The 60,948-nt window shown below is 47.1% G+C and overlaps 1 long non-coding RNA gene across 1 annotated transcript; it reads left to right on the top strand.

The window, feature by feature from the left end:
- Positions 1 to 4,035: 4,035 nt before the first annotated feature.
- LOC136794831 (uncharacterized) lies at positions 4,036 to 22,584 on the top strand. The gene is made up of 3 exons (XR_010842075.1): positions 4,036 to 4,345; positions 21,914 to 22,176; positions 22,328 to 22,584. It is a non-coding gene; the product is annotated as an uncharacterized lncRNA (long non-coding RNA).
- The last annotated feature ends 38,364 nt before the right edge of the window (positions 22,585 to 60,948 follow it).

Here is a 60,948-nt window from a genome sequence, read left to right as displayed (position 1 = left end):
ACATACAGAGGCGCAGACAGATGAAGATGAAACTCAGCAAATACGGAGACCACAGGCATCTGCAGAGAGGAAGTGGACTGGCTGACTGTTCTTCAAGCTGTTTTAGGCTTGGGTAGAGTACGGAGCCTCCTTATTTCTTGTATCAGTGCAGACTCTGACTAACGACCAATCCAAGTTGAATGAAATGAGAATGGGGTGGGTGGGGAATGGGGCAGAGTCTAACACCTGCTTGTCGGGCGCACCTCTCTGGCCACTGCTTCCAGCTTCTGGACTCAGGGGCATGTATTGACTTGCACAGCCTCAGTAACCGGCTTTCTCAGCTCTGGCGTAAGAGGGGAAAAGAATTCCCTTATCCCGACATACCACAGCTACTTAGATGTGGAAATTTAACTTCTTAAAAACAAAATCCTGTGACTCACCCCGTCCATCACTAAACTGGAAAGAATATAGCCTGATAGATTGATAGAAGTAGCTAGCTGAAAATATCTCATCCATACCGCATCTTCTAAACAACCGAGACCTCAATTAAGCTGGTGATTTCCGGGACTAAGTGCTTTCAGAATAGACGAGGGGCTTCCACACGCAGCAGTGCTCTTTGTAAGTTTCAGAGTCCTCATTGTCTTCGGGAGGCAGTGGGAAGAGTAGGGACTTTGGCATTAGACCGAGTTGGACCCCCAAGTCTTGAGCCTAACACTTCCCAGTTGTGTGGCTTTTCTTCATGAGCCTGCTTTGGTATGTTTTGGTTTTATTTGCTTATATACCAGTTACCTTTGGACTGTTGTGGGGACTAAATGAGGTAGGGTGTGTAGTTAGTTCTTTTCTGTGTCAAGCACGTTAGTTCCCCATGTACCCACCACTCACCCCGACCCCATGTAAAAGTTATTCTTCACACCAGTTGTATCCTGTTGTCCATGGTTTAGGGGTAAAAGATGGAGAACACAGCACAGCAGCGTGACCTGTCCCTGTTCGCAGGACATAAACTGTTCTGTGTTCACAGTATATAAAAAATTCATTCATCTCAATAGAATGAAAACATTCTATTGACATATTTCATGAGTCTTGCTTCCTTCTACCCTTTTGTTTCCTTTTCATTCTTCTGCAAGATGAATTAGATCACCCAGAAGGCACGTTCTTTATCCAAAACATCAACACCTCCTATTTCCTTTGAAGAACAGAATCAAAAGAAAGCAAACAAGGGACCCGAAGAAACCCATTGCCTAGGAATGCTTGGGTCTGAGCCCTTTAGCCCTGCTTTGGCAGTTTCAGCAAAGTAGAGATGCTCTCCGTTCAAGTGCCATCTTCCACCTCGTAGGGTACAGTGACCTCTGCATTCAAAACCCTTGACTTTTCTTTCACGGTTCCACGTTCATGATGGCTGTCTGTCTCAGCTCATGGGGACTCCCTCCTTCTTTCCACAAATATTTGGTGTGTGCCAACCATGTGCTATCCTTGCAAACAGCCAACTGGTTGGAGTTGCATTTCCGAATGAATGGATCCAGTGTTAGTTATACCACAATGATTTTATTAGCCTTAGGCAGAGAGGTGTCTTAAAGTACTTACATGTGGACGTTGCCAAAATAGTCAGATTTCCAATAGCATGGGGGTAAATTCTCAATCCCCGAGACTTCAAAATTTAAATAAAGAGAATTTCCAATTATTTGTAAATGGCAAAATAAACAGCCCTCTAGCCCTCTGCATAGGTAGAAGTCATTTGATTAAAGGCAAACATACCCAGCCAGGCTTCCTTTTAGAGCAGGGACCGTCTCTCTCAACTGTCCACCCCACGTTTCTCCCTGAGCTCGTCCACACTTTCTGAAGGATCAGGGAGGAACCTGCCTTTCTCTTCCTCTTGCACCTGACCTTCTCCACAGGAATGGGTCAGGGTGACATCCAGCTGCTGAGGTGGGGAGAAGGGCCTCTGAGCGTATGTCCTGAAGTGGCTTCCTGGCTAACGAAGGTCAAATGCTGTGTCAGTGCTTGCTCCAGGACACGACCTCCGAGCTTCCCACGTGGAATTTCCATTTTTCCTTCCAACACTGAACCCTCTATAAGCCAGATGCCAGCTGGCCCCCGCTCCGCCCCCTGGTGTCACACCGCAGAGCTACACTTGGCTGGAATCCCCTGTTCAAATTCCAGGGTGGAGAGAGGCTGATGTAGTCAGGGTCACTGCAGCCTCCAGGGCCCCAAGTCTCTGGATGTGCTCAGCTGCCCAGATGGGACAACAGCTGCCGCTTTAGCAGCCAGAAAGGCCCATTCAGACCAGTTGAATATGTTTCCTAGAGCTGGGCGCTCGCAGAGAGGGGGCGGTGCCCCTCTCCACGCAGCCTTCCGTCATCTTCTGACTTCTCGCTGTCTCCTTGCTTGACTTTCTTTTGACCTCCCCCTCCTCCCCTCCACCCCCACACCCCACCTGTCTCCTCCCCAGCAGGCGCCCGGCTCCCCTCCTTGGAAGCCCTGTACCCACTGTAACCACAGCCCTCAAGGGCTCACCTTGCAGCCCTAGTCCTCCCCAGCTTACTGTCCCAGATGAGGAATTTCTGCTTGGAGAGAGAGGTGGTGACAGCTCTCTAAGATGATAACTTTACCCCAGCATCGACGATACTGTTTGTATGGTGTATCTCCCGTCCACAGTGGCGGGGTCTGTGGCCCTTCAGGAGGTAGCTGGGGGTTCTGTAATGCCCCTGCTCACAGGGAAATGTCCCGACTGATTCTGTTCTGAGAGCCCTTGGTCAGGGACCCAGCTGTCCCTCTCTGACTCCACAGAAAGGGTCCCTTACCCCAGTTCCCCGCCTGCAGATCAGGAGGACTTACCTACGTCTAGGATGTTATTCCAGGAGAACTTAGCTGGGTCCTTCTGCTTGGGGCAGCTCGTCTTCCTCTCTGGACCTCTCTCACAGAAAGGCCTCCTTTCTCCCCTTTGGAGCGCCCCTCATCCCTCTGGAGTCCAGACCATCCTCCACTCCTGTTTTCAGTGGCCACCGTCTATTCTCTCCCCTTCCTCAGGCCTCTGAGGAGGAAATCATTGTCTTTCACTTAAGTGGAAGTCCGTTTTCTTTGGGCTTTTGTTTCTGCTTTGGTGTAACCTGGGGAAGAGAAAATGGCCCTCTGGTACAAGTGAAAAAGAGGAGGAAAGGGAAATACACACACAGCCACATCAGGGTGCACAGGCTGTGCACTGCACAAATCCAGGGTCCCATTCATACGGACTGTGATGTGATATGCAAAATGGGGTTTGCAACCTTATGAAAATGCTTTCTTTGAGCTCTGCCTTCTCTCATTCACGGGCAGTATGGACGCGTGGAGAGGGTGATGTGCTTTGAGCCCCAAAGATCCCAATTTGAATAATCCCATTTCTGTCACCGCCTCATTAAATGGCCCTGGACACCTCTCGTAACGTCAGACTCCAGTTTCCTTATCTGTGAAAGGAAAATGATCGCACCTCCTTTACAGAGTTGCTGCGAGAAAGAAATGAGACCTGATATTAATCGGATGGCATGTATGAGGTGCTCAATAGATGCTATTTCCTCAGGAGGGGTGTCTGGTTGAAGGAGTGTTTACCAGCCTCACTACTGGCCCTTTTCAAGTGAAAATAAATAGGGCCTTCCAGAGATGCTGGGGGTATATCTGTTGGAGGCTGAAAAAGATACACTTATTCCCCTTGGAGCTCAATTGAAGAAAATAAGAAATTAAGATATGTGGGCTATTGGAACATTCCAGAAACTTTCAGTCTTAACAACAGACAAGACAACTTTTTGAGCACATCCTGTATGTTAGGTACTCTTTGAAGCACCTCCACGGATTATTGCTCTGGTGAAAATCGACTCCTCTGGGACACAGCATCCCAGACCCTGTCCCCAGAATTCTGTGTCTTTGTAAAAGGGTGAGAAAAAACTTTCCTTTGCTTCCCAACCCCCTTCTGGCCTTGCCTGGTACTTTTGCAGATCTTTGGGTCCCCAAACCTGGTCTTTTTACATCATCCCTTCTGTCCCTTTTGACAGTTCATCACATTTGAGCCGTGAATGGGACTCCATAGACGAGCACAAGACCCAGGTCTGCGAGCCAGTGGTGGGCTGGAGCGAGATTGTGCCCCCTGCTGGAGCCCATGGTCTGCATCTCCTCCCAGCTGGGCACCAGTGACGTCAGTCTTGTCCTTGAGATCAGCCGTCGCAGAAGTATTCGCAGCAGGGAAAACAGCAGATGCTAGAAATCGGAACCAGCCCCACCACTGGCTTGCTCACAGCAACACCGTGGCTGCCGAAAACTCAACAGAATGTTCCAGACTTGAATGGAGGTGCTCGTAAGGAAACCTTTAATTCACAGACAGGCGCTAAATGGAGAATTTCAGGTAGGCAGATTTTCCACTTCTATTAAGCTCCAAATTGAGGAAGGCAAGTAACAGGTCTTCAAAACTACACTTGAAAGGTACCCTCCGGGGACCAGGTACGTGTTTAGCGTTGTAGGGTTTAGCCTTTTGTACCTGGAAACAGCCTAACATGCGCAGGGACACCTTTCATTTCTTATAACGCGACCTCTCAGTGTACTCTGGAAACGAAACAGGAGGGCGCAGACCTAGTAGAAAGTTAGAGAAGTAGAAGAAAAGAATGGGTTGGCACATCCTGAACTTCAGTGTTTCTACACAAGATGGCGCTCTCTTCTTAGGAGAAGGGGATGGTCGGAAAAATGCTGACTGCTGACCAGGCAGGAGGAATTGGGCTCATCTGTACGTTGTCATCTATCACATTCGGGCGATTGGCTTGAGCTGAGCAGCATTAAGGTCCAAGTCACTGGCCTGCAGCCTTACAAATCCATCTCTGTGATCATGTGAGTCAGCATTAATGATTTCTGCTCCTGGGGGAAGGCGAGTAGAAAACCCCCAGCCCTGCTGCAGGCCCGGTAGCTTGTGAGTCTTATGTTCATAGACGAAGGAGAGGAAATTATAACTGATCCTTTACTTCCCGTAAGTAACCAAAGGGTTCCTCTGTCTCCAAATGGAAGGTCAAGAAGGTGTCAGAGATCTCTCTGTAGACTGTGCTTCTGAATGCGTGGTTCCCTCCTGTTCCTCTGGTCTCTGCTGTCCATTCTCCCACCCTTTGCACATCGCCAATTCACAGCCACAATGAAATCCTGCTGTAAGTTGCAGGGATTCGCAGGAAGCAATGCTGCTCAGATGAGATAAATTATAGGTGCGGATCTAGCTCGGCGCAGATGTGGGCGCTGACCCCGTCCACTTGAGGTCTCCCGTCAGTGGTCTCCTCGCTGTAACTAACTTGCAAGTCCTGGAACTCCCCCCCGCTCTGGCAGCCCACTGTGCCTGAACCCCCCAGCCTGAGGCCAGGCTTTTGCCTTTGGCCCATCTGCTCACAGATGCCAGCTCTCGCTCCCTGACCCAGGCTGCACCAGCTCTGCTGGAGGCCACCTGTCCCGCTGGCCTGGCTGTGTCCCCTCCAGCGTCCCCTCCAGCACTGTCTGCCGCCTATGGCCCCTCAGTCTCTTCCTCACTTCTCGGGGCCGACCCCTGCTCCTGCCGTCCTTCCCAGAGGCCGTGTCCATCTCTTGGCTCCCACTTTCCTCGTCTGCCCACTGCGCATGCCTTGTCCCGTTCCCCAAGCCCTTGGCTTCCGATCAACTCCTCTCAAGTTGTTCCTCTGCCTCACCAGGAAACGAAGAGCCTTCCGAAACGTCATGCTCTGCTCTCAGCATCGCCCTTTCGGCAGGAATCAGCCTGCGGAAGCAGAGTCTTGGGAATTTCATGAAATGCATCTCTCATCTCCACGTTAAGTTTTGGGGAGGCTGCAGACATCCTGGGCATGTCGGATTACGCCACATGTCAGAGTCAAGAGTGAAAAATACACAACGGCCTCACATTTCAACCCTTGCAGCCTTTGCCAATGACATAGGTGGACCAAGACCCCACCTTGCCTCTCCCTGCCTGGTCGTGACCAAGTCCTTCTGCATCCAGGCTAAGCCTCACTGGGCTGGTTTGAAGGGAACCGCCATGTAAGATGACCAGTATTCCTTGCTTCCCATCTATTCCTTCTATTCCTTCCATTTCAAGACTGCCAGTAGCTGGAGAGGCGTAGGAAGTCAAGCGAGGGTTTATTTCAGGTGGAGAGATCATATTTGAAGGCTGAAGGGAAGGAGCCAGTTGGTAGGGAAGGCAAAAGTATTTGTGATTGGCTGCAGTGAACAGCAAAATAGCCATCCTTCACGCAAGCTCTCACCGTTCACGGGGGTAGAGAAGGCAAGAATGAGCTATGGGGTCAGCGTGAGGATCATCAGCCTTCCTAACATGAAAGGCTCCTGTCTCCTGGTGACCAGCCCTGTCCTTCCCTTCCTAACGTTACTGTGGAGATTGCCTTCCTCAATCCAGATCTCAGTCTGCCCTTGATTCCAATCTCTTTGGGCCTTTTTTCTTTCAGGCACTGGGACAGACTGATGTCATTACTAGCCCCATGAGTGATCTCTCTGTGTCTATGTGCTTTGCTCTGTGGCTGTGCAGTCTCCATCCACTCGGACTCTGGGACACAGAGCTTGCTGTGGCCAACGGGACAGGAGCAAACTCGATGAAAGTACGGACCTGCAGAACACTTTTCTGCTTTCTTCTCCATCTTCGGCTCCTGCCGCCTTCTGTGAACAAACCTAGACTAGCCTCCTAGGGCGTGAGAGGCTATGGAGCTGAGTCATGGCAGCCGAGGCCCTCTTGAACCAGCGGGCCAACCTCAGCTGACCTGCCAGACACGAGTGAGCTGCTCAGATCTGCAGGATGGCCCAGCAATCCAGTGGCTCATGAGCAAAAAGAAAAGTCTGTTTTTGTACTCCACTGAGGTTTTGTGGTGGTTTTGTATGCAACAGCACTGAAGCAATAGAGAGCTGTACTGGCGTGGAATGTATCATCAGAGGTATTCTCACCTGGAGATTCTGGGAGTCATGGGGCCTGTATCTTCCCTCATCTCTCTGTCACTCTCGGCTACTGGGAGTAGATTGGGAAAGTGCTGAGAGATTCTGGTGACGTATCTTCATTAAAAAGAAAAGAGAACGGGCTTCCCTGGTGGCGCAGTGGTTGAGAGTCCGCCTGCCGATGCAGGGGACGCGGGTTCGTGCCCCGGTCTGGGAGGATCCCACATGCCGCGGAGCGGCTGGGCCCGTGAGCCACGGCCGCTGAGCCTGCGCGTCCGGAGCCCGTGCTCCGCAATGGGAGGGGCCACGACAGTGAGAGGCCCAAGTACAGCAAAAAAAAAAAAAAAAAAAAAAAAAAAAGAACACAGAAGATCATGGCTCTTTGAGCCAGATGTGTGTAGGAGTGGTATCTGTCCGAATACAGGGAGGGACTTTTGTAATCATCCCTGGACTCCATTATTGACACCTCCTGGTGCCTAGACTTTATTTAGCCTCTTTAGTTGAAGAAGTGAGTAACTCCTGCATGTGAGGTGCACTCGTAGACTTTGGGTTTATCACATGTGATGCAGCACTTTGTCCATATGGAACTAAAGTCTAACAATCACCCTTCATCACCTGGATTATTGCAATAACTTTTTTAAAAAAATTAATTAATTAATTAATTAATGGCTGTGTTGGATCTTCGTTTCTGTGCAAGGGTTTCTCTAGTTGTGGCAAGCGGGGGCCACTCTTCATCGCGGTGCGCGGGCCTCTCACTATCGCGGCCTCTCTTGTAGCCGGAGCACAGGCTCCAGACGCGCAGGCTCAGTAATTGTAGCTCACGGGCCCAGCCGCTCCGCGGCATGTGGGATCTTCCCAGACCAGGGCGCAAACCCGCGTCCCCTGCATCGGCAGGCGGACTCTCAACCACTGCGCCACCAGGGAAGCCCGCAATAACTTCTTAACTTGTGTCCAGACCGACACATCCTGCCCACCATTTCCAGATTTATCTGTCCCAAACACCATTTCACTTCTGAATTTTCTATTCTCTCCTCAAGGAAATACAGTGGTTCTCCATAACCTGCCCCATCCTAGTTATTTACTCTCATCTCCCACGATTTCCTCCTGCTCCCATGTCCCCACATACGCTCTGGCCCCTACCAGGCTCCGGGCCTCTCCCGATTCCTGCCCCTCACTCCTGCTTCCCTACCCACTTGCCCCACTCCTCATCTCCACTCCACCTATGCTGAGCCTAGCTAGCCTGCAAGGTTCCGCTCAGCCCTCAGCTCACCATGAAGCCTCCTCGGTATCTCTAGAAAATGGGGATGTTTGACTGTCGTGAGAACCTGTAATACTTATCAGTGGAAGTGAGTCTCACGACCTTCCCTTCCCTCAGTGACCAGTCTCCAGAGGACAAAGCCAGTAGCAGAGGATGTAGACGAGTCCTCATTAGAATGGTCAGTTCAAAGCTTCTCCTGTACCCGAGGGAACAGGTGCTAAGGAATATGTAATCTGTTTCCCATTCTGAAGCCTGCAGAGGAATACATGCTGGAAGTATAATCGTAGGATGTTCTAGACTTACGGATGGAGACAGCACCTTGGAGATTATGAAACAGGAAATACTTCCTTCCTAGTGGAAGCTACTGTCTCTGAGAATTGACGTTTGTGCCGTGTGCGTGTGTGTGTGTGTGTGTACGCGCGTCAGTGGACCTGTTTCAACAGGTGCAACAGTTAAAGAAACATGCCGATAACCCGTTCGGGTGAGAGATGCAAAGGCAGTCTGACCCAGAAGACCCTTCTGGCCCCACAAGGAGAGCAGGCATTCCAAAGCTGTAACCAGTGGATGCTCTGTGGGATCTGGGGTGTTAGTGGGCATCAGTGATAATTAGAAGCCTCAGTACCCTCCTTCAGACTAAGTGATTTCGACCTGGGAAATGTACTGGCGGGGAGAAAGGAGAGGGTGGTGGCGGCATGGTCCCTTTTGGTGGACAAGGATCTGGTTTTCCCCAAAGGTCGTTGGAGATTCCAGCTTGGGAGGTTTGATGAAAGAAGATGCTTTGAGGAGAGATGTGGGAATTCTATGTCTGGGAGCTAGGTTAGGGAGTAAGGATGCACCCCTGAGGGGTGCATTAACACTTTAGATGCTGTCCCGTTGGAGTCTGGGAAAGTTCCACTTACTTAGTGATGGGCTTTATCCCTTCCCCTCCAACATTGAGTTCATCTTTTTAATTGATCTAATTCTTCTGAGCACAGCCTGTGCAGCCCTGAAAGAAGTCGTAGGGGAGAGGGAAGGTCAGAATGGAGGGTTACGAGTACACCTCAGCCCTCTCAAGGGTTTATGGCTTCTTTACAATCATTTTTTAACTTTAGGATTTTAATTCCGTGAAAATCTGAAAATGCGAATCTAAGATCTTCTGAATGACCGTTTTTAAACCCAAACTGTCATAATATTTTCATGCTTGCATTTACACTTGTGTACCCAATCTCCATTTGCACCAAGTGGAAAGCCAAATGAAATTGCAGCGGTGGCAGGAATGAAGCTTTGTAGCTTCAAATGAGGAAGCGAGGTGGGAGGCCTGAATCATCTCCTGGCTCACAGTGGTGCAGGCGTTTCCGATGCCAGAGAACTGTGCCTGTGCCGCTGCAGCGTCACGTGCTCGTTAACCAGGCTTCTCCAGAGAAACAGAACCACTAGGGTGTATGTGCAGATACACAGAAAGAGATTTATTTTGAGGGGCTGGCTCACGGATGATGGCGGCTGAGGAGTCCCATGACCTGCCAACTGCAAGCTCGTGGCCCAGGGAAACTGGCGCTGTTGTTCCAGTCCAAACCCAAAGGCCTGAGAACCACGGGAGCCAATGTGGAGGTCCCGATCCGAGTCCCGGTGCCTGAGAGCCAGGAGCACAGATACCGGAGGGCAGGAGAAGATAGATGTCCCAGCTCAAGCAGAGAGCAAATTCATCCTTCCTCCACACTTTTGGTCTATTCAGGCCCTTAATGGATGGGCTGATGCCTGCCTGCATTAGTGAGAGTGATTATTTTTGCTCAGTCTATTGATTCAAATGCTAATCTCTTCTGGAAACATCCTCACAGACACGCCCAGAAATAATGTTTTACCAGCTCTCCGGGCATCCCTTAGCCCAGTCAAGCTGACACATAAAATTGACCATCACAGCATATAAGCAGATATATCGTGTGGCTCAGTTGAGTTGAGTACTTTGCGACTTGTAGTTTATGATAAGTAAGTATAGTAGTAAATTTACAATACAGAATTCTTCTTTTAATACAGTCAATTATCGGATAAATTTAGTGTGGACTCAAGAGGGTCACAATGTTAATCTTATCTTAATTTTAACTTCACAGTGTTACCAGATGAGATATGGTTAAAACAGGCATTTGAGAATTGCATGCAGTAAGTTTTGGCTAAGTCTGAGGTCTGATTATTCTGAATGAGCAGACAAAGCCTTGAAGCCATGAATATATTTGATTAGCACTCTTATGTAAACAGGCCCTCTCTGAATTCGTATTATGGAAGTCAAACTACAAAGCCAAGCCGAATAAATAAAGAACCAGACCCGAGGTTCTCTCTTTCTATTATTTTTTTAAATTTTTTTTAACATCTTTATTGGAGTATAATTGTTTTACAATACTGTGTTAGTTTTTCCTTTACAACAAACTGAATCAGTTATACATATACATATGTTCCCATATCTCTTCCCTCTTGCATCACCCTCTCTCTCTTTCTATTATTAAACCCGACACCACTAGCTTGGTTTCAGCAAAACAGTATCATTAAATTGGTGTTAATTTGAATATTACTGGTTTTTTAGGAATTTTTTTGGGGGGGTGTCATTTTAAATTTGCTTTGGTACTTATAAATTTTAAAAATTGACACCCAGTTTTATGTTTATGCATATTGAAGTAACATTATAAAAATGTTTAGGTCAGATTGGAAGGTCCCTGAAAAGGTTTTCCTTTTAGGGGACTATTCACTCCTCTAGTTTGAGAAAAACTATGATTTGGGAGAAAGATCTCTGGGTTATGTATGTGTTACTGGCATTATAGACTTGCCTCATATTCTTCTCCAATTAGTCCTTTGCACAATAAACTTGGGTCCCCAGTTACTTTCTTCTGCTTCTTTGTTTACCCCACGGCACTAGGCCCAATACTAGGAACGTAACAGGGGTGGGTAAATACTGGCTGCATGAGAGTGGCCTGGGCTCCACGAGTGGAGTGTTTTTTTCATTAAACATTAAAGAGGGTTTTGCCATATAAAGAAAAGCAAACTGAGGTTGCTATGAAAGAGATTAAAAATTATGCAAGACATCACTGAAAAATTAGTATCCTCTGAAGTTCACATATCCAGAGTAAATATATTTGAATTTTTTTCAATTTCCCTTTAGCCAGCAAACATTACTTAATAACATTACTGGGGGCTTCCCTGGTGGCGCAGTGGTTGAGAATCCGCCTGCCGATGCAGGGGTCACGGGTTCGTGCCCTGGTCCGGGAAGATCCCACATGCCGCGGAGCAACTAAGCCCGTGAGCCATGGCCGCTGAGCCTGCGCGTCCGGAGCCTGTGCTCCGCAATGCGAGAGGCCACAGCAGTGAGAGGCCCGCATACAGCAAAAAAAAAAAATAAAAATAAAAAAAAAATAACATTACTGACATCTTCGATGTTTGTGGGGACCAAGATAATACGAATCATTGTCCCTCAAAGAGCTCGAAATCCCATAGATTGTATAGCAGCATCAGAGGTATAAAATTCAAAAGGACCTTATTTCTCCTGCATTTCTTATTAAACAGTTAATGTTCTGGGAAAATTCTTTAGCTAGGCTGTAAGTTCTGATAGTACAAGGACCTCTGGACCTCCCATGGTGCTTAATACAGAGGAAGTGCTCGGTCAATACTTCTGAAGTACAAAGGTCTTAAACTTGACAAAAGGAAGAAAAAAACAAGACTCCAAGAGTCCTGTCCACGTACATCCAGGGAGTCCACAGCTGCTGTATGTCCTAGTATACGCCTCTACTCCTAAGTATACACATTCACACACATAGACACGCACGTGCACTCTTTCCTGTTTTGCAGGGCGGTGTGACGGTCTGAAGTAGAACACTATGATGGAGGAGGCCATTTGAAGCCTTGTCCCCAGAAGACCTTCCCTGCATCTGGAAATCTGACCTGACCAGCTCAAAGGGGGTAATCTAACCCTGGTCACATTTTCAGTGAGTTCTCAAGTATCAGCAGCCTTCCTGATACATACCCAGGGCTGACTTTCCCTATGGGCTAGCCCAGTCTGGCTGACCATTTCAGAGCAAGAATGGAGCTCCTGTGGGTGGGGCTTGACTGCAACCTATTGAATACACGGCGGGCAGCTGGGTCAGCTGGGCCCTGCCGGGGGTCCTCTACATCACTGTTAGTTAGGTACCAAGAGAGCCCTGGTGGGTATGCCTGTTAGGGTCCCAAGAAGTGGGCTCAGTGCCATTTCCTAGGATGTGTAAACAGAGTAAAAGGGAGGGTCCAGCTTCCACCTACTGGAACTCCAGGGCTTTGGGTCAAGACTGGTGGTTAAGGCAAAACCCTCAGAGTCTGGGACCCAAGAATCTAACGTTTAAACAAGATTCCCTGGTGACTCTGAAGTGCTCTCAAGTTGGAGAACTACTGAGTGTGTTAAGGCCATCCATGCTGTTGGCCCTTCCCGCCTGGTTGAAGTGCAGAGTTTCTCCCTTCCCCTGGTGAAGGGCCGCCCTGAGATGGTCCAGGGCCACCCTAGCGGGCTGGGAATTGAGCTGTCGCCCGGTAACCTCCCTCTACCTCTAAACCAATTCCTGCCAGCTGGCTGTTGCTGCTGCTGCTGTGGCCATCAAGATGGGAGCTGCTCTGACATTTGTATCCCACTCTCCTGATCGAAAATGTCTTAATCACCATTGGAACCTCGCCCTTCCCTCCTGGCCTCCTCCCTGCCTCTGCAGCTGGCGGCTGCATCTCCCTTGTCTTTTGCAGCCGTCACATGTCACATGCCTGTCGTGGAGAGAGACAAGGGTGAAAGTGGTCACGATGTCATATCTCTTGCCCGTGTCTTGAGCTGTGAGTCTCGTCTAGATCAAGGGCTCTATTATCAATATTAGCAGGCCAAGGGCCAAGGGCCAAGTGCCAAGCATGACTCGCTTCTCCAGTATGGGCTCAGGAAGAAGGAGATTAGAAAAAGCAACCTAAGAATTCTCTCTGTCCTGCCCTCTTGCCTTCCCGCCTCCGCCTTCCTTCTGATCCTCCCCTCCCCATCACATCACTGCATGCTGGACCCGACGTGACTCTAGAATGCATGTATGATAAAAGTTCCACTGGTCAAGGACACAGATGGCTTTATCTTCCTATTCCTGGGCTGGTCTTCTACCCTTAAGAGCCAAGCCCCCTTCCCTGTACCTTAAAGCTGGTGGAGGGGTTTGTCACTATCGGGTTCTTAATTTAGTATGCTTGACACTCCATAAATAATAATTATTATCCTGAAGGGCAAATATAGCCATTCCTGAAAACACTAACCTGATAATGAGGAAGATAGGAATCAGCCAGATGAGGCTTTCCTCCCATGGACCCGGACAGCTAGCAGTGTCTTATTTTTAGCACACTATTTCTTTTTCTGATCGGGTTTACTAGGCAGCTGGCTTTCACTGTGCTTTCAGCAAATTGAGTACCTACTGCATACCGTGCCCTGCCAGTGGTTTCTAATGCTGGCTTCATTCAGTGATTAGGATCATCCGGGGAGCTTTAATAAAGGACAGTTTCTTCCTCGTTGAGACTCCAGTTCAGTCAGTCCGGGATGGGGTCCTGATATCTGCATTTTTCATTGTGAGGAGTTTGGGAACCACAACCCTACACCATGGTAAGTGCAGTAGGGATACAAAAGGATTATGACTCCACTATTGCCTTTGAGGAGCTTATGGTCCAGTTGGGGACGGGCATTTTATTTTTTATTTCTTCTTTCTTTTTTTTTTTTCCAACATCTTTATTGGAGTATAACTGTTTTACAATGGTGTGTGAGTTTCTGCTTTACAACAAAGTGAGTCAGCTATACATATACATATATCCCCCTATCTCCTCCCTCTTGCGTCTCCCTCCCACCCTCCCTATCCCATCCCTCTAGGTGGTCACAAAGCATCGAGCTGATCTCCCTGTGCTATGTGGCTGCTTCCCACTAGCTATCTAATTTACATTTGGTAGTGTATACATGTCCATGCCACTCTCTCACTTCGTCACAGCCCACCCTTCCCCCTCCCCATATCCTCAAGTCCATGCTCTGGTAGGTCTGTGTTTTATTCCCGTCCTACCACTAATCTCTTCATGACATTTTTTTTTTCCTTAGAGTCCATATATATGTGTTAGCATACGGTATTTGTTGTTCTCCTTCTGACTTACTTCACTCTGTATGACACACTCCAGGTCTACCCACCTCATTACAAATAACTCAGTTTCATTTCTTTTTATGGCTGAGTAATATTCCATTGCATATATGTGCCACTTCTTCTTTATCCATTCATCTGTTGATGGACACTTAGGTGGCTTCCATATCCTGGCTATCGTAAATAGAGCTGCAATGAACATTTTGGTACATGACTCTTTTTGAATTATGGTTTTCTCAGGGTATATGCCCAGTAGTGGGATTGAGGGGTTGTATGGTAGTTCTATTTGTAGTTTTTTAAGGAACCTCCATCCTGTTCTCCATAGTGGCTGTATCAATTTACATTCCCACCAACAGTGCAAGAGTGTTCCCTTTTCTCCACACCCTCTCCAGCATTTATTGTTTCTAGAGTTTTTGATGATGGCCATTCTGACTGGTGTGAGATGATATCTCATTGTAGTTTCTATTTGCATTTCTCTAATGATTAATGAAGTTGAGCATTCTTTCATGTGTTTGTTGGCAATCTGTATATCTTCTTTGGAGAAATGTCTATTTAGTTCTTCTGCCCATTTTTGGATTAGGTTGTTTGTTTTTTTGTTATTGAGCTGCATGAGTTGCTTATAAATTTTGGATATTAATCCTTTGTCAGTTGCTTCATTTGCAAATATTTTTCTCCCATTCTGAGGGTTGTCTTTTGGTCTTGTTTATGGTATGCTTTGCTGTGCTAAAGCTTTTACATTTCATTAAGTCTCAGTTGTTTATTTTTGTTTTTATTTCCATTTCTGTAGGAGATGTGTCAAAAAGGATCTTGCTGTGATTTATGTCATAGAGTGTTCTGCCTATGTTTTCCTCTAAGAGTTTGATAGTGTCTGGCCTTACATTTAGGTCTTTAACCCATTTTGAGTTTATTTTTGTGTGTGGTGTTAGGGAGTGTTCTAATTTCATTCTTTTACATGTAGCTGTCCAGTTTTCCCAGCACCACTTATTGAAGAGGCTGTCTTTTCTCCACCGTATATCCTTCCCTCCTTTATCAAAGATAAGGTGACCATATGTGTGTGGGTTTATCTCTGTGCTTTCTATCTTGTTCCATTGATCTGTGTTTCTGTTTTTGTGCCAGTACCATACTGTCTTGATTACTGTAGGCTTGTAGTATAGTCTGAAGTCAGGGAGCCTGATTCCTCCAGCTCCATTTTTCTTTCTCAAGATTGCTTTGGCTATTCGGGGTCTTTTGTGTTTCCATACAAATTGTGAAATTTTTTGTTCTCATTCTGTAAAAAATGCCAGTGGTAATTTGATAGGGATTGCATTGAATCTGTAGATTGCTTTGGGTAGTAGAGTCATTTTCACAATGTTGATTCTTCCAATCCAAGAACATGGTATATTTCTCCACCTATTTGTATCAGCTTTAATTTCTTTCATCAGTGTCTTATAGTTTTCTGCATACAAGTCTTTTGTCTCCTTAGGTAGGTGTATTCCTAGATATTTTATTCTTTTTGTTGCAATGGTAAATTGGAGTGTTTTCTTAATTTCACTCTCAGATTTTTCATCATTACTGTATAGGAATGCCAGAGATTTCTGTGCATTAATTTTGTAGTCTGCTACTTTACCAAATTCATTGATTAGCTCTAGTAGTTTTCTGGTAGCATCCTTAGGATTCTCTATGTATAGTATCATGTCATCTGCAAACAGTGACAGCTTTACGTCTTCTTTTCCTATTTGGATTCCTTTTATTTCTTTTTTTTCTCTGATTGCTGTGACTAGAACTTCCAAAACTATGTTGAATAAGATTGGTGAGAGTGGGCAACCTTGTCTTGTTCCTGATCTTAGTGGAAATGATTTCAGTTTTTCACCATTGAGAACAATGCTGGCTGTGGGTTTGTCATATATGGCCTTTATTATGTTGAGGAAAGTTCCCTCTATGCCTACTTTCTGCAGGGTTTTTATCATAAATGGGTGTTGAATTTTGTCAAAAGCTTTCTCTGCATCTATTGAGATGATCATATGGTTTTTCTTTTTCAGTTTGTTTATATGGTGTATCATGTTGATTGATTTGTGTATATTGAAGAATCCTTGCATTCCTGCAATAAACCCCACTTGATCATGGTGTATGATCCTTTTAATGTGCTGTTGGATTCTGTTTGCTAGTATATTGTTGAGAATTTTTGCATCTATGTTCATCAGTGATATTGGCCTGTAGTTTTCTTTCTTTGTGATGTCTTTGTCTGGTTTTGGTATCAGGGTGATGGTGGCCTCATAGAATGAGTTTGGGAGTGTTCCTCCCTCTGTTATCTTTTGGAAGAGTTTGAGAAGGATAGTTGTTAGCTCTTCTCTAAATGTTTGATAGAATTCGCCTGTGAAGCCATCTGGTCCTGGGCTTTTGTTTATTGGAAGATTTTTAATCACAGTTTCAATTTCAGTGCTTGTGATTTGTCTGTTCATATTTTCTATTTCTTCCTGATTCAGTGTTGGCAGGTTGTGCATTTCTAAGAATTTGTCCATTTCTTCCAGGTTGTCCATTTTATTGGCATAGAGTTGATTGTAGTAATCTCTAATAATCTTCTGTATTTTTGCAGTGTCAGTTGTTACATCTCCTTTTTCATTCTAATTCTATTGATTTGAGTCTTCTCCCGTTTTTTCTTGATGAGTCTGGCTAGTGGTTTATCAATTTTATTTATCTTCTCAAAGAACCAGATTTTAGTTTTATTGATCTTTGCTATTGTTTCCTTCATTTCTTTTTCATTTATTTCTGATCTGATCTTTATGATTTCTTTCCTTCTGCTAACATTGGGGTTTTCTTTGTTTTTCTTTCTCTAATTGCTTTAGGTGCAAAGTTAGGTTGTTTATTCGAGATGTTTCCTGTTTCTTAAGGTATGATTGTATTGCTATAAACTTACCTCTTAGAACTGCTTTTGCTGTATCCCATAGGTTTTGGGTCGTCGTGTCTCCATTGTCATTTGTTTCTAAGTATTTTTTGATTTCCTCTTTGATTTCTTCAGTGATCAGTTCGTTATTAAGTAGTGTATTGTTTAGCCCTCCATGTGTTTGTATTTTTTACAGATCTTTTCCTGTAATTGATATCTAGTCTCATAGCGTTGTGGTCGGAAAAGATACTGATAAGATTTCAATTTTCTTAAATTTACCAAGGCTAGATTTGTGACCTGGTATATGATCTATCCTGGAGAATGTTCCATGAGCACTTGAGAAAAATGTTTATTCTGTTGTTTTTGGATGGAATGTCCTATAATTATCAGTTAAGTCCATCTTGTGTAATGTATCATTTAAAGCTTGTGTTTCCTTATTTATTTTCATTTTGGATGATCTGTCCATTGGTGAAAGTGGGGTGTTAAAGCCCCCTACTATGATTGTGTTACTGTCAATTTCCCCTTTTATGGCTGTTAGTATTTGCCTTATGTATTGAGGTGCTCCTATGTTGGGTGCATAAATATTTACAATTGTTATATCTTCTTCATGGATCGATCCCTTGATCATTATGTAGTGTCCTTCTTTGTCTCTTGCAATAGTTTTTATTTTAAAATCTATTTTGTCTGATATGAGAATTGCTACTCCAGCTTTCTTCTGTCTTTTTTTTTTGTGTGTGTGGTACGCGGGCCTCTCACTGTTGTGGCCTCTCCCGTTGCGGAGCACAGGCTCCGGACGCGCATGCTCAGCGGCCATGGCTCACGGGCCCAGCTGCTCCGTGGCATGTGGGATCTTCCCGGACTGGGGCATGAACCCGTGTCCCCTGCATCGGATTCTCAACCACTGCGCCACCAGGGTCCAGCTTTCTTCTGATTTCCATTTGCATGGAATATCTTTTTCCATGGGATGGGCATTTTAGTCATTCTGTAGCATTACGTTCTATCAAGTTAATAAGAATTATGTAGAGCCCAAGTTGGAAAAAAAATGGAGGGAGTAGGATCTAGTGTGTAGGATCTACTGTGTGTGTGTGTGTGTGTGTGTGTGTGTGAGTGTGTGTGTTTAGCTGATAATTTCACTTATTTTCCTGCACCTTAACCAGTCCATTGTTTTGTTGAGGATTGGAGGTAGCACGCAGGCTCGGAAGTTCATTGAGCTATAGGAGACTTGTCTAACCCAATCCCTGGGTTTACAGTCAAATACACTGAATTCCAGAGAGATGACATGACCTGCCAGAGGCCACACAGTGAGCTCCTGGCAGAGCTGGAGGAGGACCTTGGGCTTAAGCTAGATTCACAGCATCCGGTGTCTAGGGAGAGACAAGCGCCACCCACCACAAGCAACTTCCTCTCGGGAAGGAGCAGAGTGGAGAGCTTTGCCACAGAACCCGCTTCTGAAAACCTCACCAACTCTGATCAGCTAGTTCCACAGCATTCCCATACTTGGGGCTTCATTTCTGTCCACTTCTGCTTCGTGTAGCTGTCGAGTTGAGGAAATTCACAGGAAGGGCTTTTGGACTTGGGTAGTTAGAGCCAGATTTGCCACCTGCAGTGATTGCTAAGTGCATCTCACACTGGGGTTCTAGAGCCATCCCAAGGGCACTGGTAGGTCCAGGACCTACCAGACTGGAAGGGTATCCTGCTCTGACCTGTAGTCCTCCTGTTGTGGGAAAATCTAGTTAAATACTCACAGCAACATTGAAACAGAGAGAGCCCATATTCGGATCAGCCATCAGTAGAATTTCTGGGGGACAAGAGAGAAGCTAGAAGGAAAAGCAGTCTCAAGAATGAGGAAGGGAGTGGGAGTGGAGAGTATGGAAAAGAACAAGTCCAGTTGTTTCTGGAAGCCAAAACCACTATCACCCTTCTGTCTTTGGTGACAGGGGAGATAGTGCTAGGAGATGGGCTTTTTCTATGTAGGCTGGGGGTTCCCTTCATCACCTCCTCCACCAATCTGCTGTGGTCTGAGTGATATGACCCAAAACAATTACACCAAGGCGATATACTCTAGGGAGGGCTCTGCTGCCCCTTATATTTCCGCTGGATTGTGGACTTTACATTTTTCACCTTTGTAACATATAGTACTGTAATTAACATCTCATCAGGTCCAGGGGATAAAAGGAACTGGTCTAGCTGTAAAAATCAAGGACACACATAGACACATACAAATCAAAGGCAAAGAAAGCAGATGGGCATCTCCATGTAATAACTAGAGGATTCTTCCACCTTTTGGTATTTGAATGTATGCAGAGGGCAAATATTGCTAAGACAAGGCCATCTGTAAATTATGTCCCCCTCTTCCTGCCAAATTTTCTGCCTTGAGCTTGCAGAAAGAGGTCTGACCTAGCTCTTTCTCTTCAAATCAAAATTTTTCTGGCTGGAGACACTGGAACACACCCAATTCTCAGTCAAGAAATGCTAAGGACCCCAATTCAGGAGCCCAGAAGACTCAACATCTAGCCAACCTTGCTCCGGACTGCTTTGACTTTGTGGGTAGAGTAACTGGGTTTCTGCCTTATACCAGGAATTATGTGTTCACTCAGTGCCCCTTCTGGGAGCTGGTTTCTGTCTCGTTTTCTCAGTCTAGAATTTCTGCCCAGTTCACTTACCTGTAGTCCTGTCTCAGGGACTCCAAGGTGTTCTTGTCAGTGCTTCTCAGGGTCTAGGGTCCTGTCCCTGAACCCAAACCCTCTGGCTAGTTCTCTTGGCTTTTATACCCTGTTGATGATCTAGGTGGTTCTATCACAGTTCAGGGAAGCCATTTAGCCTCTGTGGTAGGCTGCATAATGGCCCCCAAAGATGTCCATGGCCTCATTCCTGCACTTCTGAATGAATAGGTTGAATTACATGGCAAAGGGAACTTCACAGATGTAATGAAGGATTACAGATTTTAAAATAGTCTTTTAAATGTGGATAATTGAATCCAGGTGAGCCCAGTCTTACTAATCAAATTCCCAATTATCTGAGTTCATCACTCCCTCCAAATGTATCAATATTTCTTGCAGTGCCTCATGTTCTTCTAACCCAGTAACTTTCTATTGTTAAAGATGAGCAAGGATTACTGTGAGTGAACCTCTTGTGATAATAACTACTATTTCATGAGTGCTTATTATGGTCCATTAGCTTCACAACCATCACTTCATTTTCTATACACAATAACCACATGAGGGAGTTGTTACTGTCATCATTTTACAGATGAGGACACTGACATTAAAGCTCAGAGAGGTTAAGTAACAGGGAACTGGGATTCAAACCCAAGGTTGTTTGATTCAAGGCCTATGTTATTAACCACTAGATCTACTTCCTCTCATAGTTAGGAATGTTTCGTCCCTTGGATTTACCTTTGTGCATCGTCTTCTTTTTGGAAAGGGGAGTGTTCTGTTTTTAAACAGACGACCACAATTTCTTTGATCTCCTTCCTTGAAGAGGTGAAGCTTGATTTCCCTCCTTCTGCCTGGGGCTGGGCCTGGTGACTTGCTTGTAATGAACAGAATAAGGTGCAAGTGATCATGTGTGACTCAGCAACTAGGTCATAAAAGACATTGGGGCGTCTTGCCTTCCCTTTTTTCTTGGATCGCTCACTCACTCTGAGGGAATCAGGCTGCGGGGTTGTGAGCCTCTGTCTGGAGAGCTCCATGTGGCGAGGAACTGAGGCCTCCAGCCAACAGCCAAGGGGAACCAAGGCCAGCCAACAACCATGTGACTGAGCTTAGAGGGGTTCCTCCAGCTCCAGATTGTGTAGCCTCAGTCTGCAGTGGCAACAACCGCCCAAGAGACATGCTGAGTCAGAACCACCAGCTAAGCCGCTCCCAGATTCCTGACCCATGGAAACTATGAGATAATTAATGTTTATTGCTTTAAGCTGCAAAGTTTTGGAGTCACTTGTTATGCAGCTAGAGATAAACAGAGGGAGCATGCTTGTCCTCTCTCTGCTGTGGAGCCTCAGAATTACTCTTTCATGAGTCACCGATATTAGTACTGAAAACACCTTTGGAGATCAAGTAGTTCAACCCACTCGTGTCTGCAATAAGACAGACACAGTCATGTTTACTTCACCGGGCATTGTGAGAATTAAGTGACGAGACAGGAGCAGTATGTCCAGTGTTTGAACTGAATGAGCCTTCAGGGAAAGCCACATCCCTCCCACTCTGGGTGAGGACGTTTGGGGCCTGAGAGGTGAGGTGACCGGCCAAGGCCCCAGTGCTCAGCAGCTGCAGAACTGAGTTCTAAAAACAATTTCCCAGATGCCCAGCTCAGTGTCCCCCTTCCTCCTACCCCTTTCCCCACCACTTCTCTACCTCATCCTTGTCCATCAAATGGAGTAAAGGCACCAGGGAATGATGTCGGTGATATTTGAGGGGTGTGAGCAAAACATGTGAGGAGGTGTGGAGGGGGCAGCCGACCGGGGCTGTGCTGTGCTGAGGACATTGCATATGGTCCCCAAAAGCCAAAGGAGTTGCAGGAAATTCTCAAGGCAGTTGTGACGGGTTGAAGCCTGAAGTTAACGAAGGTGACTTGGGATGGAATGGAGCGGGGAGACCAGTGGCCAGGACACGGATGACAGGACAGGGAGGTTGTTAGCAGCCTAGGTCCAGCCCAGCCCTGTACCGGTTTGTGACGCCAGCGTCTGGCACAGTCACCTTGTGCAAAGCAGGCGCTTAATAAAGGTGTGCTGTCCTGGCTGTGAGTCACCCTGCTACCCTGCCTCCAATATGCTTCCCCTCTCAGGTTCCAGGTGCTAAGGCTACCCAGTCTTCAGACTGCAGCTCAGATACACCATCTGCACACACAGCATCGGCGGCATGGATTTCTCAGAGCCCCAGAGTAGTTCACCTTGGACTTGCTCTGCACCAGCTTGTTTCTCATCAATCTCCCTCTCCCAAGAGCAGCGGGAGCTCCGAGGCGTGAACAGACCCAGCTTGCCCACCTGGGTCTTATACTTTACACTCTGATTCTTTCCTGTCCTTCATACGTCGTTGACCTTCACACTGGTGAGCAGTTGGGTGCGGGGTGCTTGGGGGGAGGGTCAGGCAGAGGGGCAGGGCTTTGCTTCCTTGAAATGGCATCATTTTAACATTGTAAAAAGCCTTTCGTGTCAAATGTCTCAGTGTGTGAAGTCAGGTGTTTGCAACTGTCTTACAGGTAGGAGCCGCCGAGAACACAGAGGGCTCAGTACCTTACCCAAGCCTCACAGGGGTGGGAAGCTGGGCCGCAGTTCGCCTGGCTGGGAAGAGCCGTGTCTGAGGCGAGCCTGGGCCACGAATGGCTTTGGCTGTGCACAGCCCGGTCGGTGTCCCACAAGATGACATTCTTCTGTGCCTGTAGATTTTGCTGTGGGCTCTCGGTGGCCCAGTCCCTCTGCAGTGGGCTTGCATCTTACATGTGCTTCAAAGTCATCAGATAAGGTAAGAGTCTCAGATTCAAAACTGTCTTTGAAAAATCTCTGATGTTACCGCGAAACTATTATGTGTGTAAAATTCTGGGCCAAATTATTTGGTAAGAATGTCTAATGGAGAAAGTAATGTCCAGCCTATAGAATATAGGAATGAGTATAATTTACACCACATATGAGTATAATGAATTTAATTTCATGGTATGTTAGCCTCCCCCAAAGAGAATGATTTTTCAACACCGGAATCACACTGGTAGGGAGACCAACTCTCCCGGTTGCCTAGAACTGTCCTGGTTTTCGTGCTATAAGTTCTGTGTCTCAGGAAACCCCCAAATCCCTGGCAAACAGTTGGTCACCCTATGTCAGCTCTGGGAGCCACTCACATTGTAAGAGGTGGGAACTGAAGCCGGCGGTGGGCTTTGGGTGTCCCTGGTAGGCCAGACAACAAATCAGCCTGCAGTTCCTTCTCTTTCTCTCTCCATCCTCCTACCCACAGTGCGTGTAATTGAATTTGCACCACCTGTAGAAAATACCCTCAACCTCTTGGTTCTACTGGAAAGCAGCAAAAACACAGGCTTTTCTAATGCTGAGTCCTTGACATCACTTGCACGGCAGAAAGTCAATGTGTATGTGCTTGTGTGTGTGTGTCTGGGTCTGTGATAGGTGTGTGTATGTGTGATTGAGGGGGGAGGGGTATAGATGTGTGTGAGTGTGTGTATGGGTTGTGTGGAGGTGTGTGTGTGTGTGTGTGTGTGTGTGTGTGTGTGTGTGTGTGGAGGGGCAGAGCAGGGTAAACCAAGAAGGAGCTTCTGGCAGGTGTCACGGCTTCCCTTGCTTATGAGGCTCATTCTATCAATACCAGTTGCTGATGAATGAAGTTGACACTTCCTGGCTGGGGTTGCTCCTTGAGTCAGGATGTCTTACGGCAGCAGTCAGCCAGTGCCACGGGGCACGTCTCCTTGTCAGATCTTGGGTGGGACAGGGAACAGCCACTCCCTGTGTTTGGCTGGCGCTTGCACCCTCAACTTGGCGGTGGTCTCGGTGATCGCTCATCAGACATTTGCGTTGGAGTTGCCTGGACAGAAGGCCACTTGGAAAGGTTCCTTCTCCCTCCTTCCCTATCTGGAGTTGTCTAGAAAAAACTGGCAGACTGCAAGAGGGTTTTGACAGGGGAGTGACATCTAGTTCTGCCAAAGGGCTTTCGTTTGGGGGGGACCAAACCACTTCCATGTCTGCAGAGGGGGACTGAAGCGAATAAACTCACACACTGTTCCTTCTCTGATCTCCCAACGGCTAACGAGGGGGGTTTAAGCAGTGCAAGGAATCAGGAGTCTCCCAGGGGCCTAACAGTGGGTGAGATAGGACCAGTGCAGTAGCCAGAGACTGGAACAGGGACAGGTGAGACAGGCAGCCCTGAGCGTGGCCACCACACAGCTAATGTGTCCCCTGGAAGAAGATAGGAGGACACTGCAGCCTGGATTCTGCACCGGCCCAGAGACTGCACGCCAGCCCCTCTTCTCTTTCCTCTGAGAAATGGGCTCTGGGAAAGCCCCTGGGGTCTGCATTCTCACACCAGGTGTATTAGCGCCCTGGCAGTCTAATTAGTGTGTGTGTTTTGGTTTTGGCTGGCTTATATGTAATTAGGCATTTTCTCATTATCTTGAGAAATACAGGAGAAGCATCTAAAAGCCTTCTTCTGTACATGGATATACTGGAGTCTAAGACCAGGCGTGGGGTGGGGGGCATTCCTGGAGGATGGGAGACAGGCCGTGGACACCGGCAGAGGAACGGGGCTTCAGGGCCACATTTGTTTCTGGCATCAAGAGCAGAAGGAAACAGCGGGGATTACTCCAGCTCTGGGCTATGTGTTATCTTTTGGGCCCCCTCAAGCTTCAGCTGTGGTTAGATGGCCTCTGCAAAGCACAGCTCATACATTTCCAAGTTTTCCTGTGTCGCTCCATTTCACCACATCCTGCAAAACCCGCCTAAAGAACTCCGCGGGCCCAGCAGCTCCGTGGGAGCGTCTCGTCTCGGCACCTAACACGGATGCTAATTAGATGTATGTTTGTCAATTTATTTGCCGAGTGCCTGTCTGCTTTCTACACTGAAGTCCAGTGAGAGAAGGACTACAGCAGTTTTGCTCAGCATTGTAACTCTAGCACCTAGCACAATGCCCGGCTTAATGTATGTGGGGTTTAAACATTTATTGAATAAATAATTGTTCTTTCCCATGAGGTTCTGCTGGGGAGGCTGGCAGAGCTGGCTGAATGCTTGTGCCCGTGTGGGAGTGAATATTAAGCGGAAGACACAGGAATACCTCGTTTACTTTTAGAGAGTACGTATTGTATCCGGTGACGATTTTTCAGTCCCCTTTGGTCTCCGTTAATGAGCTTAGAATATGAGATAGAAGAGTCTGGAAGCTGTTTGCCTTTCAATCCTTTTACATGAGATGCAACAGGGGATTCTGGGGACTGAGGGGGAGGAGGACTCTCTGTGGCGGGGCTTTGGCATGTGGAGAGCAGGTTGGCCCCCATGAGATCCTTCCAGGCTCATTAAAGATAATTTGCTCCCAGGCCCTGCGGCCGTCCCTTCCGAAGGAGAAACGTGGCAGACTAACGTCTGGAGAATCCAGAGGCCTGCGAATTAAGCAGATGAGCAGAGGCTCTGCGCTGCGGGGGAAGGAGTGCGCTGAGCACGGTGACATCTGTGCCACTCCCCCTTTGCAGTTAACTTGCCAGCGAAACCCTCCTCCTCCCGGCAGGTGACCTCCTTGAATCCCGGCCACAAGTAGACCTCAGTCATTAGCGGGGCCCCCAGGCCCTGCTGTGGGCACCTCGCCCTTTGCTGTCCCCCAAAGGGCTCTCTCGGCCTCGCTGGCTGCCTGGCATCGTCGGCCACCGTTTCTAGGCAGCTTGTGCCAAAGAATGTCATCTAGCGCTGTCGGAGGTGCTCGCCGAAGGCCCATCGAACGGGGGAATAAGTTTGAATTTGAGGCCCTTAAGCCAAAACTTCCCTCTCGTGCCTTAAATAGAAAACAGGCAAGTCACCCATGGAACACGGCCCTCCTCCTGCTCTCATGCAGGGATTCCTGGGGATCGCGATGTCTGTGCTGACAAGCGATTCACCAAATTGGTGCTTTTCCAGCGTGGCTTTGTCTTTGTGCTAAAAGTGTCAAACTGTACATTTTAGTAGTAATGAGGCACTGATGTGGTTTCTGAGCCCTCAGTGGGGATGGGTGATTAGACAAAACGATGATTTGGGATGTTTTCTCACGGGGAGGTGGTGCCCTGTCAGGGCTGGATTAGGTACTTATGGAGGGTCTGTGATTCATGTGTATATCAGAGGAATTGGATCAGGATGTGCTGAGCTCAGGAGAGACGTGAGAAGCAAGAAGGAGCGTGAGCCAATGGTTTTGAGGCCTGTGAAGGGCCAGACATCGTCCGAGCACTTTATGAAGATTGGTTTCATTTAGCCTGTGATCGTCCTTGATCCTTTTGGGAGCCTGGCCTCCATCCACCCGGCATGGGAGCAGGAGGCAGAATCTGACCAGAAAATGACTTTTAAGATGTTTGGAGTGTCACCGACTGGGGAAGCAACACACTAGCTCCGGGATGACTCCAGAAGTCAGAATCCAAAGTGCCAACTTGGCCATGAGGCTCACCAGGCTCTCCTTGGCTTGGGGTCACGGGCTCCGCAGCGGGGTTGCAGCTCCAGGGGGAGGAAAGACACCTGGTGTTTCTCTTCCTCCAGAGCAGCGGTTCTCAGGCTAGCCGGTGTCAGAGTCACTGATGGCCGGGCCCAGCACCCCAAGTTGCTGGTCAGTAGGGCTGGGGGTGGGGCTGAGAATCCGCCTTTCTTTTTTTTTTTTTTTTTTTTTCGGTACGTGGGCCTCTCACTGCCGTGGCCTCTCCCGTTGCGGAGCACAGGCTCCGGACGCGCAGGCTCACGGGCCCAGCCGCTCCGCGGCATGTGGGATCTTCCCGGACCGGGACACGAACCCGTGTCCCCTGCATCGGCAGGCAGACCCTCAACCACTGCACCACCAGGGGAGCCCGAGAATCTGCCTTTCTAACAAGCTCCTAGGTGATGCTGACGCTGCCGGTCCAGGGACCGCACTCAGAGCCTCCGCTCTGGAGCACCCGCGAGAAGGAGGCCCAGCTCAACACTTGCAAAGGGCCGGGTGTTCCGGGGAGGGGTTGCTCCCTGCCAGAGCTGGACGGTAGAGTCCTTCAGGCCGTCCTTCCCCTCTACTGTCCCTTTTTACTGAACAGGCTGCGAGGGCAGGGACAACAGTGGATAATCTTCTCTTTCTGATGTTTTATAATTCAATCCTCTAGGCACTTTGCAAAGCCTTTTTATGTCTTTTGTTAAAATGAAAAGGATCCTGGGGTCCTTGAAGACAGATGCCCTTTGAGCTTTGCTTTTTGGGGGAGCCTGGCCTCTTCTGTGTCTGGCAGGGGAGCCAGTGAACAGTCACTCTACTCCCAAAGGTCAGGCCAGGAGCCCCAGTGTCAGGAGCACTGGGCCCCCTGCCCACTATTACCCTGATACCAAATGTTCTACATCAGCACCCAGGGAGAGGCTAATGAAAGTCAGTGCCAGACTCCAGGAGGCTCTTGGCAAACGTTTATTTAATAGATAGATGGACTAAGGGATGCAGCGGGAGGTTGTGTGTGTGTGTGTGTGTTGGGGGGTCTCCTATTCTCATGTCTGGGAGAATGTCTCATGTCTCATTCTCATCTATAGCAACAAACTTATTTCCAAGTCCTAGTTTCACAAATTGACCCTACTGGACAGAGGGGTGAAGGTCACTGGTAAGGGCGTGAGCTCCACCCTTCCAAGTCTCCTTTATAAACAGGGCATAATGAAAGCCCCTACTTGGAAGGGAGGGGACCCCTTGACTATTTAGCCCCAGGCCCCGCAGGAGGCCAGTGCGTCATGACTAATGGTGGCTCTACTTGTGGATTTATGGCTCTAAATAGGCTTCTTCCGTTGGGGCGTCAGATGCACTTGGGGACGGGGTCTTGCTGTTCTCAACTCTGAACATGATCTGGGCAGATGCGGCGGCAGCAGCAGGGTTTGATTATTAACTGGAACCAGAGCAGCCACACTTGGGCTGCTGAGACTCCAAGTGAGGCTTGAGTCTGAAGTCTCTGTGCAAGTCACCACCGGTCCCTCTGGAAAAACCGGCCAGGCCTTCATGGAGCCCCGAGATGCGGTGGGAATCTGAAGCCACGCCCACTCCTCCCCTCCCCCTCCTGCCTCACTTCAGGCTGTGCAATGCCTTGGGGGCGAATGCCCACAACTCTTGGTTTTTCCCTGGTGGCAGGTGGGAGAAAGGATCGTGTGAGGTCGTGATGGACCATCTCCAGCCGGGCACGCCAGCCACTACACATATCCTCCTCCCGGCACCCACTGAAGAACTGAGGGGCCCTGGAGATCTCAGAGGCCGGTGGCTGCTGCGGTCCTGATTTGCCCTTTGACAGCTTTCTGCTCTAGGTATTCCCTGTCTCAGGTGGCCTCTCGTCAGGCCACCACTCTGCACTCTGGTCCTTCCCTCAGATTCCATGTCAGTGAGCTTCATTTCAAAATGGGCCCTCTTTTGTCTCAGTCCTTCAGGTCCTATTCCACAGTCTTTTCATAAATTCACTCACTCCTTCATTCCTTCATTCATTCATCCATTCATCCATCCCTCCCTCCCTCCATCCGTCCATTCCTTCATCCATCCATCGATTCATTCATTCCTTCATCCATCCATCGATTCATTCCTTCCTTCATCCATCCATCGATTCATTCCTTCCTTCATCCATCCATCGATTCATTCATTCCTTCATCCATCCATTGATTCATTCATTCCTTCCTCCATCCATCGATTCATTCATTCCTTCATCCATCCATCGATTCATTCATTCCTTCATCCATCCATCGATTCATTCCTTCCTTCATCCATCCATCGATTCATTCATTCCTTCATCCATCCATCGATTCATTCCTTCCTTCATCCATCCATCGATTCATTCATTCCTTCATCCATCCATCGATTCATTCATTCCTTCATCCATCCATCGATTCATTCATTCCTTCATCCATCCATCGATTCATTCATTCCTTCATCCATCCATCGATTCATTCATTCCTTCATCCATCCATCGATTCATTCTTTCCTTCATCCACCCATCGATTCATTCCTTCCTTCATCCACCCATCGATTCATTCATTCCTTCATCCATCCATCGATTCATTCATTCCTTCATCCATCCATCGATTCATTCCTTCCTTCATCCACCCATCGATTCATTCATTCCTTCATCCATCCATCGATTCATTCATTCCTTCATCCATCCATCGATTCATTCATTCCTTCGTCCATCCATCGATTCATTCATTCATCCACCCATTCATCAGTCTATCCATCCACCCATCCATTCATTCATTCAGCAGTAATTACTGAGTGCTTCCTCTCTGGGCAACAGCCTGCTGATCAGCCTGTGTGAAGAATGAAGCCAGGACCTAAGTGTTGGGCCCCCCAGGCACAAAGGTGGTGGTGACAAAGTGGGTCTCTGGCTCTTGGTGTGCCATGTGCCTCAGGCCCAGATGGCAGTGGCCTGGTGGCCTGGCCTGGCTGCCCACAGGATGGAGGTGTAAGGCAAGGCAAAGGTGGAGGAACAGACTGTGACCATCTCTGTCAAGAAGGAAATGCCACTCTACACTGAAGCCCAACGGTGAGCTCTCAATGCTCCCTGGCTTCTCTCTGGGTATCACCTATTTGACTGGGACACTTGCTTCTCTGAAACCAAAATTACCTTAATCATTTTCTGTGCAGGAAATGGCAACACCAGCCCTGCGAGTGAGTCTCCCAGCCAGTGTGTGGGGGCAGATGTGAAGGAGGACCAGAGCCTCGGAGAGTCAAGTCTCCATTGCCCCTCTCAGGGCTCTGCCTGGCTTTGTCCAAGGCTGGCCAGATGCCCAGCCAGAGGAAGTCAGCAAGTGCTTTCTTTAGTCTTCTTTCCGAAGGGTCAGCATGGACATTTGAGGACCTCCTGGGGGGCGTGTGGAGGCACTATCAAACCTAAGGCCTCAGATATTTTGATACAGAGCTGAGTCCGCCTCCCCATTCCACGGTAGAGAGAATCACTTGGTGTAAAGAGATGTTCCTAACGGGGGTGTGACGTGCTTGTGAATGACGTGGGGCTACAGGAAAGGGAGAGAAACGCTGCCTGCGTTCTTTCATTCATTCACCTCCAGAACACTCATTGAGCCCTTGCTGGGTGTCTGGTACTCTCTTGGGCAATGGAATATTCACATGAAGAGTAGGCTGAGAGGAAGTATGTGCTGGCCTCCTTGGGAATCTTGCCATCAAGGTGAGCCTGTAAGAACCTGGTTGGAGAGAAAAGGAGGCCGACAACCCCTCGGTTAACTTTGGAAGTTGTCGCTCTCTCTCTGGGGACTCCACTCCACGTAAGATGCTTGGAAGTCAGGAATGTTCCAGGTGCTTCCCCCAGAGTTTTTTCACTCAGTTGACCAGAGCTAGGTGCCCAGAAACTGGGGTTGTGAGTTTAATTCCCAGAGATGACAGGTAACTGATCAAAGAGGGAAAACCATTCACAGGCAGGCATCTTGAAGATTATGTCCTTGGTTCTGGACTCAAGGAGCCCTATACACTCCGGGAAGACAAACAACTCGAGTGCAAGTTATAGATGTGAACTGAAGGTCTAGAGCGAGGCATATCCAGGGAAGCTGGAGGACTGAAAGAGGCCTCCCCAAATGGTATTGATATTGATGACCTCAGGGTGTAGGGTCTGCCCCTAGCCTTATGCTCTCAAAACCTGACTCAGTCAGCACCATGAGAGCAGATCCGATGCCTGAGAAAGATTTGCTCTAACCAAACGCATAGGCTTGTGAATCAAATCAGAATGTCAGCTTCTTGATTTACACTGAAAAACACAACTGTCATGCAGGTAAAATACATTGTGATGGTCTGTATCTGTCTCTTTCTATAGAACAATCTTCAAGCCAATTGTCAACAGTAGATTGTTTGGTGAGTTTGAAATCAGAACAAAGGGATTTAGTTAGATGGTTTTGCTACTTAAAAGCCTTAAATTGTGAGAGCCTGATCAATCATAGTTATATGTAAAATATATGGTCACTGGCTCTGATGAATTTGAAATGGGCAGAGCATCACTCTTTTTTTTTTTTTTAACATCTTTATTGGAGTATAACTGTTTTACAATGGTGTGTTAGTTTCTGCTTTACAACAAAGTGAATCAGTTATACATATACATATGTCCCCATATCTCTTCCCTCTTGCGTCACCCTCCCTCCCCCCCTCCCTATCTGAAATGGGCAGAGCATCACTCTTGAACACACCTTGGGTCGGGGCTGCCAACTCCATTTCTGATGGCATGTTCCTGTTTCATCTCTGTTATGCCTTCAGTCCAGGCTTATAGGTTTAGGAGTCATTCTATCACTCCACTGTGGTCCTTCTTGCATAGAACTTACGGTTCAACAGGACAAACTTATATCCTTGGGACTTTTTTGTTGTCCCTATGTACTGCCAAACAAGAAAAAGTTATGTGCCATCCTCAAGCACAAAGACCAGCCCATTGATCGCTGATTTTAAATTGGCCCAGACTTGGGTCAGAAATTCCTTTTCCTCTCGTAGATGGTAGAAATTTGTCAGTAAAGCGAAGAAGTCTGACTTACCCTAATGCATTTGACTGGTGAGTTTCATATTACCATGTCACTGGAGAGATTTCGTTTGGGGTGCTGAATAAAATCAAGTTATTGCTCTTCATAAAGTAAGAAAGTTCTGGGATAATGCTCTTGGAAGGGGAAAGACATGGTGGTAGGGAGACATGATTTCTCTGAGGAACTGGAATAGAAATGGACCGACACCTTTTGGTATGGAGGGAGTATTAAGAAATTCACAAGGACCAGGTCATGAAGCTACTTGCAAGCCCTGTAATAGAATCTGAACTTTACCTTGAGAACAATGGGAGGCCATGTGTAGGTTTACAGGTAGGGCTTTAGCATTATCTGATTGATTTCCTTCAATTAGCACATGGAGAACAGATTGGAGAGAATGAGGGCAAGACCGGAGGGAGGGAGCCCAGCTAAGAGACCTGCTGTCACTGGGCTGGGTGGCTCTCAAACTCGAGAAACAAGAGAAGCACCTGGCCCTACCCTGGCCCCAGCCAGGACCAATGACAGCAGAATCTTTGGGGGTGGAGTTCCCAGGTGATCCCAGGGTGCAGCCAAGATTGAGAACCATTGGTCCACGTGCTACCAAATGGCAGCCTGAATCAGGAAGGGAGCAGCGGGACTGAAGAGGAGAGAGAGATTTAGGAGGCAGAATAAGCTGGATTTGTGGGAGGTTAGGAAAGAAGCCTTCCCTCTTGGTTACTGCTTTGACCCTCAGAGTAGATGGTGGTGCAATTCATTCATTCACTGAGAGGACTTTAACAGGAGGGTTAGCTCCAACCCTGCAGGAGAGCAGCAAGCACTTTCTCCCCAAAGCTGCCTGGTGTTCAAGGAGGCTTTGCTCTGGCATCTTGTGTCTGCCTTCCAGGTTTCTGACCTCCCTTCCCCCTGCACTGTCCTCTGGCACCACTTCCTCTTCTGCCTCTTGAATACTTGCCTGGCTTCTGACTTTTGCTTCCGTCATCTCTCCAAATCTAGCCAATACCTTGGCTGGCTCACCTGTTGGGGCCGCCACGTTAAACCCACAGTTCAGTGATGGCCACAGACGTGATGAACCAAAGAAGAAAACCTCGGTTGCTGTGACATCTCCTGGGGTAGAGGCATGGGGTCTCCCTCGCCCACAAAGATCACTCAGTCATTCAGTCTGCCAAGAATGGAAGCTTTTGCAGGCTTAAATGGAACAAGGCTGGATAAGCTATCAAATATAGGCTCTTCATTACAAAAGAAGCTTGCTGCTTTCTAGTTAAGGTGTGGAGGGATGCTCAGGGCCCCAGCCCCAGTGGAGGAGGGCAGAGGGCTCCTTCCTGGCCTCAGGCCTATTCCCCTAATCCTGTGCAGGCCCTGCCTGAACGTCATTTTTCTCAGGCCTGCTTTAATCTCTAAAGAGTAGGACACCTGACCAGTGCCCTGTGTTCCTCTTACCTTTTAGGCAGACCTAAGTTCCCACCTAGGGATTCTCTTCAGTCCAGTAAGTTATTTCAGTTCAGTCCAAGTGTTCTGGAGAGGAAATTAGCCTGTACTTACAGAGCTTCTGTAAGCACATGCTCAGCACTGAGTGAGAATCCGGAAAATGCACAGGTCAAAAAAAAATCTACACCTGCTGGGACCCTATCTGTCTGACTCAGCAGTCAATGGCCACCTGAGAAAGGCAGAGAGTCGATAATGCTCGGGGTTTATATGGAACTTTCCCGAGCCGGCTGGCATTTCTTTTTCTTGTCTTGGTTGTAACATCTCAGCCTTTACCTTCCCACGTGCACAGGTCCCTGGGCAGATGATAGGTGTTTCTTGGCTAGGGTGGCTCACTTGGTCTAAACTGAATCTTACTACAGAGGTTGCACTTCCCATCGGTGCCACACCAGGGTGCCTTGGCGGAGTGCGGCTGTCAGTCAGGCAGCCACCAACTCATGGCATCAGATGCATGCTGAGTCTCTGTGGAGGCCGGGCCTGCTTTGGCCACGGAGACCTGCGGGGATGGGACAGGAGCGTAGGAACCAAGCTGGGATGGCTGGTGAGCTCAGCGGTGCCAGGGTGGCCTCGACAGCACACAGTGAGGGTTCCAGGGACCCAGCGCAGCCGAGGTGGTGATGTGGGAGGAGCTAGGGAGGCTCATGGCAGTGGTTATTTACCAAAGGGTGACAGACAGCCATCCTTTCCTTCCCTCGTTGTAGCATTCCCTTTCCCAGCTGTTTTTGAACAGATTCTCTAACTGAACCTCAAAATGCAGGTACTGGAGAGCTACCCTCATTCCTGTTCCCAGATCCTTGGAGTTTTCCTGCGTGCGGAAAACACGAGGACAAGGAACTGACCAGTTGCCTCTGATTGACATCGTATTTGGGGAAGAAAACGTTTTTAACCAACTAACTCTAAGCTGTTTAGTTAGATCCCAAATCCTCACAACCATCCCCGGCATTGATCTTAATGGGACTGGGCCACATGGGACGCATACCGATCCAAGTCCGCAAAGCCTGGCATTTGTTCCCCTTCCTTCTCTGGCTTCCGGCCCTGCCATGACGGCCCTTCTCCCGTCTGCTGCCAACAAGCCTGTTGAGAGTCTCCGTGGACCAGTGATAGCTCTGTTGGGAGAAGCTGCAGGAATCATTCTGTCCAGACGCTCCCTGAGCTTGGAGCTCCATCCATTTCCAATCTAGACTGATGTCATCGAGCCCCAATCTTCTCAGATGGGGAATGGTAGTGATGCTGTTAGGCAATGGGCTGGCACAGACACAGATGACCAGTCGGGCCACGGTCAGCACGTGTCTGCTTATTCCCGTCTTCAGCAGTGCCAGAGGACTGGGCTGGCCAGTGCTGTTGTCACAATACCAAACTAATAATATCAAGGACATGGGGGTTCTATTATGGCCAGTGCTAATTAGTTTCAATAGAAGAAAACCCTCCATCTTGTGGACACAGATGCACTTCTAATGTCACAGATGTTCCCTGGTCCCAAAGGAGGTTAGAATAGAGAGGGGGGTGCTGGTTGGTGGAACCCGTCCTGATACCCAGAAAAACATCCTGGAAAGCGTGTTCTTTTGGTGGTGATCATTTTCCATAGTCTGGATGATACTTCACGGCAGAGAGAGAACGTGGGCTGCTCATTAGTAGGAGAACAAAACACTTTGTCCTTGTTTATTCTGATCTCTTGATGTTATTTTTTTTCCCTAGATCAGGGATTGCACACTGGAGGCCAAGATGTTGACTCTGGTCTTCAGATGGATTTTGTTTGGCCGGCACAGTTTTTAAACTTGCATTTGAAGGCCTGCAGGTGGTGTGTGTCTCTAGTTAGGCCTTGACTCACATCATGTTACCTTCCTGGCCTTTATCACATGATTTTGTCCTATAAACTTTATGCCAGCTGTGGAAACATCTGCCTCACTAAATCTAAAGCCGTTCGTTTATGACTGATCCTCATGAACCCTTTCAGGACCCATTTTAAGATCATAGAAAACATCTCTTCGCCTGGAGGGGCTTCCCTGACGTTTCGGGCTTTCGTGGTGTGACCCAGCTCCAGGGCGGGGCTCACATAGAGCGCGGCGCGCCTGGGGGCCCGGGCGCTCTGTCAGGGTGCTTTCAGCTCTGGCCTGTTGGGCCGCTGTTACACTGCCCTGGTTATGTGGGAAGCTTCTGCCCCCTTAGGGGAGTGGGCACCCACACTCGAAACTCTAATCGGAACAGATGAGCACGAAGCTGCTCTCACCCAAGACTCATTTGGGACTTGAGCTGTGGAAGGGAGGACAGACGCCTCGTGCCTGAGGACGAGGGGCCCAGGTGGCCGCGGCCCGGGAATGGGTTCCGAGTGCCAGGAGAGCCTCGGTCCTAAGCCCAGACCCACTGCCCGCCCAGCCCACACTGAGCGAGGGCCTGTGCCGAGCTCTGCCTTTTCCTCATTTTGTCTCTCTTTCGAATCTTTTCCTGTGTGAGTGGGGAGAGGCACCTTAACTTCTCCCGGGCCTCTTATCGTCAGTTTTCCCCAGGAAAGAAAGGGTTAAGGGAGGCTTAGCCAGGGAAAGCAATTCATTTCAAAAACCCAAGCTAACCTGTGCTCCCCTTCCCGACCTCCAGACTGTTTTAATCTTGTGAACGGTAATGATGTGTGTGGGGAAGAGTTTTGCTGTTTACTGAAGCAGCTGAGTGATAATTGCAGAGAAAGGAGAAAGCAGAAGGCTTCTCCCACATCCTGCGTTTCTCTCTGCCGTTCTCCACGCTAATACAGGCCCCGATGTTGTATCCTGCGAATCAGGAAGACGGGCCAGGAAAAGGGAGCACAGCAGTGGGTGAGTGAAGGAGGGAGGCAAGCCTGAGGCCTGGACCCCCTCCCAGTGAGGAGGTAAAGTGTTGGCTGACTCCTCGGGGCGGCTCGGTAAAGAGGGCGGCTGTGCAAACAGCTCTCGGTCCACCAGATGGGGTGCTGGGTCTTCTGAAATAAAGCCATGATGGAAAGTGCCTTCTGGTGTCAGATCAAAATGTACTCTGCTACAACATGAAAAGGAGGAAGGTAGACCAAGTGGAACAAATATAGAATTATTTTATTTAACCTTCTTAGGTTAATCTGTCAGTTTCTGTGTGACTACTGTTCATTAAAAGTTCATCACGCTTGAAATTATCAACACCATATTCCCCTTTAACAAAAGACATCCCTTAGATGAGCTTCTCGTCACTGCCAGATATAGAATGTATTGAATGCCCAAGGTATGTAGAAGCCTGTGTACACACTGGGCTGGGAAGCCAGGGTGCAATTTACAGCCATGTTGGGTTGAGAGAGAACTTGTGTCCCATAACCGCGGGCTGCTTTACATGCAATAGAACACATGTTAAAATGTTATAGATGTCATGCCTTGAGTGACGTGACTGCAAAACAGCCTGGGGTATGAAGAGGTAGGGTCGGTGGGGAACAGGGAAGGCATCCAGAGCTGTACAGGACTTGTCTGGGGGATGGCTCACCCATAGTAGGGTTGACCGAGATGGGGTTCGCGAGCTCTCCCACTAGGGTCACCCAGGACTGGGAGGAGAGGATGGACTGGACGCCTGGAGCAGAGTCTCCAGTGGTGGGCACAGGACTTCGCTCTTAACAAGCTTGCAGGAATTCTTGTGCACGCTGACGTCTGAGAAGCTTTAAGCCATAGGGTGCTTAGGTGTGTTAGGGGTGGCTGCCCACAGGCTTGTGGAGGACAGGCGTTGTCAGTAGGCAACCCCGGCAGCGGGCCATGGTTTTAGACTCCAGATGATTTGTCCAATGAAAAAGCAAGCCCCGCCCCTGATGGCAGATACAGGGTCCACTCCATTCCCCAGAGGGGGGAATTGACAAAAGCAGACCAGGGTCTGGGGCCTTGGTGCACTGGGGGGAAACCCAGCTGTGTGGCAGGGCTTGGCCGAAGGTCATGACCTGGGGGGTATGAGAAGCTTTGGGCCTCCCAGGGTAGGTACACTTGTCCACATCCCATCTGCTGGTGGGCCTGAGGCTCTGAATCTCTTTCCGGCCTTGGGCAGGACTGGCTCCAGGGCTGGGTAAGGCTAGGCCTGCGGGTGAGGGGCAGCCGCAGGTAGGACTGAGCAGGGGGCAGAAGCGGAGAGCCAGGTTAGCAGGGCAAGGGTGACCTTGGAATTGAAGACTAGAGATTTTAAGGAAAAGCTTTCTGGTGGGGCCCCTAAGTTCCCAAACAAACCCACAGAAAAAGCAGGAAAACTCTCAACTGTTGAGACAGAAATGTTGTTACAGGACATAATGTTCTTCCTGGGACCTGCTTGGGTGGAAAAGGAGTCCATAAGCGTAGGACTTCCTAGCAGGCCTGACCACGTCCAGGCAAACTTGACTTTGCTAGAGTTGCCGACAGGAGCAGGGGCATGTCAGACAGAGGAGGGTCCAGTGGGCTTCTTTTCCTGATCTTGGTGGAGGAGGCATCTCTCAGCCCTTTACTCCATTCTTAATCTGAAATCAGGCCCGGCTTTAAGAAAAGATGCTCAGTTTCGGATCACTATCATTTTACATCAAAAACCCCAGGCTTTTTCTTATTTAGACTTCTTTTGGTTAAACCTTCCCTTTCAACTAATCCTGCGATGAAATTCCTACAGCAAGCCTGTCCAATTATAGGGTACTTGACTCTCAGGACTCTTGGCTAAGAGAGACCAAATCCTCTCTCATCTAAAAGCCTGGGCTCTGTTACCCACAGCCTCTTGTTTGTTCTGTCTTTTCAAACAATCCCTGAGTCAGAATAAAGGCAAATTTTCTGGGACAAAACAAACAGTGCCTGAGAAAGACTCCCTTCTCTTTTATATTGCTTACAAAGCATCCACAGACACTTCCCTGAAGGTAAAACTTCTCCTTTAATTGTACCCAGCACACTTAGCCAAGGCAAACTCTGGATCCAGACAGCCCCGCCCTTCTAGATCAGCACCAAGCCATTAATCTCTGGAGCAAAAGTGCAAGGAACGGGCAGGACTTTGTATTGAGGCTCTTTTTTGGACTTAAAAGTTGAGTTTACGAAACACAATTTCTTTTGGCTACTGCATCTATGAACTTGCTCATTTACTGATTTTTTTTTCCCCCGGTAATTTTCCCTATCTCCCACTCTTTTATAATCTGGAGATCTGTACCTTCAGTGGCTTTTGCTTCTGGGGCATTTGCTGTGGGAGGAGGTGGGGGAGACCTTAGGCCCAGCTAAACTTCAAGTCAAGCTTGCCACTTCTCCTGTTCCAATCCTTTGTCTCCTCTGAGGAAGAGCTCAGGTTTCTCTTGAATGCAAAGAAAAGAAGGATGTGGTAGGCGGCTCTCTTCTGGACTGTTTCTCTGAGCCCCCAGTTCAATCCATCTGAAATGACCTAAGTAACACACCTTCACACACCCGCCCCCTTTTCACAAGCAGGGAAGGAAGAAAGAGACAAAGGGAGCTGGTTCTGAAGTTTTGAAGAGGGTGATAATTCCTGGAGGGTCTGACCCAGCGGACCTGACTGTGGGGGGGGGGGGCAAGAGGACTCCATGGACGATAGTGGAAACATTACGTTGTTAGACAGGGAGGTTTTGGCTCCCAGGCTCCTCGGGGAGCACCTGGAAAATGCTGGAGCCAGCGACTCCTCTACCTCACTCTCCTGCCAGCAAAACACCTTGAATTATTAGGACATTCACATTGCTCTTCATAATAAACCGATCACCCCTTCCCCTCTTAATCCTATTTTATCCTTCTACAAGTATTAGCTGAATACATTATCATTTTTCAAAGTTCAGAGAACATAGAGATAGATTGTCTGAGTTCAAATTCCCTTGAAAAATGGGCCAGAGGCAAAGTTTACTGTGCTAATACTTGGGATGGAGGTGGGGAATCCCAGGGAAGTGAGATTGAGAGAAACGGGGACGTGAAGCCAAGGAAGGAAGGAGGTAAGGTGGGAGTTACCAAGTAGGCCTCAGGTTCACAAGAAAACAAGAGAACTCAGATGGTCTTGGCGGTGCGGGACATCGCCAAGGAACCGGTTACACCCAAGGAAGCCTCCTGTTATTTCCTGTCTTTCATTTGTCAAAGGTTGTACCCTGGTTGTATTCCTCAGGCTGCTGTAGAGGCCCAGAACCTCTATGGGCTGGGCCGAGCCCAGCACTTTCCACTATGGCAGGAGCCAAAGGCAAAATCTTGTTGGTATGGGAACCTGAGATAAACCTTCCATTTGCCCTCCTCTCCTCAAAACAACTACTCTTAAGAGCTTAGAGTATATCATTCCAGGCTCTTTTTTATGCATTTGTACACATGTCTTTGTGGGTTTTAAAAAACATGAACTAGATAATTTAGTATGTATTGTTTTGCAATTTCCTTTTTTTCCTCTAATTATACCGTGTCGATTTTTCATGTTTGTACATGCTTTTAAATCCCTGTGTAGCATTATTTATTATAATATGGATATGCCATAATTTATTCCCCTTTTCCTGGCCCTTTAGATTTTTCCAACTTTGGCTATTATAGTCAGTAATGGCAACGAACATGATTCTTTGTGTACACGTGAGGCTATTTCTCAATAACAAAAACCTTGCGCTTGTGCTTTTGCGTTAAATGATCACCCAGAAAAATCAAATAACTCTTCTTGTCAGGATCCTTTAGATCCTGGAAGAATTTAAAAGTGGAGGCCACTTGATTCAGTTGGTCGGAGCATGAAGCCAATGAGCTTGGGAGATACTGAACTTGATCCTCAATAAATAATGAGGGGCTTCCCTGGTGGTGCAGTGGTTGAGAGTCCGCCTGCCGATGCAGGGGACACGGGTTCGTGCCCCGGTCCGGGAGGATCCCACGTGCCGCCGAGCGGCTGGGCCCGTGAGCCATGGCCGCTGAGCCTGCGCGTCCGGCGCCTGTGCTCCGCAACGGGAGAGGCCACAACAGTGAGAGGCCCGCGTACCACAAAAAAAGAAAAAAAAAAAAAAAAAAGGATTTTGGCCAGCTTTCCCTGCCAAGCAAAGTCCCCTTTAGTTTCATATTTATTGCATCTGCCTCCAGTAAAATGAGATCCTCACCAACCTCAGAATATGAGTGGAGATCCCATCCCGCTGACTTCAGTTGCCTTTATTGTGACATAGCAAAACTGATCTTGCACAGATTTTTTCCTTTGATGCATCTTATTGGTTGAATTTGTGCCCCGCCCCCGCCCCCCCCCCCCCCCGATTCATCTGTTGAAGTCCGAGACGCCAGTACCTCAGAATGTGGCTGTATTTGGAGATAGGGTCTTACAGAAGTAATGAAGTTAAATTGAGGTGATTAGGGTGGGCCCTAATCCAATGTCCTTATGAAAAGGGGAGATGTGGACACAGACATGTATGCAGGGAGAACGCCATGGAACATGCAGGCAGAGAGTGGGGTGATGCTTCTATAAGTCAAGGAACCCCAAAGATTGCCAACAAACCACCAGAAGCGAGGAGAGAGGCATGGGCCAGATTCTCCCTCACAGCTCTCCAAAGGAGCCAGCCCTGACGACACCTTGATCTTGGACTTCTGGTCAACAGAATGATGTGAAGATGAATTTCTGTTAAGTTGCCCAGTTTGTGATGCTTTCACGGCAGCCCTGGCGAATGAATCCAACATGCCTGCCATGTTTTTTTTTTTTTTTTTTTTTTTTTGCGGTACGCGGGCCTCTCACTGTTGTGGTCTCTCCCGTTGCGGAGCACAGGCTCCGGACGCGCAGGCTCAGCGGCCATGGCTCATGGGCCCAGCCGCTCCGCGGCATGTGGGATCCTCCCGGACCGGGGCACGAACCCGTGTCCCCTGCATCGGCAGGCGGACTCTCAACCACTGCGCCACCAGGGAAGCCCCCTGCCATGTTTTACTTTTCTTCTCTGAGTCATCCTGCCTTTCGGATCTCATCAGCTCTTACATGGGCTCCTGTGAACAGCTGTTCTCCCTGGCTCAGTCTCCCCGCACTCCATCCTGTCCAGCAAATCTTCGTCAGAGCAAGCTTTTCGAAGAGCAGTTGTCATCTCCTCCAGTACTCTATTCTTACTACTTCAAGTCTGAATGCAGTGACCATAGCCTGCTGCCCAAACTCTTGTCCTCACCCCCACCCCCTACACGGCCTCTGCTCTCTCTTCAGATGGGTCTTCTCACCACCCCATGAACATATGTCGTGTCTACCTGCATATAACTGCCACGCCCTCCTTCCCAAGTTCTTCAGAAGCCCTGCATCACTTAGTCAAGGGGTTCTCAAACTTTGCTGCATGTTAGAATCACTTTGGGAGCTTTTAAACATCCCAAACTCAAAGGCTGCTCCTTATATGCCAGTTATCTAAGAGCCTCTGACATGGGATCCGTGCGTCAGTAGCTTGAAAGCTCTTGGTGATTCACTGTAGAGCCGAATTTGACAAGCTTAGTGACTTTCTCTTCCGAACCACCCTGGCACCTCTCAAACCTCAATGTACACACAAGTCCACAAGGCATCTGCAGGGCCTGAGTGCTGCCTTTCCAGCAAGCTCCCAGGTGGTGGCAGTGCTCCTGGTCCAGGGACCATACTTTGAACAGTGAAGTACTACACAGCTTATAACTCCGTGTTTCTACTCAGCTTGGCTCATAGAAGATTTAAGATGGTTTACGGGAAATACATAGACAAAAATTGGCAGTTAATTTTATTTCCTTCATCCAGACATGCTTACAAAGGTCCTTGGAGAGCATCTAAGAGAAACTGGCAAAGACATGCCAAACAGTGATGCTAGAGAGAGGAGAAGGCCTGGAATAAGCAGGAAATCCACCTGCACTCCCCTCCCCCAGGCAACTGTAGACACAGGCACCCCATGTAGCAGGGACAGGGGAGCAGCCACGAGGAGCCCTTTTGTCCTGTGATCTGAGGTATGGGGTACTTTAAGGAAAACTTGGGCTTTCAGGTTTAGGGAATCTCGGGCCCATTTCTGTGCACTCTCTCTTGTTTGGGCTGGGGTGTGCTTTTGCTTGGGAGAAATCTATAATTTTAGAGCCAGTGGAGTGAAGATGCAACACACGTGGGTGAGCCTGGCTAGTACTGTCATATCACGTGATTCCTGGGGGCATCAGCATATGGGTACGTATAACACGGACGGCACCCCCTGCATTTGCCGATATAGAGCCTGTGGCCAGGGCTTGTTACTTAAGTTCTTTGAGCTGTGGTTTCTTCATCTCTAAAATGTAGGTAATAATACCTATCTTCCAAGGTCGTAGAGGTGATTAAATGAGATCGAGCAGGTAAGGCCTCTAGCACTGAATCTGACGCGTACTGGAAGTACTCATCAAATGGTTGCAGTGATCATCACCATAATCACTTCTATCAGCGCTTCACTTCTAGGGCCAGGGCAGTGCCCACATGCCTGTGAGCAGAAAGGTTACTCAGGACGTGCTCCAGGGCTCTTAAGGTTTGCATGTTTCTTGCTCAGCTGCACGTGCAAGGGCAGAATGGTAACTGGGCATTTCTGCAGCTGCTCGTTTGGTTTCCCTTTTGTTCAGTTAGGGCTGCATTATAATTTCTGGAGTTCTTGGAAATTTTTGCCTTTCTTGGGCCTCCTTTTGTATAAAAAAAAATTAAAACATATTTTGCGATTGCATTGATAGAGATGTGAATGCAATTCAGATTGGATTATATTCACTTTTTTTTCTTCTGATTTTACAAGTTAAAACATTTTCACGGGTCCCTAACCTATCACAGGCTCTGGGCACTGTGCCCGCTCTGGCCCCCAGATGGCCCGTCAGGCCTGCTTGTACTGACCCTCTCGGCAGCTGAGCACACGCGGCTCAGGGGGCAGGAGGGCCAAGAGCCCCAGCATAAGGCATCATTTTACATGCAAAGTTCTTTTTTTTTAATTAGGTCACCGCTACCTCCAGAACAGGGATTTTCCTTGTTAAATTCCCTCCCAGCGCTAGGGCCGGTTTGCTTATTTTAAACGCATTGCAACATAAATACATTTTGCTGCCAATAATCGTTTGGAGGCTCCTTCCCAAGCCTTGGGAGCCAGTTTCTCTGCGGCTTCCACGGTCATTTTCAGACTCAGATGGGCCTCTCCAGGCCTTTCTGTGGCACGGCCTTGAGAACTTGGCCACAATAGGCTCCCACCACTGATGGAGTCCATTGTCACCCAGGCCAGAGGAATGAGGTGATGTGGAGGTGCCTGGCCCTGCGTCCTCAAAACTGCAATTCAGAGTCACGTGGAAGCTCCCTGTGGGGGGCCGAGCTTCATGCCCACGTGCTTCCTGTGAGCAGCAGCTGACAGTCACCTACAAGATGGATCTCCCGCTCTCTCCCTCTGAGCGGAGGTAGCCTGGCAAGGACACTGTCTGGGATTGTCGCACAATCGTCACTCGCTGCTGCTCTTCCCTAGATCTATTCAGTTGGGGAAAACAGCACATACCACAGGCAACATCCACCAGTACCTGTAGGCTCCCAGGGTCACCGTCCACCCCAATAGTAACATTTGGGGGAACGTAACAGGGCCATGATCCTTGGAGGGACGTGTCATTTGAAAGTGCCCCGGGGCTGCCTGACTGGGAAGCTTGGGGGAACGACAGCTGCGGGTGGGTTTTCTCAGCTCTAGTCCTATGTTGGTTCAGCTGGGAGTGTGTTCTCGTAATCTGTCCAGCTGATGCCGAGGAGCTGACAGGATGGTGACGGTGAAGCTGGGGACAGATTACAGAAGCTGAACAGTGACAGCTCTGGAGCAGACAGCAGCTTTGCTGTTCCTTTTGGATGCTTGTTTTGATATGAAACTCATTATTTCCCATCTTACTTATAATAAATTGCTTGTTCATTAGTTTTTCTTGCTGATCTATTATGTTATCTCTGAATTTCTTTTATACAATTTGAGAGCTGCCAAGACGCTTAGTCACTGTTACTGTACGTACCCAGTGGCAGCAAAATGTAAATATTGAGCGAAATTCTTAGTTTGGAGATGCAAATTAGTTAGTTACTAATTAACCCAAGTCCTCCAAAAGTTGTTAGGCTGTTGGCTTGTGGCGCAGCATTGAGGGAGGGATATAAAAATTAGGATTAGGGCCTGGGAAATAAGATGGGTAGGATATAAAAACCCCACTGATGGTTTCAAAGAGGAATCTCGAGTTGCATTGGAAGCAAAGACTGTTTGAGGACGGGTGATGGACTATTTTAAAAGAAGGTTCAAAGCCTTATGAGATTCAGACCAAAGAAACAGTGACTCAAGAGCAAGGGTAATGGTGGGACTTCCCCGGTGGTCCAGTGGTAAAGAATCCGCCTTCCAATGCAGGGGACGCAGGTTCGATCCCTGGTCGGGGAACTAAGATCCCACATGCCGCGGGGCAACGAAGCCCAAGCACCACAACTACTGAGCCTACGTGCCGCCTCAACAAGAGAGCCTGTGTGCCGCAAACTACAGAGCCCAGGTGCTCTGGAGCCCACACACCACAACTAGAGAGAAGCCCGTGCACCACAACTAGAGAGGAGCCCGCTCAGCACAACGGAAGATCCCGTGTACTGCAACGAAGATCCCGTGTGCCTCAACTAAGACCCAATGCAGCCAAAAAAACAACAAAAAAGAACAAGGGTAATGGAAACACCAAGAAAGTTTCTCCATCCATCTGTTGATTTTATAAATATTGTTTGAATCCTGGCACAGAGATGGGGAGGCAAGTGTGGTTATGACACAGAAGCTCATCTGTGGTCCCACAGGTGAGGGGAGGCATAGTTTGGATGGTTGATTTGGTGAAAGAGATGGGTCATGGAGGTCTTGGAAGGCATGGAGAGGCATTTGGATCTTCGACTTAGGGCAGTGGGGAACCATCGAGAGCTTCAAGCAGAAGACTGAGGAGCGTGTGTTATTTGGGAGCGGGGCCAGGGTCACGGAGCCCATTGGAGGGTATAGTGATCCAATGCTACAATAATCCAGAAGAATAATTCCATCATAGGAACTAGGAGCTTCAGCAGCAGGAGGCCTTAGCTGTGTCTCATGAGAGGGGTTGTTGAGGATGTGGCTTGGGGTTGGTGGAAGTGATAAGTTTAGTTTGGAAATATTGAAATTGAGGGGCCTGTGGGACTTCCCAGTGTCTGCTTGCATCTGGGGTAGAGGTATAGATTTGGGAGTCACAAGAAAATAGATGGTCATTGATGCAGTATAGGAGTGGCTGAGGTCACCTCGCTAGATGATATGGAATTGGAGGAGAAGAGGCACTAGGATGGGACTCCCTGAAGAGCAGTATGTCAGGGATGGGCCAAGGAAGAGGAACTCTTGAGGGAAACTAGAAGACAGAGTCCCCGAGACTAGGGTCTTAACACAGGGTCACCAACACCAAGGGAAGTGATGACTTAAAGAAAGAGCAGGTCATCATGAGTGTCAAATGTTGGAGAGAATTCATATAAGAACTTTATCTATTAGATTTGGAACAAAGAGATCTTTAGTCTCCACATATGGGAGTTTATTTTTTTCAATCAACGAATATTTCCTGAACATCTGCTCACTCACACCAGGCACTGCTCTTGGCTTGAAACTTACATTCTGGTAGAAGAGACAAGCAACCAAGAAGTAAACCAATAACTGGGCAAGGTTATTTCCAACAATGATAAGAGCTACTGAGAAAACAAAACAGGGTGATTGGTAGTGGCAGTGGGTGATTGGTGATGAGTGGGGAGCTTATTTAGACTGGATGGGCAGGGAAGACTGTTTGAGGAGATGACATTCGATCTGAATCCTGAGTAAGAAACATTTGCATAAAGATCCGGGAGGCAGAATGTTCCCAGTAGATGGAACAGCTTATGCAAAGGCCCTAAATCAGTGGTTCTCAAGCAGGGGTAATTTTGCCCCTAGGCAAAATTTTGTCCCCTAGGTAATTTTGTCCCCTAGGGGACGTTTGGCTACCTCTGGAGACAAAACACAACTGGTGGTGCGGGGAGTGTTACAGACATCTAGGGTGTAAAGTAGAGGCCAGGGATGCTGGTAAACATCCTACAATGCACAAGACAGGACCCACAGCAGAGAATTATCCAGCCCCAAATGTCGTTAGTGCCAAGGATGAGAAATCCTGCCTTAAATTAGGAACAAGTTTGGTTCATTTAAGGAGTAGAAAAGAGGTCAACATCTGGGAAACAGGGGACTTGAGTTAGAGGGGTGGGTAGGGCCAGGTGACAGAGGTCTTGGAAGGAGGGCTTGGTAGGGGATATTTACTATTTCACTTCTGGAAGTGCAATGGAAAACGATTTGTGGGTTGTCAGCAGGGAAATGATTTGATCTGATTTACATTCTGAAATGATACTCTGGCTGCTGTAGAGACAGGATTGCAGTGGGCAGGAGTGGGAACAGAGAGGCCCAGCAGCCATCCAGGTGAGGAGAAGAGTGGGATATAAGTGGACAACTAGGTAGAGCTGATGGAATTTTTCTGATGGACAGTTTGAAGGTTGAGGGAAAGTGAGGAATCAAAAATTACTTCTAAGATTTTGGTTTGGACAATAGGATGGGTATATATACAGCTCACTGTGATGAGAAGACGGGGCAAGGTTTATATAGAGAAGATAAAAACAGTTTGAAATGCATGCTAAGGGGATTGTCAAGGTAATGGATGAGGGTTTAACACTCATCATGTTTATCACACAGCTGTTTGAAATAGTTGCAATCAACCTAATTATCCCATTATAGGAGATTAATGAAATAAATTATGGAACCAGTATAAATTAATATTACAGAGTATATCAGTTAACATGGAAATATGGTCACAATGCAATAAATTATTGTAAAATAGTATGTAGAGTATGATACTATTAGATTCTCATTTCACTTTTTATACCAGAATATGTACTCCATGAGGTCACAATTTAAATATAGAAGTAAAATTATAAAAATAATAGAAGAAAATAAGGATGAATATTTTTATAACCATGGAGTGGTGAAACCTTGTATAATATATTATTAAAACCAGAAACCGGGCTTCCCTGGTGGCGCAGTGGTTGAGAATCTGCCTGCTGATGCAGGAGACACAGGTTCGTGCCCCGGTCTGGGAAGATCCCACATGCCGTGGAGCGGCTAAGCCCGTGAGCCATGGCCGCTAGGCCTGCGCGTCCGGAGCCTGTGCTCCGCAACGGGAGAGGCCACAACAGTGAGAGGCCCGCATACCGCAAAAAAAAAAAAAAAAAAAAAAAAAACCCCAAAAAAACCCAGAAACCATGAGAAAAAAATGGATATACTTGACTATATGAAAAGTTAAAACTCTTGTGGGGGGAAACCCATAGGCGAAGTAAAAAAAAAGAAAAACTAGGAAAAGTTATTTATGATAAGCATGACAGAGTTAATATCTCTATTAGCTAAAGAAATTTTATAAATTGATAGAAAAGACAAATGGCCCAGCCGCAAAATGGACAAAGATGGGTAGGCAATTCCTAGAAGAATAAATGGCCAATCAGCATATGAGGAGTTCAGTCTCCCTATGAAAAAAATGCTAACTGAAACAATGAGTTCATTTTTTACCTATAAGATTGGCAAAAATTAAAAGATTGATAATATTCATTTTTGGAGAGGGTGAGGGAGAGTACCCAATGCAATCTTTTTAGAGTATAATCTGGTACCATCAAAATGTAAATGTGCTTATTCTTTGACCAAGCAAATCTACTTTTGGTTATTTAGCTTACATGAATCATTAGACAACTATTAAGAGATATAGGTATAAGATGTGTAGATCTCACTAGTGATAATACAAACTTTGAAATAACTCAAATGTTTCTCAGCAAGGAGATACTTAAACAAATTTTGGGCCACAATAAGTGATAAAGCAATATTCACCTGTTCAAAGGAGGGAGATCGATCTGTATGTTCTGATTTGGAAAATTGCTCATGACACTGTTAAATGAAAAAAGCAAGTTCCAGAGCAGTCAGCGTGATATGGTCTCATTTTGTAAAAATAACTAAATAAAATTATGTATTGATAGATATGGTTCTAAATATTTAGGAAAAGGTCTGAAAGGCTTACACAAATTCATTCAGTGTTGTCTTTTTCCAGGGAGCCAAATTTATAGTTCCTATTTTTTTTACTTTTCTCTATTGTTTATTTTTAACATAGTGGCATGTGTCTAAAAATGCTCTGTGGTAAAAATTATATATTGGCATATTGGTAAAGATGGACTTAACACAATTATGAGGGTAAAATATGTTCCCTATGTCAAAATCATCTTCTTAAAATTTCCACCATTGTCTCTTCCTATCTTAACATCAGAATATATGTACTTAGAAAATAAATGAAATAACGGCTTAATGTTTGATAAAGTGTTAAGTAAATATCACGTCCTTTGGTCCCCACTGTTTTCTGACATGTAAATAGATGTGTCAAGTTGTCACAGGGTACCTTTTTTAATAACAGAAGCTAACACTTTCATAAATCTTTGGATAATGCAGAAACAGCAGGAACCATAAGCTATTGCCATCTCCTATTATCCTGTTTTTGTTTGTTTGTTTTGTGAGCATTCTACTTACACCTGCAAAGTACTTGTGAAAATACACATGTAATTTGTACATATATGTATGTATTAAGTAGTATATGTATAATATGAATTCAAGTTTTAAATTAGCATTGTTGTAATAATGAAAAGCTTGAAACAACTCAAATGTTTATGTGTATGTGTGCATGTGTGTGTATATTCTCTGTGCATATATCTCTAAATCTACACATGAATATACACACAGAAGGTAATCTAGGATCGACATTAACCTACTAACAGTGCTTGGCTTGGTGCGGGTGGGTTTATGGATTTTATTTTATTTTATTATTTTTTAAATTTAAATTTAATTTAATTTTTTTTTTTTGCGGTATGCGGGCCTCTCACTGTTGTGGCCTCTCCCGTTGCGGAGCACAGGCTCAGGACGTGCAGACTCAGCGGCCATGGCTCACGGGCCTAGTCACTCCACGGCATGTGGGATCTTCCCGGACCGGGGCACGAACCCGTGTCCCCTGCATCGGCAGGCGGACTCTCAACCACAGCGCCACCAGGGAAGCCCTGGATTTTATTTTTTAATGTTCATTTTAGTTGCTTGAGGTTTTTAATTTTTCTGTAATGAGCATATCTGCTTTAGAATAAGAAAAATTATTTTGAGAAAAAAGGAAGGAAAAGATAAAAGGATGTCAGCGGTGACCTTGTCCAGAGATGTTTCTGGGCAGTACAGTAAGTCCCCTACATACGAACCTTCAAGTTGAGAACCTTCAAAGATGCGAACGTGCGTTCTCGTGTCCAATCACGTGAGTTAGTTCACGTGTCTGACGTACATTGTCACGTGCAGCTTGCCCTCCGTCTCCTATTGCTGATGGTCCTTAAGCTCTGCCATCTCCCCCCTCCTCTCCCTCCTGCAGTCAGTAACTCTTCTTGCCTGTGCACTCGATGCCAGCCCCTGTACGCCAGTGTTGTGCTGTACTACTGTATTTTTCAAGGTACTGTACTGTAAAATTAAAGTGTTTCCTTTATTTTTAATGTCTTTTTAATGTGTTATTTGTGTGAAAAGTATTATAAACCTATTACAGTACAGTACTATATAGCTGACTGTGTTAGTTGGGTACCTAGGCTAACTTTGTTGGACTTATGAACAAGTTGGACTTACGAAGCACTCTAGGAACGGAACTCATCTGTATGTAGGGGACTTACTGTAATGACAGGGCAGAAGCTAGATGGCTATGGGAGATGATGAAGGAGAGGCAGGGAGTGTGAAAAACTCCTTTAATAATCTCGAGTGAGGGAAAGAAGATAAGGTCAAGAGGGAGAAGCTGAAGATACAGGAGAGAGGCTGGAAGTTGATGTAGAGTCAAGGGGAGGTTTCTGCTTCCTCTGTCTAAGCATGTCCATCTGTCTGTCCATAGAACATCAGTGCTCATGCTGAAGTTTTCTTAAAAGCAGTGTTACTCTCGTTTTCCATTGTCCCTTTAAATCTGTCCAGGTTCTGGTCATTTCTTTGGTTCCTTTTTCTTAAAGTTCTGAATCATGTTAGGTTACAATCTCAGTCTCAGTTAGTTAGTTTAGAATGTCTGCTCCAAGAGAACAGTCAACACTCTGCACCTGGTTTAATGTTCAATCTTCTCCCGTGCACACCACCCCCCTCCCCGCCCCCTGCCCCGCCCCAGATGGCCCCTTGATGCGATGGTGGGGGCTGGCATGGCCCTCCTCTCTCCCCCCATCACCCCACACTTTCTCCTCATTCTCTGCTTGCCAGCTGTGCTCTTGCCCCCAGGGTCAGAGCTAGGAGGAGGGATAAGTGGTGAGGCTGGCTCTCTGGTAGGATGGTGTTGCCTTCTCTGGGGCAGCAGGTGTGTACAGCAGCCTCTTGCTGGGCATTTCCATGGGTTCCTTGAAAGTTCACCTGGTGAGAACTTCCAACTGCAGCTCTTCAGCTGGCCTTGTCCTATCCACCCTCAGTTCTTCCCCCCAACCCACGCCTACCTCCCAGTACTGCTCACAGTTTCTTGCTCCTGGAGTCCTCTTTTCTGGGAGCCTCTCCCTGAGCAAAATTCTTACAATTTGATTCCCAGGAGTGAAGTTACTTCCCAGACCCAGCCTTCTACCCTGCTGCCTGCCTTGACCTTCTCAGGCATGAGTAGGTCCCAGTCTTTCTAGCACCCAACTGCAGGGGACACGCATTCATCTCTCCAAGCTGTCCCATTAAAGCATCCTCACTAGGCTTGAGAAGAAGGCAGAGATCCCCTTCATCCTTCCCTCCTTGGGGTCTGAGACCCACAGCATTCTAATGGCTCTACTCAAGAATCCTCTTGAAACCCCACTCCTTTGACTCTTTATCCTCCTGCTGAATGAGGGAATTTAAAAGTCATAATACTGGTTCTTGGTTATTCTACCTTGAAATTGTGCATATGGTCTAGCACATCCTTTGAAATGTAGCTTTTATTATATCTTGATGCTTCACAGTCCCAACTTCTAACATAACATTTTGTTATATACAAATGGTGATGAGCCATAGCTAATACAGAGGGAGACTCTGAAGATGCAGGAGAGGGGCCGATGGAGTTGGGGTCCCAAGCCTTGGTGGGGAACTGGCCTAGAGGGAAGAGGGCCTCTTTCCCATTGCGACAGGAGGGAAGGGAGAAGGCAAGTCTTAGATTAGCGGAGGCAAGCAAGGAATTGATGGAGCTTTCCATCTGATGATTTGATGATTTCTATTTTCTCCATGAAACAGGAGGTCAGGGGTTTACTGGAGCACAGCAAAGAGGAAAAATCCTGGTTGATTCAGTCTGAATAATTTGCATGTTGGAATTCCAAGGGAATTTCCAATCCAACTTAAAGTTGTGAAACCTGCTACAACGGTGTGGGCTGCTGAAAGGGCTGCTGAGTTCCTCCTGCATAAGGAGAAGTTAAGGTTAACACTTCCCCAGCTGGGCTGTGGCTGTGGCTACCAGGAGAGGAACTATGAGTGTACAAATCCTAAAGAAAGAAGGGTATTACATGACGAAGGAAGACCAGAAAACCCTAAAGATAGCCAGCCTCCCTGGATTAGAGAGGAAACTTTTATCTTTGCAAATAGACTCAGAGTTCAGGTTTGAATGTCCGGAGTCACAAAAGCCCCGACTATACACTAATCAGCACCCTGCTGAATCCTACAGCTCAAAAGAGGAAGGTGGCATGAAAGAGAAGTTGTGATGTGGTCTGCAATTATTGACTGGTGAGAGGGAAGGATGAAGTCCTTTGGGCTTAGTCAACCTTAGAACCCAGTCTCAGAACCCCTGATTTGTTCAGACCTGGTAGACTCTCTTGATTTTGTTTCAGAGGAGTGTGTGGATGTCCACGATTGATAGTGAAACTTTCTGATGTCTCAAACACCTTTATCTCATTGAAGTAAGGGTGATTGGGGCTTTATTATTAAGTTGGTATCACATATGACCAAATGCTCTAACAGCACCTTTAACTGTAGGAGATACAATTATAAGAACTGAAACGAATATTTTGGTGGTAATCCAAGGTCAGCGGAAGAGGGAAGAGAAATAGAAAGTGAAGCATATTTTCTGAAAGCTAAATGGCTACTCACAATCAAGGGGAATTAATAGAAATTAATGAGCTACAACTTTAAGTAGGGACCCCTTTGCTGCCCTCCCTAAAATAAATCACATGGGCAAGTGCTATTAAGCCCAAGTGACGGGCTAGTCTTATTAATAGTGGGTCTTAAAAAGGGTGCTTCTACTGAGGATGGTCACCTTAAATTGTCCCGAAACCTTTCAGGGATTTTCATGGGGCAGTTATGTCACCAAGAAGCCATTTGAAATGTGTGCAAAGCCAAAAATTAATTTCTAAAGTGGAACTTTGCTTTTTCTTTGGAACTCCCCATTCTAGACTTGTCACATAGGGGAGGAAGTTGGGATGGGTCCCTGGCACTGTTGCACTGAATGTATGCCTGTGATCTGCATGTGATTTTCTCTAAAGGGATCAAAATCTTCAATCTGAACACGGTGCAGTATGTTTGTTCTAGGGATTCTTAAAAGCATTGCCACCCATGAGGGCAACTCCTTAAAGGTAGTGGAAATAAAGGAAAGGACACAAATTTCCTCAATAAGGATCAAAGCTTTTTGATTGCAATCCCGTTAAACTCTCCAGTGCTAATTATTGCCTGGATTTATTCAGCCTCGAAGCCCCGGAAGTCTACTGTCTTGAGCGTGAGGTACTCCATTTTAATGTTTCAAAACCTCTTAAATAACCACAAAAGCCACTGTTGATCTCAATCTTCTCTTCAAACACCTGCTTACGGATACTCGATTATGTGTTTTGAGGCTTGTGATTGAGAGTCTTAACACCTGGCTGATTAGGCTGATGTTTGATCATGTTTTGAAATGCAGTCTTACTGTTTCATGTGCAGTTCCAGGCTACAGTGCATTAAGTGGATTTGATGCCGCAAAACTCTTATTGTTGGTTTTAAAAAATAACCATTACAGAATAATAGCTTGTTTTCATTAAAGAGGAAATGAACTGTAAAATGCTTACCTTCTGATGTGGCCTTGGTCTTTAAGACAGTGGGTTGCAAAGTGTGGGACTGGTACGGGGTGGGGCTGGAGGGCAGCGGACCTACCTTGATTTCCTAGACCTACTGCATCTGAATCTCTGCAGCGGGGCCCAGGATTGACATTCTGAACTCATTCGCTTTGTTGAGAAATGCTGCTTTAAGAGAAGGCACCTTTCAATTGGATCCTGAATAGGAGCTTTCTGGGTACAGCCTTCTGGTTCCTAACTGTGAGATGCACCTGAACTAGAGCTGAGAGGTTTTGGCTGTTCCCTGGGAGAGGACGAAACATGCGCGTGAGCTGGGGAGTGGGGCCCTGTGCTCAAGAGTCTGAGAGGTGAGGAGTGTGCCCTTAGGACCGTGATAGGCGCCCACGTCCCCCCTTCACTTTACAGATGAGAAAACTGAGGTCCGGAAAAGTATAAGGACAGACTGAAGGTCACTCAATGGCGAGCCGAGGTTAGAACCCAGGATCAGAGTCTCTGCCCATTGCTCTTGTTCCCGGGTCAATGAAGTGAGGCCTCTGTAAGAGGCCGGGCCCCTCTGGGACCCCGCCCTATCCTTTCGGCCAGCTCGGTACCCAGGAGGCTGACCTGCTTAGCTGGCAGCTCAAGCGTCCTGCCCTCCATCTCTGGCTGGGTTTGGGAGACAGGGAGAAGGAGCCCATGGGTGGCCTGAGGGCACCACTTCAATCTGGAGAGGAGAGTAGCCTGTCCAACCCTCCTAGTCTGTCCGGACTGAAGGGTTTCTCAGGACATGGGACTTCCAGTGCTAAAACCTGGACAGTTCCAGGTGAATGGTAGTGGACGAGCGCCTTTAAAATCTGACTAGAGAAAAGTTTGAGCAGGCTCAGGACTGTGGTTAATAATCACGGAAGTGTAGTTGTTGTTGCCATTTAAAAAATAGCCACGTACTTTATTATGTTTTGATTAAAAAATGAGATTTTGTGCTAGAAAATTAAAACGTTTCAAAGGGGTATGTTGCTAAGTAAGTCCTTCCCACTTTTGGCCTCTGTCAGCTTTCTTCTTCAGAGGCAACCGTGGCCAAGTTTCTTTGTGTATCCTTCCAAAGGTATTTTATGCACATTTAAGCGTAAAAATATATCATGCAAAGCATCCAAATGGTAGCATACAGTGTTCATTACCTTGCTTTTTTCACTTACCAGATTTGAGAGTGTTCTACAATACGTAATAGCTGCCATCTGCTTTTTAGTGGTTGTATAGTGTTCCTTCTTCTGGATTTATTGTCTTTTATAAACTTATCAAGCCACCTATTAACAGGCTTTCAGTTTGCTTCTAATTCAGTGCCATTATTATTTTTTTTAATTATTATTTTTAAAAAATGTATTTATTTATTTTTGGCTGCGTCGGGTCTTCGTTGCTGTGCACGGGCTTTCTCTAGCTGCAGCGAGCGGGGGCTACTCTTTGTTGTGGTTGCGCGGGCTTCTCATTGCAGCGCTCTGTCTTTATTGCGGAGCACGGGCTCTAGGCGCATGGGCTTCAGTAGTTGTGGCACGTGGGCTCAGTAGTTGTGGCTCGTGGGCTCTAGAGCGCAGGCTCAGTAGTTGTGGTGCACAGACTTAGTTGCTCTGGGGCATGAGGGATCTTCCCGGACCAGGGCTTGAACCCATGTCCCCTGCATTGGCAGGCGGATTCTTAACCACTGTGCCACTAAGGAAGTCCCTCAGTGCCATTATTAATACAAATAATGCTGCGATGAATATCCTCCAGTATCCGGGTAAAAAGGAATGTGCATTTAAAACCGTGAAAGGCAGTGTCAAATTGGCTTCCATAGAGGCTGTACCAGTTTACACTGCTCCCCTCTGTACAGAAAAGTACCTCGTTCCCGCACCCCTGCCAGAAGTACACCCTCCAATTCAGCTACGGTCAAGGCCTGGGTAAGCAAATACTAATTTTTGCTGGTACGTCAGATCCTCTCCCATTTTACTTCCTTACTGGTCTCTTTCAGGCTACCAAGGCAAAACTATCCTCTAGCCAGAGCCATTTCCTGCCTCTTTCGCTGCTTTTGCTGTGTCAGCTCATTAACTTTAATTGTCTTCAAAATGATCTCCAGCTGTGGCATTCTCTCCAGACCTGCAGAGCTTTGGGAAATGCTGTCAAAGCTAGGGTGTGTCTATAGGGGTAGAGGGAGGTCTGTGCGACCAGTAGCCAAAGTTGGCAACTGGAGAGTAAATCAGCATTTTTTTTTGCTCTGAAAATAGATCACATGGACAAAGGCAGTGAGGAGCTGGAGAGCTTCATGCCAGGGCAGCCATACCAGAGTTTAGGCTTCCTTTTAACATCTGGAGCTCTGTGTGAACGCACAGGACATGTTTGTGGGACAGCTGGATTTCCTGACCCCAATATCTACCATCCCTACCTCCCATCTCCACGTATTTTGTACAGGTGAAGAACTAACGTGACCTTCTCCAGATCTCCTCCAGCCAGTAGTGCGTGGGGAGGGGGGGCGGGGACAAGGATCGGATCGTATCAGCATTTGAGAGCCGGTTGGTAAGTTTTTAGGGATTTTGTGGGCTGCTTGTTAAATACAGCCATTATTAAAAATTACGTAAGTGTACAAGTAAACGTATTTATTAAAAACAAAGGTAATCCTCAAACACATCACTGCCTAATTTTTACACACATTTTATTTATGCTTTTGAGTTTTTACATCGATTGTATCTGTCGATGAAAAACGAATCAACAGTTGATCTAAGAAAGAAATGAAACATTTTCTTCAAGCCAAACTGAAGATTATAACTGGGAACAGCCTCTCAGAAATCTCCAGGAACAGTTTCACCCGTTAGAGGACTAAAGCACAGTTATATAATTTTTTGAGACAGAGGCCTCTACATTAAATGACGTATTATTGACAGTTTACACAATCCAGATCTACGGGACAAAGCATGTAGTGGGTCATGGGTCATCGTGGCTCTTTACAAGATTAAGAAGGAAGGCTATCTCCTAAGTAGTTGTGACCCTTTATGAGATTAAGAAAGAAAGTTATCTCTAGTTGTGACCCTTTATGAGATTAAGAAAGAAAGTTATCTCCTAAAGAGGTCTGGTTAATGCATTGTACAACACACACTAAAGGGGAAGGAGGAGGCCCTAAAACTTTATGTTTTTCTTGTCTTGCCATAAAATATGAATTTTATTTCAACCTATACACTGGAAATACTATGCCCTAGTGCTGTGTGTCTCTTCTCTACTTGGTGGTTGGTGATGTCATGTTGGTAGCTTGAAATTGTCCACAACGGGAATGTGTACACCAAGGAAATTGGCAAATCCTATAAAGCAGGGCTTGATTTATCGCTCGTCTAGATTTAAGAAAGTTAAGGAGAAAATATTAATAATGCAGATTAAACTTAAAAGTCTGAAATGACTAGAGCCGAAGGTGAAAGAGGATTTAGTTCAATGAACACAGTTGTACAAGAGTGAATTTATCAGTAGATCTTATCATATGTAATGACAATAAATTTATTGGGAAAAGAGCAGGCTGAGATGCAGCTCTGTACGTCAGATCATGGTTGAATTGCAGCCATGGTTTGACTACGGATTCAAGAGCATCCTGGGAGGAAAATCAACTATATGGGATCTGCAGTAAAGACAAGTGTGCATGTTATTACTATCTGTAAATTGTGTATTGTCAATATACATGAGTTATATCAGTGAAACTTACAATAGCCTTATGTCTCTATATACATACGTTCACTTTTTTGGTTTTTTGAGAGCTGGTTGTTAAGTGTTTACCCGTATACCACCATCTCCAGCTTCAGAATTCTGTGACTATATCTTGAGTTTAGGCTGTTATCTCAGAAGAAATCCTGCCACTTTCATTAGTCTGCATTCTGTGCAGTGGGGATAAGGCACCATTTGGTTCCTTTCCTAAGGAGTGAAGCTGGGCCTGAAGATCCTCTTCACCCGGACCTCAATGTGCTGCTAATGACGAAGACGGAGCTGGGGAGCTTGCCTGGCTTGGAGCCAGGCCCTTTTCGCTGAACCTTCTTTCTGTTCAGTGGCCAGAAGTTTTCGGCATTTTCCTAACTCAGGGGTTGGCAACCCTTCTGAATTAGCAAGCCAAGTCCTCATTTATTCACTCTAAGGTGGCGTGTGCCAGGAATACATTCTAACTTTTAAAAGTTCTCTCTGTTAATCCAGGTTCTGGCCAAAGTCACTATATAGAAGAATTCTTTTGTTATGAGAAAACCCACTGAAACATAAGATCCAAAATACACCATTTCTTTAAACTCTTGACGTGAACTGAATAGTTATCAATTTGTTCCTCACCTGAGGGAGATTTTCATCTTGTGCCACGTGACTTGAGCAGTAGGGCACGTTCCTTACTCTCACGCCCCCAGTTAATGCTTCAGGGCCCCTCGGAAGCCGTGTTGGCAACTCAAGGGCCAGGGTGAATGGGTCGGTGCCAGGGTTGCTCCTGGGAATGTATCAGGGATTAGGGGTGGGGGCCTGTGATAGTTCTTTTACTTGGTGTATCATCCAGAATTCAAGGCAATCAAGGGATACTACTTCTGCTTATGAAAGGGGTAAAGAGACTTACTAAAGGGATATTAGATAGGTCAAGTCCCTTCAGAAGGCTATAGAACCAGGTTTGGAGGGCAGGCTTGAACAAGAGGCTAGGTATCAGCTAGGACCACAGCCGCAGTCACATTCTAAACAACAGCCTGGTGAAGACCTTGCAACTGCTGTTTGCCACCATTGAACATTGGGCACCTCTGCTTAGACCAGCTCTGCTGCTGGCCCAGGCCGCTGGATGTTCTTGCCTCTAGAAACTCTTTTTGTTGTGTTGTACTAGGGCCCGACTCAAAGTTCAGCATGTGTGAGTCTAGGCCCCTTGCCTTTGCTGAACTGCAAGGGAGCCTGGGAAAAAGGCTGTTTGACTTTTTTCAGGATCTCTAGTGGGAAGAAGGCTCTGCTTTCTACTGAAAAGCACAAGGGAGACGTGCTACACACAAAGGGCAGGGATTGGCTGCTGGGTAGCCAACGAAGGAAAATCAGAGGTCCATGACCCTCAGCCACATGCTCTGCAGATTTGTAGGCTCTCACTTGTCATCTGGAATGTGCTCGTCTTTTGCTTCATGGGACCACTGCGCCCTGTGCCTCCTCTTCTCTAAGCAGGATACTCTGGGACCCCTTCTCTTCTGTAGGCTCAGGGGTGGGTCTGGAAGAGATGCTGGTGCAATGTTATCCTGCTGTGTGCTCTCTTGTCCATCTCAGGACAGCACAACCTGCTCCTCCATGACGTTCTGGGTCATGACGCTTCCCCTGCCCAATGGCCCAGGTCTCCCCCGCCTCAGCCTGTAACGCGTCTGTAGTCTCATGAAGCAAAAGGGTGTGAGAAACAAGGGGTCCTGACACCCTCGTGCTTCCTGGGGAGTCCCCACTGCCCCTGCAGTAGTCCTATCAAAACCCATGGCCCACGTCGCCTTGTGTATCACAAGGGGACAATCCCTTGTCCTGGTGTTTCATTTTTAAAAGTGCCTCATCCTTACTTTTGGCTAGATAACTATGAAAACAATATATTACATTGGTTTAGTGCTGTAGAGTTTTCAAACACACATTTTCATGACGATGAACTCCTTTTCTTGGCTGGGCTCCCCCGTGAGATATCAATAGCTGTCGTTATTCCCATCATGGAGTCAAGCCTCTGAGGCCCAAAGGGCCCAAGGTTGCACAGCTGCTAAGGGACAGGGTTGGACCCGAGGCCAGTTTTCCTTACACCTCACTTGCTGCTCCGTGGACAGTATCATGGTGTTGCGGTCATATGTGATGACAATGGCATGTGCTGCTATGAGGAAGCAATGACCCAAGAATCAGTGTCCTTGCTGGACAGTCCTGCTTCTGTGGAGTTTGCAGACCCCTGCTGAGCTCTGTCTTGCCTTTGGGGCCAGATCTGGTGAGCTAGGCTCCCCTGAAAGTGGCGAGGAGCTCTCAGCAAGAAGAGTCCTGGATTGATTTCCAGCCCCACTTGGCCTGCAGCTCTCACTCACCCTCTACCCAGGATTTTTCTCCTTCCCCACTAGTCATGAACCCTCCCAGAGGCAAACCAAAAGCAGCTGATGCAGTGGTCACAGCCCTCTAAGAGGAGGCCAGTGGGTGGAATTCTCAGCAATCCCAACCCTGAGGTTTGGAAGACAAACGACTTCTGTTTCAGACAAATGGGAGTGTCAAGTTATTCCAGCCTGATGAGATTACAGCTCCGAGGATCACGAGGAATCAGTTCCTCCAGAAGAGGAAAAAAACAGCTGGCATGGGAGCGCTGCAGGGCTTTCTGCTAAGGGTAACGTGGGGTCACAGGCTGGAAGGTTCCAGTTGATGACGGGGTTAGGACGAGAGGGGACTGGCCCGTGAAACAAGCCCAAAATATAGTAAATGATGAACCCAGGGCACATCAGGAAGGTTCGCAAACAGAAGCATGACTGACGATTCAGAGGCACCAGCTTCAGGGGCCCTTCTCTCTGTCCAGAAGCAGCAAAGGAGAGACAGGAGGAGTTTGGACTCTCACAGGAGAGCAGTAGAAAGATAGAGGAGACCAGGAAGAGGAAGACAGGAGAGCGAGGCACTTCCCTTGGCCACACAATTTAAGGGGGAGCCCCAAATCTCAGAAACCAAGATGAATAATATTTCCAGGCCGTATTTACAAAATTCAAAATTAATGCAAAAACAATCTGTGATGACAAAATACCAAGATTTTAAAGGAAGACTGGACAGCAGCAGTGCTGTGTGGCGCATTTGGGAGCCTTAGGCAAAGGGAAAAATCAATACTGTTGATCCTGTCTTTACTTACAATTTTGGCATTTTGTTCATCATGAATTTTTTGCATTCGGTGAAGTACACATAACACAAAATGTACCATGTGAACCATTTTCAAGTGCACGGTTCAGTGGTATTGAATGCATTCACACTGTTATGCAACCACCACCAACATCCATCTACAGAACTTACTTCGTTTTTCCAAACTGAAATTCTGTATCATTAAACACTAATTCCCCACTCTTTCCTCTCCTGGAAACCACAGTTGTGCTTTCTGTCTTTATGCATTGGACCGCTCCTGGGCTCCTTCTACAAGTGGAATCACACAGTATTTGTCTTTTATGACTAGCTTACTTCATTTCGCATAATGTCCTCAAGCTTCATCCAGGTTGTAGCAGGTGTCAGAATTTCCTTCCTTTTTTTTTTTTGCGGTACGCGGGCCTCTCACTGTTGTGGCCTCTCCCGTTGTGGAGCACAGGCTCCGGACGCGCAGGCTCAGCGGCCATGGCTCACGGGCCCAGCCGCTCCGCGGCACGTGGGATCCTCCCGGACCGGGGCTCGAACCCGCGTCCCCCGCATCGGCAGGCGGACTCTCAACCACTGCGCCACCAGGGAAGCCCCCTTCCTTTTTAAGGCTCAATAATATTCCATTCTGTGTACATACCACATTTTGCTTATTCATTCATCCAGAGATGGACGTCTGGGTTGTTTCTACCTTGGCTGTGGTGAACAGTGCTGTGTTGAATATGGGGATACAAGTAACCGTTCAAGTCTCTGTTTCAATTCCTTTTGGGTATATACCCAGAAGTGGAATTACTGAATCATATGGTAATTTTATGTTTAATTTTTTTGAAGGACCACCAAACCATTTTCTATAGAGGCTTTTGCATTAATTTTGATTTTTAAAAATATTGCAGTAGAATTTTATTTATCTGAAGTACTGAACTTTTCAGGACTTGCTTCAGCCTAGTCCTGGCCCTGGAAATACAATCCTTAATGCCTGGTGATTCATCCACGGCACTGAATAGAGCCACAAAGCTCTTTTCCAGAACCATGGAAGGACCTCTTGGCTGGCCTGTTATTTAGTGTTTTGCCCTTATTTGGGAAGATGATGCTTTGGGTTGTTTTTCTGGTTGTGAGACCAGGTAACATAGACCCACCTGCTACCTTGTGACACTGGCATAGATCTGTGGAGGAGTGGCCAGTGTTGGGGTGCAGGCTGTGACAGATACCATTCTGGTAGATGGGTTGCTAATTGTTCTGAGCAGGAATTGTACCTGCTGGCACTCTTGATCCTAGATTTCATTAGCAGCAATTAATTCTACATGGTCCCCACGGTATTCTTAAAAACGGTGGGTTTTTAAGTGAGTTTCTCTTCCATTAAACAAACCAACGATATTTTGATCCTTTCTCCAATCTTTTTTTTTCTGTAATTGGTAAAAAGAAGAGCAGCCTCCCCACTGGAATAAAACATGACCTGTGTTTCTGACACAACACC

Source organism: Kogia breviceps, chromosome 9 (assembly GCF_026419965.1).
Source record: "Kogia breviceps isolate mKogBre1 chromosome 9, mKogBre1 haplotype 1, whole genome shotgun sequence".
Taxonomy (NCBI): domain Eukaryota; kingdom Metazoa; phylum Chordata; class Mammalia; order Artiodactyla; family Physeteridae; genus Kogia; species Kogia breviceps.
This window is presented reverse-complemented; position numbering and strand designations above follow the sequence as displayed.